At 55.6% G+C, this 69,521-nt stretch overlaps 1 protein-coding gene across 1 annotated transcript; it reads left to right on the forward strand.

Annotated features, from left to right (window-relative positions):
* The first annotated feature begins 406 nt into the window (after window positions 1-406).
* FGD2 (FYVE, RhoGEF and PH domain containing 2) lies at window positions 407-26,296 on the forward strand. Its single transcript, XM_074977277.1, has 16 exons — window positions 407-521; window positions 5,964-6,336; window positions 8,273-8,353; window positions 9,834-9,982; window positions 11,109-11,265; window positions 11,460-11,598; window positions 14,444-14,502; window positions 15,248-15,394; window positions 16,174-16,266; window positions 17,338-17,417; window positions 17,503-17,533; window positions 19,128-19,220; window positions 19,667-19,798; window positions 20,125-20,271; window positions 23,814-23,957; window positions 24,131-26,296. The coding sequence occupies exons 1-16, from the start codon at window positions 442-444 to the stop codon at window positions 24,371-24,373; spliced, it is 2,148 nt and encodes a 715-aa protein (XP_074833378.1). The 5' UTR covers window positions 407-441; the 3' UTR covers window positions 24,374-26,296.
* The last annotated feature ends 43,225 nt before the right edge of the window (window positions 26,297-69,521 follow it).

Raw genomic sequence — 69,521 nt, forward strand, 5'->3', positions numbered from 1 at the left:
AACACATGCTGCCAGCTGTGGGCACTCTGCTGCTCAGCTGGGTGGCATCTGAATCTCTCCTGAGTGATGGCCCCAGCACAGAGCTTACAGGGAACACTGCGTTCTGCTGGTTCTCGATATAACTGAACCCAGGCCTTAGCTGAACCTGTTCCAGTACGCAGTATGTTCTGAGTTTCTCTGTGCTGCAGCCTGCAACACTTCCTCTTCGCTTTTCCTTTTGAGACCAAACCAGATACTATTTGATCTCACTGCCCAGGCAACAAGAACTACAGATTAGCTCCCCAGCTCACAGATCTCCGCACCCAAGCAAATTTGCATTTTCCAGACACCTCTCACGACAGAACGAGAAAGGAGCTCCGACGACATAGTCAGGGGCTGTCTGGTACTTCCTGGTCTCTCTGTGGCTCTTTCTTACCGGGTCATTGGGACCAGTTCTGATTCATGAGAGCCAGCACGATGGCGGGGGAGCCAGGCAGTCGAATGACCGTGTTTAATCTCGTGGCTGTGTTTGAGGATCACAGGTAAGGAGAATGTTCCTGACTGCTAAGTGCAAATGAAGTCTCAGCAAATAGGAGGTGGATGGGTCAAGGGGAACAGAGGCTGACATGAAGTCTGGGAATTAGCTGATCATTAAATGCAATTCAGTCCTCGTTTGCCTCTACTGTACTCCGGAGGGACCAAGCCAGTGGCTTCAGCCTCTGTAACCGTCAATCTGCAGCCTCTCTGCAGACTAATAGTCATTCGATGTGGACATTTGGCCACTAGTAACTTTACCAAGGCCACAGTCCACTGTGAGTTTCAGTGATCCAATACCCAGTTATAGCGGCATATGTGCCAAGGAAAACTGCCCCAAGGAAAGCAACAGAACGTACCCAGTCAGAGGAGAGGGAATGTTCATTTTCTGATAGCCTGCGGCATTGTCCAGTAAAAGGCTGATGGTCAGGATATTTGGTAGTCGGAAAGGTAGGTGGTCCAATGGCTAATGTTCTGAATGAGAAGTCAGGAAAACTCTTGCTTTGCCCTCAATTCATTCTATAGCTTTGGGCAAGTTCTCTCTCCCCTGGTGCCTCTGTTTTGCCATCTTTGAAATGGAGTCAATGATACTTGCCCTTTCCTGTAAAATGCCTTGAGGTCTATGGATGAAAAAGTCTCTATAAGAGCAAAAGATAATGATGATGGTGATTAATATGTATTACTGTAAAGCATAGGAGCCCCAGCAAGCCACTCTGTTAAGTCCTGTGTGTACTCTGAACAGCAAGGTTTTGCAGCCTGTTCAGATTTCACAGATCAGGGTTCTTGAACTTTGTTGTGCAACAGCTCCATGGGAATATGATGGCAGAGGAGATTCTTTTGCCTAGGGACATTGGTTGAAGGATTTCCACGTGCCCTTGTAGCCAAGAAGGCTAATGGCATATTGGGGTGCATTAGGAGGAGCATGTGCAGCAGATATAGAGAAGTTAATATTCCCTCTATTCAGCACTAGTGAGTGTATCTGGAGTATTGTGTCCAGTTCTGCCCTCTCCCCGCAGTATAGAAAGGATGTAGTAGATGCATTGGAGCGGGTCCAGCGGAGGGCAACAAAAATGATTTGGGGGATGGAGCACATGAGGAGGGACTGAGGGATTTGGGCTTGTTTAGTTTGGAGAAGGGAAGAGTGAGGGGCAATTTGATAGCAGCCTTCAACTTCCTGAAGCGGGGTTCTAAAGAGGATAGAGAGAGGCTGTTCTCAGTAGTGAAAGATGGCAGAACAAGGAGCAATGGTCTAAAGTTACAGCAGGGGAGGTGTAGGATGGATATTAGGAAAAGCTATGTCACCAGGAGGGTGGTGAAGCACGGGAATGTGTTACTTAGAAAGGTGGTGGAATCTGCATCCCTAGAGGTTTTTAAATCCCAGCTTGACAAAGTCCTGACTGGAATGATTTAGTTGGGGTTGATCCTGCTTTAGGCAAGAGGCTGCACTTGATGACCTCCTGAGGTGTCTTCAAGCCTTAGGAGTCTAGGATTCTCTTTTTGAGATAGGTTTGCAGGTTTATGCCTTTTCCAAACTGGTTCATTTCCCTGTGTTGACTTACTCTGATCTCTGTGGCTTTATGCCAGCCATGACATAAGTTGGTGTAGAGGAAAGTTTGGTACTTAGCATGGCTCATGCCTGGCTTTGTATTTTTCTATTTATTTTAGCATTTCCTCTGGCTGCCCATCACCATACTATCTGGGCTCTTTCCATGTAAATCAGCAACAACAGCCAAGTACCTAATGGATTTCATGGAGACTTTCATGGCAAAGTTCCCATTTTAAGGTGTTTTAGATTAAATTTCTCTCTTGGTTTGCTGCATAGGAATGTAGAAGCAGAAGGCAGCATCAGGCCTGGGAGCTAGAAGCAGAAGGGGTTGTTAGAGTTACACTTATGGTGGAAAAAGCAGTCAAGTAGCACTTTAAAGACTAGCAAAATAGTTTATTAGGTGAGCTTTCATGGGACAGACTGAAGAAGTGGGTCTGTCCCACGAAAACTCACCTAATAAACTATTTTGCTAGTCTTCAAAGTGCTACTTGACTGCTTTTTGTTTTGATAGTGTATAGACTAGCACGGCTTACTCTCTGTTACTTATGGTGGAAAAACTCTTTCAAAGAGGAAAGCTGCTGCTTCCTAGAGAAAATCAGACTCCAGAGTAGTGTTCCCTCTATTTTCTTCCTTTCATGTGCAGAATAAATTTGTTATGTGCACCAAGGCATGTGCTGATGGGCACCATCAGTACAAACACATGCTACCAGCTGTGGGCACTCTGCTAGTGAACTGGGTGGCACTTGAATCTTTCCTGGGGGGCTGCCCTGGTGGTCAGTTTACAGGGAACATTGCTCCAGATTCACCCAATGTGCAAAGGAAGTTTGTTCTGCGGAAAGATGCCCTCAAATGAAAGTGCTTTGTTTCCAGCTCTGCCATGCTTTATGATCTGCAGCTGTTCCAAGGTCCATGTTTGACCTTTGATAAAGCTGCAGCTTAATCCCTTTCATCGCTCAAGCGTTTCATCTTGTTTGCCGCTGTGGCAAATCTTTGTTTATCTCCAGCTATGCTTTGTATGAGGAAACAAAAGTGAGGCTTGTGTTTTGTTTGGGGGATAGGGAAGCTGGAAATGAAACATAAAAGCCACTTGTGGAACAGAAAAAGAGCCCTTAGCCAGGATCAGTACAATTCAGAGTGCATACAGAAGTGCAGAAGTCCCTCGCCTGAGCTCAGTATCAGGTGTATGCAGGTTCTCTAGGGTAAAGATCTGAAAGAAGGACCTGCAGGAGACCCAGCAGGTTTAGAGAGAAAGACAGGCGTGTTTCTACTGTCCCCATATGAAGGCATTGCATATGGGTGTGAGACGGGGTTTGCGTAAGGGATTTCCATCCAAGTGTGTTTATGTATGGGGTTCATAGAATCCTAGAGCTGGAAGGGACCTCAGGAGGTCATTGAATCCAGTCCCCTGCTCAAAGCAGGACCAACCCCAACTAAATCATCCCAGTCAGGACTTTGTTGAGCTGTGTCTTAAAAACCTCTAAGGATGGAGATTCCACCACCTCTCTAAGTAACGCATTCCAGTGCTTCACCACTCTTCTAGGGAAATAGCTTTTCCTAATATCCAACCTACACCTCCCCCTCTGTGACATCAGACCATTGCTCCTTGTTCTGCCATCTGCCACCACCGAGAACAGTCTCTCTCCAACCTCTTTAGAGCCCCCTTTTCAGGAAGTTGAAGGCTGCTGTCAACTCGCCCCCTGTTCTTCACGTCTGCCAAATAAATAAGCCCAAATCCCTCAGCCTTTCCTCCTAAGTCATGCATATCCCTGTTGTGTATGTGCACGATTGTTTGCTCATGGAAAAGTGTGCATGAGGCTGTGTGTAGAAGGAAGTGCATGCACAAGAGTGTCCACGGCTGCTATGTGCCCACACACATTTGAGCTGTGTGCATGGGAGAGAGGGAGCGTGTGCACGCTTGCCTGCATGCCTAGAAGGACATGTGCGTGCCACGCTGGCATATGGAGAGTGTGTGGATGGCAGTGTGTGCTGAGAGGTGTGCATGTGTAACCTACACACCTCGGGGTGTGGGTCACTGTCCCAGGGAGTGGCACCTAGACCACTTAGAACAAGTCTCCTCTACAGCCTTAGCTGAGAGGCCCCACTCTACGCTCCAGATGGTCCCCAGTTCCATTCCGTCTATGGGCAGTTGCAGGCACAAGCAGGCTGGTGCAGTGGCAATGGTCAAATTAAAAGAGCCCATATGCCTGGGAGGAGGGAGGATGGCCTGCACAGAGAGGGTGGTGAGTGGGTCCTTGCCGGATGAAGGGCGTATCTGGGCACAGAATCGTAGGACTGGGAGGCACCTTGAGAGGTCGTCTCGTTCCAAGCTACTGGGCCCCTTTCAGGTGCTGGTTTGTCTTGTGTGCCCCCAAGTTTTCCCTCACTTAAAAACTACTTACTGACTAAATCAGACATAAAAATACAACACCCTGGGGACAGAAAAACTGCTTATGTCAATGGGAATGATGGGGGGCAGTGCCAGCACACAGGAGCCCTCCACCGCGCCAGGCAGAGCCCAGCCTGTGGCTGGTGTTAGTGCTGGCCCTCCAGCCCCATGTGGTTGGAGCACCAGCACTGGCTCATGCCGCTGTGGATGGGGATGGGGAGAGACCCAGGCAAACTGTAGGTTCCCCATCCCTGAACGATACCATCCCTGACAGGTGTTTGTCTAACCTACTTAAAATCTCCAGCAATGGAGATTCCACAACCTCCCTCGGCAATTTATTTCCGGGCTTACCCACCCTGGCAATTAGGAGGTTTTCCTGATGTCCAATCTAAACCTTCCTTGCTGCAGTTTAAGTTCATTGCTCCTCGTCCCAGCATCGGAGGTTAAGGGAAATAGTTTTTCTCCGTCCTCTTCATAAAAAATCTTTTAGATGTACTTGAAAAAACAGCAAGAAGTCCTATGGCGCCTTTATAGACTAACAGATATTTTGGAGCGTAAGCTTTCGTGGGCAAAGACCTGCTTCATCAGATACTTGAAAGCTGTTATCATAGAACACTTGAACTGGAAGGGACCTAGGGAGGTCATCGAGTCCAGTTCTCAGCCCTCTCAGCAGGACTAAGCACCATCTAGACCATCCCTGACAGATGTCTGTCTAACTCGCTCATAAATAGCTCCAGTGATGGAGATTCCACAACTTCCCCTCTCAGTCTCCTCTTTCCCACACTAAACAAACCCAATTTTTGCAATCTTCCCTCACAGGCCATGTTTCCTAGACCTTAGAGCATGTTTGTGGCTCTCTTCTGCAGGGTCCAAGCATAATTTTTTTCAGGCTCAGTACGAACATAATATGGGTTCTCTCGCTCTCTGTCTCTCACACACACACGTGTGCACACACACAGAGCAAAAGTTGCAACCTGGTCCTGGTCCTGGTGAATTGTACCCTTCCTCCTTCCCTCCCCCCAAAGTCAGGGCTATGCCCCTTTGCACTTTCTCCACAGTTTGTCCACATCTTTCCTGAAACATGGCAACCAGACCTGGACACAATACCCCAGTTGTGGGCTAGTCAGTGCAGAGTAGAGCAGGAAAATGACTTCTCGTGACCAACAGGCAACACTCCTGCTGCTGCATCCAAGAATGATGCTTGCTTTTTTTGCAGACTTCTGGCTTATATAACATTTAGCTTGTGGTCCATTATGACCCCCAGATCTCTTTCTACAGTGCTTCTGAAGCATTCATGTCTCAGTTTGTACATGCGCAACTGATTGTTCCTTTCTGTTTGTGTTTGTCTTTATTAAATTTCATACTGGATTCTCCAGGTCGTTCGGGTGACAGGTCGTTTGGGTCACAAAAGGCCTAGGTAGGCATGGGGGAGTGGGACGGAGCCTGGCCTGGCACAGAGATAGGTACTGGGAGAATGAGCAGAGAACTAACAATGCTGTGCTGGTTCTATGATCCTAGGGCAGAAAAACCTGGCAGGAGTCCCAGACAGGAACTGAGCCATCCTCGGACAAAGTCCAAGCCAGCAGCACCAAATGCCAGTGGACCCACGTTGCTGCCAACCACAGAAGGCAAGGAAGGTCTGGGCAAGACCAGAGAGCATAGAGTGGAGCCAGAGAACCAACATGAGGGCTACCAGCCTTCTCTGAAGTCCATCCAGCCAGCGCTCCAGCATCAGGAGCTGGAGGAGAACCAGCCGCCGGGTCGAAGAGGGCTCACCGTCAAGTGTCTCAGCTCTTTCAAGAGCAAAATCACCGACGATGGCTGGCGGACTCAGCCGCGAGGGGATTCTCAGCCAGGCAGCGAGTTAAGCCCTGGAGGAAGCAAGAGCCAGGTAATTCAGTGCCTCTTTCCTGGAGAGTGACTAAGCGGGAATCAGTGATAGCTTCCGCTATGGATGGTTGTTGTTCATTGGGCATGTGGCCATGATCCCAGAGAGAACAGCACTGAAGCGATTGCTTACAGCTCAGCAGCAAGGGACGGAGGCCAGGGTGTGTGGTTGTCTGGTTAGATCAGAGACCTTGGAGAGGCAAAAGGCCAGGTTTTGAATTCCAGCTCTGCCACCGACTGTCTGTATAACTTTGGGCAAATCACTTTATTCCTCTATGTGCCAGTTTTGCTCATCTGGAAAGCAGAGGTGTGGGGTTTTTTTTTTTTCCCAAAAATCCAGAGAGAGGCTTCCCCAAGAAGTGGCCAAACGTGAAATGATTGTGGGCTCCCTCAGAGCTTTGCGGCAGCTTCTGGCCAGAGACAGGGAGAATACTCCCCCTCTGCACTGAAGGCAGCTGTGAGTCTTAAGTTTTGGGGAGGGCTGGTAAAGTGCAGGAGGTTCTTGGATAACTGGTGCTGCAAACGAGCGAAGTCTCAGTCATCCTAAGTGCAGTAGCGTTCAGTGGGTCCGATGTCAGTCAAACTAGTTCATTTGACTTCTGTGAGTGTGACGGTCTGCCTCCGCGCCTCTGTAGTTTTTCAGGATATTTCAAGACACGTTACAGACCGCACTCAGTTAACCCTTACAGCGCCCTCCTCTCAACTTGGTATCATTAGCCCTGTTTTACCGAAGGGGAAACTGAGGCACAAACTCCAAATTCCCACCCCAAGCTTGTTTTCTCCGTCTACCCCAGAGCAGCAGCTGTGTCACTGGTATAACAGAAAGACAAACACGCGTGCCTGGATCTCGTCTAAGTGGAGGCAGCTTTGCTTCAGAAGTTTGTGAAGATTTCTCCACATTCTGCTCAGCTGGTTATAGTCCGGTCTGTCTACTTCCTGGAGGAATGGCGTGGTAATGGCAGTGGTAAAACATCTGGCCCCGGGAAGGAGCGGAATCGGAATGGAGTGGTCCCAAGCGTGGTAGGATGGGGAGAGATTGTCAGATGTCTCAGTATCTGTCCTGCAGGTCCGGGAGGCAACCAGCCCAAGTACCAGCCAGGCTCTTAGGGAGCCAAGCTGGGACTCCTCCCCATTTCATTTTAATGGGGAGGGGGAAGGTCTTTTGGCTGTAACTTTAAGAAGCAACATCCAGCTGGTTCGCCGTGGATATTAAAGAGTCCAGTCTTTTTCATAAGTGCAGCCGGCTGTGGTCACGTGTCTCCTGCTGTACACCAGAGGTGGCTGCATTCATAAAGCTTTGAAAACCGAGGGGCAAGGGAGACCTATTCCATTTGTTAAAACAGGTACAAACTAGCGGTTTCTCCATCAGCAGCTCTGCCTGTTGACTATATGGTCCAAAACTTCCAAGGTGTTTAGGCACCTAATGCCTATTGATGTCAATGGGAATTAGACACCTAAGTAGCTCCCTAGTTCAGAGGCCAGGTCTCTCCCCACCCTGCCATGCTGGCTAGCTTCCATTTACATAGCTGACCCTCTCAGGGCCAGCTGCTTTACACAGCGATTTTCATGCCATCACTCCATTATCCAGGCTGTCCCCATTATTCTCAGTGGAGTGGAACGTGGAGGGATCGTCACAAATACGTGAAGCAAAAACTGTCCGGACTGTTACAAGGATCTCTTAGCCACACTGTCCCCATCCCTCTTCTCTGTCACTTGCTGATGTGTTAATGAATACTAGCACTGCCTTGGTTTTACCCACGCACATGACCAATGGAAGGCCAATGGGAATTGCCTTAGTAGATCCATTGGGACAAAATCATCCCTAAGTTAAGCTGGAAAACTCCACAGACTTGCACCCAGGCTGGATGTGGCCCCCAATGGCTCGTGCATTGTTCCTACCTGCATGACCAAACCCATTTTAACCTCTGCTGTACCTGTAGGACCCTGAAGAAAAGAAAATTGCCTTGGAGCTGCTGGAAACCGAGCAAGCCTACGTCAATCGACTTCACCTTCTGGACCAGGTCAGGAAGTCGACAGAGCCACTTGCTTCAGGCAGAGAGATGTGATGGGGCTGTCGGTGATGCTCAGGTTATTGGCCTAAGGCCTGAGACACTCTTCCTTGAGGCTGCCTCTTCATCTCAGCCCATTGCGCTCGGGAAAGATCTTTATACCCCTATCTCCTAGGCCTGGGTGACTGATCGATTTGTGTCTGCACCCCAGGCTGGGCAACCCAACGGCATCGCCCACACGCTAGGCCCCGAGCAGTAACTCTCTGGCTGCGTGGGCGTACACAGGATAGGAGCTCAGAAATGCAGGGCTGGAGGGGACACTAAGAGGCCATCTAGCTCTATTTGCTTCGCTGAGGCACAGCCAAGTGCACCTAGACCAGGGATTCGCAACAGCATGACCCAGGAGAACGAAGCCTGCACCTGCCTAAGCCCTGCCACTCTGGGTTGGGGGCCTGGTTGTGCCCCCCAAGGCTTCAGCCTGTGTGGGGCGCCTGTAACCTGAGCCCTGCTACCAGCACTGAAGCTTTAGCCTCAGCAAGTCTAATGCCAGCCGGGGTGACCCCCTTAAAACAGAGTCACGAGCCACTTTGCGGTTCTGAGCTGCAGTTTGAGAACCGCTGACCTGGAGCATCCCTGGCAGGTGTTTGTCTAACCTACTCTTAACCTCCCAGGGACGGGGACTCCGCCCCTTCCCTCTGTGCTCCGTTCCAGAGCTTACCTGCCCTCTTTTGAGGCCGATCAGCTATCGTCCTCCTGTCAGTGCACCCGGAGAACGACTGATCCCCGTCCTCTGTCTTACAGCCCTTCACAGGCCCCGCACCTGCTTTCTTTTCTCAAAACTAAACATAGCCCCTGCACGCCAAACGATTCATTGCGGTCACCCGGGGAACACACTAACTTGCGCCGAGGACCTCTCTGCGTGCGGGCCAGCTCACGGTGTTACCGCCTGAGCAGGGTTCCCTCCAAGCTTTAAGACCCATGGGCGGAATCATATTTGTTATGTGCAGCACCGGAAGAAACACACACTGCTGGCTGCGGGTGCTCTGTAGTGAGCTGAGTGGCACCTGAATGATTCCTGGGTGGCTGTTCAAATGCTCAGCGTACAGGGAACCCTGCTCTTAAGGGAGCCCAGCTCCACTGACCTATATTCTTCTCTGCAGTGTATTCATCCCATGCCCCTACAGTAGCGTTACCTTCCAGGAAGCACCTTTTGTCCTCAGCAGTCCCTGTATTGTCCCTGCATTTCATCCTGGATGCCCCATGATCTCTGAGGCTGTTCGTCCCTTCCCAGCCCATACGCATCTAGCACCAGCTGTGAGTCTCCTTCCACCCGAGATGCTGTTCCTCCAGGAGTCACACAGTCCCCGTGCTTATCTCTAAAGGAGCCTCCGGCCTCCCCTCCTCTGTGGCACAAGCCTTCCCAAGCAGAATGTGGAGGAGGAGCAAGTTGGTTCCTTCTGTTCCTGTACCAACTGGGCCTGGGTCTTGCCAGGTGTTCTTTGCAGAGCTGATGCAGGAAGCCAGGAGTGGAAAGGCGATCCCAGAGGATGTGGTGAAAATGATCTTCTCCAACATCTCCTCCATTTACCAGTTCCACACCCTGTTTTTCCTGCCGGAGCTGCAGAAACGCATGGAGGACTGGTGAGTGCGGGGGAGTCGGGGCCTGGGGTGTCTTCCTGGAATAAAGGGGTGGGGGAGCGCTTGGGAGCTGGGGCTTATGCCCCAACCTGAGTGCCCAGGCTGTTTTTGCTCTGCACACCAGCATGCTGGAAAGTGCCTTTACAGGGCACTCTGAGCCAGATGCTGATCCTCTTCTCCTGCTGAACGTGGCTTTGTTTCACTGACGTCCTAGGTGTACCCCTGAAGTGCTGCTCAGGGTGAGGAAGGGAACTGGATTCCTGTCCACTTATAATTTCATTTGCAGGCGCTTGGAGCCTGGTTGACATTTTGCCAGTAGGCCTGAGAGCCACCGCACGCCCCGGGGCAAGGTGGGGGGACCCAGCCCCATGGTCCTGAAAGGGGCCTGGCCTTAGGCAGAAGGGCGTGACTGGGGGTGCTGCCCTCCCCCTGCCCCCGCAACCCTCAGAACCACGGGGGTCCAGAGCTCGGGCTGCTGCTGCTGCAGTAACTCCAAGCCCCTTTGAATCTCCAGGCCTGGTGCAGTGGTCCCCCTTGCCCTCACCGTCAGCGGGCTTGCACGTTGGGCTCCACACACCATTAGTTAGCCAGCCTCTCGTGGGTTAATTTTTTTGCAATGCTGCAGAAAGGGTCAGGCTCTTCCCGCTGAGCTGCCGAAACCTGACAGGATATGGACAGTCGCAGTGTCAGCTTCAGGTGCAACTTCCCAGGGACCCCCATGTTCTCTCGCTCTCTCTCTCAGCTGTGCGTTGTACTCACCGCTTCTGGTTCTAGTGGTCTGTGATGCTAGGACATGGCTTACCCAGCGTCGCCCAGCAGGCCAGTGGCTGAGTCTGTGATGGATCTTGGTCTCCTGCGTACCAGGCCCGTGCTCTACCCACTAGGCAACATTAGCTCGGTCTTGGGTTGGGGCTGAAACCTGCAGGGTGCTGCGGGAGGCCTGCTGGGTCTGACAAATCAGGACAGGAGCTGAAGAGCCATGGAAACCCTGACTGAAATTTCGCAATGACTCTTAACGCAGCCCTTCCCCTAAACCGTTCACCCCCACTGCTCCCCTGGCTTCTTGCTGAGTCAGTGGCTCGCTCCACTGACCAGGCAGCCGTGTTGATCTCCTGGGTTCTGCTGGCAGGAGCTCCAACCCCAGGATCGGGGATGTCATCCAGAAGTTAGCCCCATTCCTCAAGATGTACGGCGAGTACGTGAAGAACTTCGACAAGGCGGTGGAGCTGATCACCACCTGGGGGGAGAAGTGCCCCCCATTCCAGGAGCTCATTGTGGACATTCAGGTGATATGCTGGTCAGGGCATGTTAGCTGCTCAGACCCATCCAGCCTCCTTGGCTTTGTTGCTCTGCATGTTCCATGGGGCAGCCCCTTCTCTGGCTCCTCCGAGGTGGGTGGAGGTGGGTGTGGGAAGCTGCACTTCCCTGGTGGGTGAGCCTCGCTCTCTGTGTAATTTCGGTTCCTTGCTGTCCCTTCCAGAAAAGGGAAGTCTCAGCTAACCTCACCTTGCAGCACCATATGCTGGAGCCAGTGCAAAGGATCCCACGCTATGAGCTCCTGCTGAAGGATTATGTCCGGAAGTTACCTCCAGACTCGCCGGACAGGAATGATGCTGAGAGTAAGAGCTCATCCCGGGGGCGTGGGCCAATCGTGGGCTGGGAGACGTGCGCTCTAGCCCCAGCTCAGCACATGCCCCTGGGCTCCATGGGGGAAGTGATAACAAGGCAGTGGGAGATTCTCGTATAAGGAGCAGGGCCACTGCAGTCCCTCCGGCTGATGTCTCTGGAAGGCACGATTCACGTCTCAGGATGAAAGTTATGAGTTTGTTGTTTTCGTATAAAGTCAGGAACTGGTCACAAGGTACTAAACAAAAATTCACCCAAGCCCGTGACCTGCCCCTGACAAAACAGGGTCCAGTTCCCTGGCTGCATGCGGTGCCTGGGAGCTACACCCCCACCCCCACCCCCACCTCGCCCCGTGGTTGGAAGTGCCCACCGGTGGGGGAGTGGAGACTCCCACTCAGCGTGCTGGGATGATCCCCACAGTGACTGGGAGCTGCAGGGTCCCCCACAGGGGGCTGGGAGCTTCGAGGTCCCCCTGCCACCTGCTGCAACGAAGGAGCTCTGGGGTCTCATCCCTCACCATCCTGTGGGGTTAGGACCTGGGGCTGGGGGCCCACTGCCACCTGCAGCTGAACATCGGCTGGAGTCCCTTCACTGCCACCAGTGGCCGGGCTGCTGTGGGAGCGTCCAGTGCTGTTGGGGGAGGCTGGGCTGCTGCAGGGCCCGAATGTCACAGTCACAAATTTCATGACTTCCGTGCACTGGAACTGCAGCTCCTGAAGGCTTGCCACGTTTTCCTTGGCTGGCTCTGTAGCAAAAGCAAGGCCAGTCCGAAGACAGGTGTCAGATCACCTGCAAGGTGGCTGAGAGAAAGAAGGTAGCTGTGATCTGGTGCCAGGGACTTACAGTTAGCGCCTCAAAGTCTGATCCCCCACGTTATCGATGTTGCCTTTGGTAGCGTCACTGGGGCATGCTGACTGCAGCCCGTCTTCTGCAGGCTGTGTTGTTAGAGGGCTGAAGCCTGCAAGCGCAAGAGTGGCCTGTGGTTTCTGGAGCTTGATTTGAGACACTTTGCACCTGATTGTCAGGTTGTTCTGAGCCTCTGCCATTTAATTGGAGCAGAGGGTGGTCAGCCCAGGAGAAGAAAAGCTGTGTTCTCCTTAGCAATCCCCTGGAAAAACTATTCCTATTGTCAGTCTGTGGCCTTCCAGGACTTTGCTGACCTGCCCAGCAAGAGCAGGTGTCGTGCTGAGCTCACCCTGCCGCAGAAGGACAAGCCTTTTCCACTTGAGCTAAAGTGGAGTCCTCAAAGACCCAGCCCTTGGGCCATTAACAGTCAGAGCCCTTCCTCAATGCAGCCCACAAAATGTTTTGAAAAGCCCGCATGGATACTGGCTGAGGGGGTGCGGCAGCACATGGGGCCTCATCCAGGCACGTGTTTCCCAGCAGCACCTGGGGCCACGGCGCTGATACAGTCCTGGCAGCAGAGGGCACCCCTCAGTCCAAGAAGCTGTGTTGGCTGCCTCTGCTGCAATGTGAACCGTGCTGGCCTGGGAGCAGGGCCGGTGGGTTTCACTTTCAGTTGCCTCAAGCAGGGGCAGGGGATCCCAGTGTGAGTGCGCAGATGTTAGTGAGGGTGTCATGGTGAGGACTTTTATCAGAAAGGGAGCCGAGTTAGTCTGTATCTTCAAAAACAGCAAGAAGTCCTGTGGCACCTTTTAAACTAACCAATATTTTGGAGCATAAGCTTCCATGGGCAAAGACCCGCTTCGTCCAGCAAAGGGGGTCTTTGCCCACGAAAGCTTATGCTCCAAAATATCAGTTAGTCTATTAGGTACCACAGGACTTCTTGCTGTTTATGGTGAGGACTTAGCTTCATTTTTTTCGTAGGATCCTGGTCTCTGCCTGGGCTCCTGCACACAGGGGAAGAGACACTATCAACTTGCATGTACTGCATTGCCAACCCCAAGCTTTCAAACTCTGTGTATCAGCCACTCACCCCCATCCCCCCACCCAAAGAGACTGACTTCTTGAAATCACAGATAAAAATACATTTGGGGATCTTTTTATTTGGCATCTGATGTTTGAGGTCTTTGGCTGAACTTGGGGCAGATTTTCCCTGCAAACCATGAGACCTGAAGTCTTCTTCATAAGGAAAAGAAAACAAAAAAGAAGGCCGGGATTCTTTTCTAATACCAGACACCTACAAACAAGTCTAATCTACTAAATCCAACTGATCACAGCTGTTAGTGGTGCAGGAGGCGTCAGGTAGCGATGTTCTCAGATCTGGCTTAATTTGAGTAACGTAGCCGAACCTTTTCAGGGAAGGAAAAGAAAGCCACGGTTGTCAGGAAGCTTGTGATCAAACCGAGAGAGCTGGCCTCGCTGGTGTCTAGTCAGTTTCACAAAATGAGTTTGTGGTTTCACAGGTTACACCTAAGGATGGGATGAGGCTGCACGCACCTCCCCTAGGCCACAGGGACGTGTCAGCAGTGGCATGGAGCTAGCAGCCAGAAGTCGCTCTAGCCCTGCTGGTACGCTGCCTGTGATGGTGGCAGCGTTTTAAATCACCCAGGGACAGCAAGCAGGGCTGGGGGACACGTGGGGTGGCAGTGTGAGCATGCGGACCAGCAGGCAGATGTCGGGGGAAAATGCACAGAGAACCCCACCACCTCTGGAGCCTGGCCAAGGTGGGGTGCCCACTGGCCTGCTGGGAGGATTTGAGGATTGGCACTGGTAAACTGAGTTGGTGACCCCTGAGCTAAAAAGAGGGTCTCAGAATGCAGCTGAGCAGTTCTGGTTCCATCCAGTAGAGGGCAGTGGTGACACACATGCTGCTGTGCCCTGTACCTCATCGCCTGGGGGTGCTTAGCTCTTGTTCCCCTTCTCGTCTCATTGCAGAAGCCCTGGAAATGATTTTCTCGGCAGCCAAACACTCGAACGCAGCCATTGCAGAGATGGTGAGTACCAGCCCCGGGCTGTTATTTATGATTTGTACCTGGGTCCCGCCAGCCAGAGACCAGTGCCTCAGGAGTGTCTGTGTAACAGAGAGCACCCCGACCCTATGCCACTCTTAGGGAGTCGTGCTGGAATAGGAAGGGTTTTACTCATCTAGAGCTAGCCAAACCCTACCTGTCGTAAGTTTTGAAAATGCCCCCATCCCTGCGGTGACTGAACAGCTCATTAACTCATTCTCACAATCCTGTATGTGGCAGGGCTGTCATCCCCTCCTACAGATGAGGAACCACGCTGTTGAGAGACTAAGTGACTTGTCCAAGGTTGCAGATGGAGTCTGTGGCAGAGCAAGGCATTGTACTGGTACTCTGTGTTCCAAGCTAGGGTCCTAACTGCTGGACTCCCAAGAAGGCAGCTGGGGAATATATGGTGCAGTGATCAAAAGAGAAGTGGGGTCAGGAGAACTAGATATTTGGGACTTACTATGTGACCTTGTTTAAATAGCTCCCCCTCTGTGTGACATGGCCCTGCCTGGGATGATTTAGTCGGGGTTGGTCCCGCGCTAAGCAGGGGGCTGGACTTGATGCCCTTCTGAGGTCCCTTCCAGCCCTAGGATTCTATGATTCCCAGTTGTGGCACTCAGCCCCTCGTAGGACCGAGCCCAGTGGCAGAGCTGAGGGGTCTCAGCACCTGACTGCATCAGTCCACCAGGGTTTTTGCCCCTCATATGGCTGTTTCCTTGGGTCCCAGGAGCGGCTGCAGAACCTCTGGGAGGTGTACCAAAGGCTGGGGCTGGAAGACGATATCGTCGACCCTTCCAACGAGCTCATTAAAGAGGGGCCCATTCAGAAAATCTCCCTCCGCAACAACACCACCTCGGAGAAGTATCTCTTCCTGGTAGGAGGGCAGCAGGGCTGGGTGTGGGAGGGCAGGGAAGGAGAGAGTGGGGGAGGTCCCCAGAGTCTGTGAGCCTGAGGTCCCTGCTGCTTCGGCCCCTGTTTTCCACCCTGCTCGGGTACCTGGACTCTACCGATCTGAGAGTGCTGGATGCCAGGGTTCCCTGTAAGCTGAGTGTTTGGGCAGCTGCCAAGGAGACATTCAGGTGCCGCCCTGCTGATTAGCAGAGCGCCCCCAGCTGCCCACAGCCGGCAGCCTGCATTTCTGTTGGTGGTGCGCAGCCGCACAGGGCTTAGCGTGTATAATAAAATGTATCCCGCCGGCAATAGGAAAAATTAGAGGGATCCCTGCAGGACACCCACCACATCCAGGTGTAAATAGCACCAAAAGGGGCAAGGCAGGGAGCATCGGGCCCTTTGCTTCCAAAGCCTCTGCTCCCCCAGGCAAGCGAACCCTCTGGTGGCTGTTGCTGCCACGTCTACAGATGAGTCTCAGGGAATCCCTTGTCTTGGGGAAAGCCGGGGTGGGTGTGCTGGGGGGGAAGGGCAGAGGAGCCATTTGGGCTCATGATTTCCCAAGGAAGTTGAAAACTCGGCTTCCCTTCAGTTCCATTGGGATTTCCACCCAAGCACCTTTGAAAAGTCCCCCCGCATTGGTACCTATTGATTCAGAGGTACTGCTCGGTGCTGTCTGGCTGGCCAGGGGATGCCCCCCCTCATGCTCAGTGTACCTCTGCTGCGTGATGCCCTTCTACTGCTCACGTCTGCTTCCTCTCTCAGTTCAACAACATGCTGCTGTACTGCGTGCCGAAGGTCATCCAGGTGGGGGCAGAGTTCCAGGTGCGGCAGCGGATCGACGTGGAGGGCATGAAGGTCAAACAACCCTTCGCCATTATTATTGCTTACATTTATACAGGGAGAACAGCAAAAGGTCTTGTGGCACCTTATAGACTAACAGATATTTTGGAGCATAAGCTTCCGTGGGCAAAGACCCGCTTCATCAGATGCATCTTGTTCTCGAAGCTACAGACTAACACGGCTACCTCTGATATTTATACAGGGAGCAGCTTCCCCCCCGCAACCACAGAGCACCCCTGAAATGCAGCCACCTCTGGGGTGGAGCATGGCTGCTGTTCAACTGGGTAGAGGAACACTGCCTGAGAGGAAGCAGAGAACAGCTCTGTGTCCAGTGAAAACTATAAGAGGGGTTTTAGGGAGGCGGAATGTGATTTGGCCAGGGCAGCTGGTCCAGTTCTTGTAAAAACGCGTCCAGGCAGCCAGAGCCTTGAGTTTCCACCTCACCCGAAGAGCCCCTCTCCAGCTGCACACCGCACAGCTGAAACAGGGAAGTGCACCCCCTACTGCCGTGCCTGCTTGACTGTCTGGAGTACTCAGTGTTTTCCCTTCCTTTCACCCTCGTGCAAATACTGCCAGGTGTAACAGTGTTCCCTGTAAGCTGAGCGCTTGGGTGGCTGCCCAGGAGAGATTCAGGTGTTGCCCAGCTGATTGGCCGGTTGTGTTTCTATAGTGGTACACATCTGCACAGGCCTCGGGACCCATAACAAAATTTATTCTGCACACGAATGGAAAAAATAGTGGAAACATTGGGTGCGACTCTGCTTAGCTCAGGTTATCAAAGATCAAAGCCTCGTGGCTATGGCAAACAGCAGCTGCCTGCAGGCTCAGAGCAGGCCTCCATAGAGCAAGCAAAGAGAGGCACTGAAGTTCTTTGGAGCCAGTGGTTTCCATAGGGGCATGTTGAATCTGTGTTTGTGTGCTGGATCCATGACATCGTCCATGCAGGCTTAAAACCCTCACAGCCAGGGGGCATCTTTACAGTGGGGGCCCAGGCTGGTCCTTCCCTGGGGACTGTGTGGGGTGTAGGCTTTGATCCACTTCTGCCTCTTGCTCTAATGTTCCCCCTCCACCACCCCGGCATTCCAGGTGCGGGTCCTGAAGGATGTGGAATTTCCTGACTCCTTCCTGGTCTCGGGGAAGCAGGTGACGCTGGAACTGCAAGCCAGGTAAGGGAGCAAGGGGCCCGCCCCGTCCGGCTGCAGCCGAGGAGCCGAGGGTTGCGCTCTAATCTCTGTCTCCCCTTCCACACAGGTCGCAGGAGGAAATGAATGCCTGGCTAGAGGTACGACAGCTGCCACGGCCCCTGCTTGGTGGGGTGGGGGGCAGCCACGTGGTTTGAAATATGGAGATACAGACTTACCTCCTGTGGGTCGCAGGTGAACCCAATCCCCACTCCGCCTCTGCAGGTGGGACAGGTTCCTGGTGTGCAGTGGGCAGGACAGGTGATGGAGGGGCTCTGCTGGGGACTGCATCTATGGGGGGTGTGTGTGTGTGTGTTGCTCTCTGAGGTAGGAGTTCACCCTCCACAACCCTGCCTAGGACCCCACTTAACCAGGTGTACTGCAGAGGCCCAGAAGTCAAGTGCCAGGGGCCCCTACAATCCGGAGCATGTGCAGCAGCAGCTTCCAGAGCATGCCAGCTGGGGCCAAAAATGCAGGCAGTATTTGCACTCCCACTGGGAACTGGACTGAGAGCAGCTACTGGAGGCCTGGGGCTGCCATTGGCACAGGCTGTGACCAGGACTGTCCCTAGGCAGATGCAGAATACACAGCTGCATAGGGCACCACTAAATCATAGACTCCTAGGGCTGGAAGGGACCTTAGGAGGTCATCAAGTCCACACCCCTGCCCAAAGCCAGACCAAGCCCAACTAAATCATCCAGCCAGGACTTAAGAACCCCGAGGGATGGAGATTCCACCATCTCTCCAGGTAACGCATTGCAGTGCTGTGAAACATGTGTATATATATATATACACACACCATAGAATAGAGCCCAGCCCCCTGCCCTCACAGCAGGATCTATAACCATCCCTGACATTTTTTTTCTAAATCTAAACTGCCCCAGATCCTTGAAAGGCCCCCGCAAGAACTGAGCTCACATCCCTGCGATTACCAGGCCAATGCGCTGACCACTGAGAATAGTTTTACCTGATACCCAGCTTAGACCTCCCCCACTGTACCTTAAGATTTGAGCTTGGTGGGAGCAGGGGGCAGTCACGTGATTTGAAATAGGGAGGTGCAGACACACATCATTTCTGCTCCGCTTCTGCAGGTGGGACAGGTTCCCGTTGGGCAGTCCTTGTTCTGCCATCTGTCACCATTGAGAACAGCCTCTCTCAATCCTGTTCAGAGCCCCCTTCAGGAAGTTGATGCCTGCTGTCAAATTGCCCCTCACTCTTCTCATCTGCAAACTAAACTCCAAATCCCTCAGCCTCTTCTTGTAGGTCATGTGCTCCAGCCCCCTAGTCATTTTGGTTGCCTTCTGCCGGACCTGCTCCAGTGCATCCACATCCTTTCTGTACTGGGGGCCCCAGAACTGGATGCAGTACTCCTGATGTGGCCTCACCAGTGCCGAATAGAGGGGAATAATCACTTTGCCCCAGATGAAGCAGTGCCCTATTTTTCGTGCTTGTGTGTGCCCAGTGCAGCTGCATGGCAGTGCTGCCTCAAGCAGCCCCTATCCCATCCTCTGCTGCAATTCCTGGCAGCTGAATCCCCCACCCTGCTCCTGCCCCTGCAGCCCTGAGCACAGCCCCTCACCCTGCAGAGTTGCTCCCAGCAGGGGAGGCGGATGCAGGAGCTCTGGCTGTGTGGGGCACCCGAGTTCATAAGGGCGGCTTTGGCTCTGACAGCCCTTCCCCATCCTCCTTTCACAGGCCTTCCAGGATGCCATTGCCAAGAAGGAGAAGCGGAGTGAAAGCTTCAAGACGGCAGTTCACGGGCCTGACGGGGAGGCCCAGGAATTCACTGTAAGCTGCCCTCTTCCCTGTCCTGTGGTTACTTTCAGCTGCTTCAGGCTGAGGCTCTTGGGACATCCTTTTCCCCCTCACGAAGGCAGTCCTGAAGAGCTGTGGAGGATCCTGTGAAGGCAGACAAGCTTTCCCTTTCCCCCAGCAGCTGAGAAGCCCAGACAGGCTAAGTCTGGGGAGTGGGGAGAAAGGTTACATTATAGTCAGCAGGTTCCTTTCATGACAGCTGAATCAGGGCCAGGATGCAGGAGACCCCATGTGGCGACACTAGGCAGCCCAAGCTGGAGAACAAGAGAGAGACCCACAGGGCCTGCTGGTGTCCAAGTGTCTTAGGAGAGAGTGTTTCTGGTACCCCTGCAGCGAGTCCTGGCTCTGCTCTGCTCTGCTCTGCTCTGCTCTGCCAGGCTGAGGTGACTGATCCATGTTCTCCCCTTTCCCCTGCACAGGTCAAATCGGAGGAGCTGGGCCTACGGGCCCCACTGTGGGTGCGGGACAAGCTGGTGACCATGTGCATGCGCTGCAAGGAGCCGTTCAACGCCATCACACGCAGGAGGCACCACTGCCGGGCCTGCGGCTACGTGAGTGACCACGCTGTCTCCTTGTAGGCTCAGCCCTTTGGAGAGACTAGCCAGTGGGCTGCGTCCCCACCTGCTGCAGAGGCAGGGGGTCACGCACTGCCCTTTGGAGGGGCCTAAGAGGGGGAATCAAACCCTGGTGTGAGGTACAGGGGAAGTTAAGGGTCACCAAGAAAAGGAACATCCCCTTCCCCCTCTTCCCTGGGGCTTCCCTGCCCCTGGCTTGTTCATGGGTGGTGTGGGGAGGGAGTGGAGGCTGTCCCCCACAGCCTCACACTGCCTGGCTCAGCCCCTTCCCCACCCCTGACCAGGGTCTGTCTCGGGTGCAGGTGGTGTGTGCCCGGTGCTCAGATTACAGAGCCCCGCTGCAGTACGACAACAACCGGCCCAACCGCGTCTGCCTGGAGTGCTACGTCTTCCTGACGGGGCACCTGCTGCCCGAGGAGCGCGAGGGGAAGCACAAAGGGATCCTGGAGGTGAGTCTGCGGCTCGGGCTGCCTCCTGCTCTTCAGTCTGTCTCCGGTGGCCTCCGTTGCTGCCCCTTTCCATCTCCCCCAGGGCTCCGGCCTGCTCCCTCCCTCCTGCAGGGGAGTCTGCGGCTGCTTCAGCCCCGCTGGGCTCACCTGACGCACAGGGCTCCCACCCTGCGGCCGGGATGACACGGGATGCTTTGGCGAGCTTCCCATTGTCTCTGGGAAGCCTTGAGCGGGGGATTTCCTTGGTGCGTCGGCCCACAAATCTGCCTGGGGCAGGCGTTTTGCCTTGGTGCTCCCCGCATTATAAACAGGGGCAGGGCTCTCCTGACTCTGCCACAGGCCTGGGGCGAGTCACGTGTGAGCTGCCGGTGCTTATCACTAGCCATGTGCAAGTCAGCGGGAGTCTGGAGTGCTCAGTACCTGGGTTCTCTGTCAGCTGAGCACCTGGGCAGCCGCCCAGGGGAGATTCAGGTGTTGCCCAGCTGATGAGCAGAGCGCCCACAGCCAGCAGCATGTTTCTATTCGTGGTGCACGTCTGCATGCACCTCAGTGCACATAACAACATTTATTCTGCCCATAGGGGGAACATTGTTTAATACCACCAGAGATCAGGCCAAACACCTCACTATGCCTCAGTTTCCCCACCCAGACGTCAAGCTGTTCAATATGGGTGCCCCAGATTCCCTGGTTACAAGTGGGGGGTGATATCGGCCTAACGCACATCAGGGTTTGTGAGACTAAGCCCCTGCAGGTCTGCAAAGGGCTTTGAAGGCCTCAGACTCACTGTGTTGCGGGACAGCCTATGGAGCCTGGAAACAAACTGCACTGACGCGGCTCCATTTCCTCGAGAATCGAGGGTGACACACAGCTGCAGTGACTAGAATGGGGTTGGGAAAGCCCAGGCTTGCATGTGCCCCCGATGGGGAGAAGGGATGGTTGGCAGCATTCTCTCCCGTTCGTTGGGTCTGGCTGCGGAATTGTCTTTGTTAGGTGATGCATAGCCTCTGTATTGGTGCTTACCACGAAAGTCATGGTGCACATGGATGGTGTGTGGCCAAAAGGTTGGGTGGCAGGAGGGGGCTCAGGGACCAGGGAGCAGCCACGGCCTGTGGTTAGAGATGCCTCTGTAACCACCCCCAGGTGGAATCAAACCTGGGACCTCAGGGTATGAGCCTCTGCAGTTTGAGCTAGAAGCCAGCTGGCCCTCCATGAAAGTGTAGAGGAGACTCGTTCTTCCTCTGTGTAAGTGATCTAGGTACCACTACCTGGGAGAGTGAACCAGAGCCAGTAGGTGTGTGGGTTCCCCCTCCTCCTCGAGTCCTAGGAGGGACCTGCCGCAGCTGGGGGACAATCAGTGCTCTGTGGAGCTGCCCGAGGCCCTGTGTGGGGCTTGTTAAGCAGCTCAGAGGGAGCTTAGATGCTTGGTTCTCTCCCTCCTGGCTCCCCAGATTTTGCTTGCCCGGGGCCTTGCACGCTTCCTCCTGCTGGGCTGAAATTAAGGATGTGGGTCGTGGCGTGACTCAGGCTGTCACATTTTGGAGCTCTCAAAGGCCTTGCGTGCATGTCCACTTTACTGTGCTGCAGGTCTCTGGCTCTGGGGTGTGAAAAAACACACCCCACCCTCGAGGGCTGCAAGGTAGAGTGCTGTAAAGGGACCATGTCAACAGGCTCCCGGCAGCGGGAGCCAAGCCCCAGCTCTCGGCGTACACAGGGGATGGTGCTGTGACCGTACTGCCACTTTGCAGCATTTGAATGTTTTGAATGTAGACCCAGCCATAGCCCTGGATGTTCAAGGCTTCCACTCCTGGGGTCTTTCAGACCCCTCCGCCTTGGCAAGGACTTCCCAGGAGCAAGGAGGGTGCTCTGTCCGTGGTCCTGAACTGGGGCCGGAACAGAAAAATCCATCTCTATCCCTTTCCTCCTCAATGTACAGACCCACACAGAGATGCAGCTGTTCACACAAACCTCACCTACTCGTGCCCCCGCACAGAAATGGCCACACACAGCTGTTCACACTCCTTGGTGAATACACATGTGCGCAAAGACCAGGTGGGGAGGAAGCCTCTGCTTATTGGGCTAGCTTCTGTGGAGGAGAGACACGCTTTTGAGCCACACACACAGCTCCTCTGGGCTGCCCAGGAAGCTGACTCTGAGTGTCGCAGCTAACGGTGAGGCTGAACTGACTGTTTTGCCGAAATAGTGAACACTGGTATCAGGGTTTGTTCCCGCAGACATGTGTAGGCCAGTGTGCATTTAAGCATGGAAATATACTCACGTGCACTGCAGATGCACGACTGCTCCCCGCAGTGGAGAGCCATGTGTAGGCAAACACAGATCCACAGTTGTGCACGCCCCCGTGAGCACACAAACGTGGATGCCGCTGTGGAATCCCAGTGCTAGCGATGGCTCCTTGCAGCAGCAGCATACATATAGACTGCGGACTGGCCCTCACTGCCAGCTCAGAGCTCTGTTGGAAGGAAGCAGGGCACGCTGCCCTACTGCTCAGTGCTGGATGCAACGCACCAGTGTGGTGCTAGGGGGCACTGAGGTGTCCAGATTCCAGGATTTGGAAGAAAAATGTCAGTCCAAGGTGCTGATCAGTCCTGGGCATTAAAAATCTCCGGTGGTGTTTAACTGGTGGGATTTTAGCCCTAGCGTCCCGCACAGACTGCTACATTCCACCAGTGTTCAGTTCCCCTCCCAGTTCCCACTGCCAGGTGGGTGTTAAACAGCTGCTGCTGTCCCTGCCAGAGGTGGGCACATTTTGGCCAGGGGTGAAATAATCGTCCTGGATGCTGTACTTCAGTTTGCTGCTTGGTTTGCTTTCGGACCCGAGAGAATAAAAGGAGCTTTGTGAAGACACAGTGGGAGGAAATAGGAAGTGCCAGACCTTAGGGCTAGACAGCTTCTGCCTCCTCTCTGGCAATGGCTGGAACCAGATGTTTCGGAGAAAGGCGCAAGAAACTTTCCTGTGGACAATTTGGGTTGTGCACTGAAGTGCCCATAAGGGATGTCTCTCCCTGCCCTGAGGCAATGGCAGTGTGGGCTGACGGAAGAGGATTTATACTCCCCCCAACCATTATCCTTTGTACTGTACAGGAGGGCCAATGGCCTTGCCAGGCCCCTGAACAGGGGGTGGGGGGCCTGCTCCATGCCTGGAAGAGGCGGGACCTCAGGCAGAAGGGGTGAGGGCCTTCAATGCTGCCTGGGGCTTCAGCCACTGCTGTTGCCACAGTAGCAGCAATGGCAGCCAGGAGCTCCAGGCCCTTTTGTATTGCCACCCTGTAACAATCCTCCCCCCAGTTCCACCCCCGCATCCGTGAGCCTGGGACTGTGGGCAGACACAAATGCCTTCCCCCTTTAGAAACCTATTAAGCTCTTTGCCTCTGTGCTATCCTGCAGCAGTGAGTTCCACAGGTCAAACCTTCTCTCTGCCTTTGCTCACTAGGAAGCCTTGGCAGGGTGTGGGTTCCCTGGAGGCCAAACTGCGTGAGCCTGTGGAAGGGTTACAAAGAGGGGCTCGTTTGTTGGTTTCTTGGCAGAAAGAAGCAGCTGAAATCTCGGGGCAGAGCCTGCTGTGCAGTTTCCTGCAGCTGCTGGATAAGAATGGGAAAGGGGGGACGCGGGGCTGGTTCGTGATCCCACGGGACGACCCCCTGGTGCTGTACGTGTATGCTGCACCCCAGGTAGGAGAGAGCTTGGGTCTCCTATTGACTCTGCAGGAGCCATAGCAGCCTGGCAATTTGGCTGCATCACACAGCGTATGGCTGTTGGCTCCTGAGGCACTGGCTGTCTTCACTAGTGGAAAACACCAGTGATAACAAGCCTGGCCCCTGTCTGTCTTCCCCCATCCCTCCAGGACGTCAAGGCTCACACCTCCATCCCCCTGCTGGGCTACCAGGTGAGGGAGCCGCCCCAGAGCGACCCCCGTCACCTCTTCCAGCTGGTCCAGTCCAAGCAGGTGTACACACTTGTGGCGGAGACGGAGGAGCTGAAGCAGCGCTGGATGAAGACCATGGCGCAGGCTGCCAGTGGCAACGCTCCTTATCCCGGAGAGGAAGAGGAGGAGGAAGACGACGACTCATTTGACGAAGTGGCATGAGCAGGGCTCTTGTTTGCCGCTTCCTGACTGTCTCCGAATGGCTCCAGCCCCTCGTGCTGGCGAGTTCGTGCAGCGTCATCTAGTGGTCACAGCCCGGTGACGAGGACTCAGGAGATCTGGCCTCCCAGCCCCACTCACTTCCTGTCAACGTGGATGAGTCACTTGGCTTTTTGGGCCTCAGTTTCCCCATCTGCGCAGTGCAGGGGAGGGTACTTACTGGCCTTGTAAATCGCTTTGAGCTTGGTGGAGGCAGGGCCGCACCGCTGTCACTCTTCCCCTGGCCGGGGCAGGGTACATCCCCGCTGCAGAGCCAGGCCTGAGCACAGCAGAGGAGAGCAGCCGTGGGCGAGTAGGAAAAAGTGATGCAGTCGAGCCCTCGCGTAGGCAACCCAAGCACACGCCCAGGCTCCCTGGCAGGCTGCGGTGCAGCTTGCTAACCTGTGCCACTGCGCATGGGGCGCGTATAACAGACAAGGGGAGGTGTTGCCTTCCCTGGGTCTTAGCCCTCAGCCTCTCCTCTCATTCCATCCCTATTCTGACTGGCTGCAGGCTGGCAGGGGGCAGAAGCAAGTTGGGGGCTTCCCCTACAGCACCGCCCCCCCGCACAGGCTGCAGGCTAGGAAGGCCAAGTGTATAGTACTATATTCCCCTCCCCCTGCCAGGAGCACTGCCCCAGCCTCTTGGGAGGAGCTGCCACCAAAGCAGCCCGTACTCGCCTGCCACAGGTGGCCCCATAACACCCCCGTCTTTAACCCCTGCTGTGAGTCCTACACCTCTCACCTGCCTTGAGCCCCCACCTCACACCCCTCTCTCCGAAGCCCCCGCCCCTCCTCAGCTCTGAAACCTTGCGCCAGCCTTCGTTTTCCTTTGGTGTTGACAAACCCAACCATTGCTACAAAGCGTGTACATTTTGCATTTATTGTCTAAAAATCAATCAACTCCTTTGCTCCAGTTAAAGACCCAAGCTAGGCCGGGTGCCTCCGCTCGTTTAACATGCAAAATGGGCTCAGAAATACCGATGACAAATGTAACCGAGAGAAGAGCTGCCCCCGGTATGCCATTATATTGAATGCTGTGTTCTGCAGAACAGCTGACCGCCCCTTACTACAATATTTTTGCGACTAAAACTCTGACAAACTTTAGGGTGTGTCAAAAAAACAGTGAGTGACACTTGATATTCCCAGATTTAGTGCTTTTAACTAGGCGCCTTCTGCATGTGTAGTCTGTGCCATCTGGTAGGCAGTGGAAAACGTGCTCTGATCTCTTTAGAAAGCAATTGTGGAAGAGTTTTCTTTTTCGAAATATCATTTGCTGCATTTTGGGTTCAAATTACTGGCTGGAAGGGGTGATCAGGGAGGGGAGAGACTGGAAGGAGGAGACAGTGGGGGGAAGGGGCAGGGCCAGAGTGGAGTAAGGGCAGGCCAGCCAAGCTAGGGAGCTGTTAGTCTATAAGGTGCCAGAGGACTTCTTGTTGTTTTTGAAGGTACAGACTAACTCGGCTCCCTCTGATGCTAGGGAGCTTGTGTCTCCAAGCAGCAGCACCTTCACCCACTATCCACGCCACCATGTCAACACTGCTACTGTTGGCCATGTGAGTTAGAGGGGCAGGTTAGTTAGGCCAGAGAAGCGTCTGACGTAGGCACAGATGGGCTCATGCTGCAGAGTTTGCATCTGGAGGGGAGCTGACTGTGCAGAGGAGGCGTATTGGCAGAAGTCAGGTGTGACAGGAGGGTGGGATTTGGATTCACAGAGGGGAGCCTTTGAATATCCCAGGACCAGGGGGCAGTCGTCTTGGCTGATTAGCCATCCATTTCTTCATGGGAGGAAGCTGGGGAAACAGATGAGGATGGAGGCTGAGTTGAGGGAGGTGCTACTGGAGTCATGTGGAGGAGTGGTTTGGGGGGTTGGAATTGGAGGCCCAAATGGAAGTGGGGAGAGATAGGAAGGAGGGTGATGGAGGAGATTCTGCTCATGATTGGCTTAACCCAGCCTGTCCAGCTGGGGGCGTGAGTGGGAAAGACAGATTTCCCATCCTGCAGAACTTTTTGAGAGATTAAAATATTTTCCTGCCCTGAACTGAGGAGAAAAGTTGAAATCTTGAAAAAGTTTGTAAACCAAAAATGTGGAGGGAAAAAAGATACCCAGCAGCTCCCCCCGCCCTCCAGGAGTCGGTTCAGAACAATCAGGGTTTGTTCTCCTTTGGGCCATCGTTCAGTTTTTTATGTGTATTTTGCTTTTGTGTGCCTACCTGTCAGCCAAAGAGCTGCTTCAGACCCATCCGTTTTGTCCTGAAAAGGTCCAAATGCCATGCAGCACCAGCTTTCAAACTGGTTTCTGTTTTCCTTTTGCAGGGCAAAAGTCGTGGAAACTGGGAAAAGTTTTGATTTTCGACAAACTGGTGTTTTCCAGTGAAAAACTTTTCACTGGAAAATCCCCAGCCAGTTCTTCCAGTGGCAGAGGTGCAGTTCGAGTGTCATTATGCCTTTTGTCACTAGAGAGCAGTAAAACCTAACGGTTCTGCTACCCTGCCTGGGCTGGGAGATGTGACTTCACTTTGCTTTGGAGGGGAGAGGAAAATTCTAAACTTTTCTAGCACAGCTGCTGTTGGAAATGGGGTGGCAGTGGTGGCAAAAGGGGTGAGTCAAGCTGTTACTTATTAGCTGAGTTTCCGGGGCGGTACACAGCCTGGGGGAAGGGGCTGGGTATGTACCAATGTAGGCTCTGTCAGTGCATGTCAACACAACCCACAACAGTCCCTGGCTTGAGACCCCACCTCCCAGCCAGCCACGCATAGCTCCTGAGCCCGAGGGGCAGGTTAGGTCTTTCTCCTCTGCTGAGGTTTCACAATGGCAGTGATGGCCACTGGGGGCCCAGGCCATCTGCCCCCACCACCCCACACATCTGTGCTGCAACTTCTGTTCTGGTCCCCTTCTGCATACACCCTCCAGTCCTCCTCCTGCATCTCTGCGTCCTCCCCCCACCAGCTGCAGCCCACACCCTCCTGCCACAGGTCCTATGCCCTGCCCCCCTATTTGTCCCCCCAGGCGTCTGAGCCCCGGCCACCCTTGGAGAAGCCCCCATGGCTGGGGAGATGGGGCTTGGGCAAGCCGGCAGGAGTGGAGGATCTCCCCCAGCATGCTGCCTCTTTAACATTCCTCTGTGTGAGAGAGAGAAACCAAACAAGCTCCCGTGACCGGGCTGTCATGACTTCCTGTTGACCCAGGGCCCGTAAACCCGAGAAATAGGGTCTAGAGCAAAGGTCATCCTGCTTCTATTTTTACCGCCATCCGTCCTTCTCCATGTACTTTATAGTCAGAGCTCAGCCTGCCCTTGCCTGGGGCCCAGAGCTTCCACAACCAGACCTGGGCCCTGCGTCTGCCCCAGGGGTGGACAAGGAGGAGGGGTGAATTGGCCATCGATTGCTACAGGGGCTGGGCTCCAAGCCCGCCCTGGGACAGAACCTGAGTGCAGAGAAGCCAGGAGCCGAACGGCCCTGGGCTCTGGGGAGGTTCGGATTGGGAAGGACTCATGCCGTAGTGCCCACTACGCACCTGGAGCTGTATAGTCCTGGTGGGAGGCACCGTTCCTGGAGCTCACCACTTGGAAGGCCCATAGCACTGCCCCCCCCGCCCCACCCCCATCCCTCGTGGGGCAGTCAGCCCCATCGCCCCTCACTTTAGAGACAGGTGTGGACATCCCCCAGCCACAGTGGTGGGGCTGCCCGAGGGGTTGGAGTTAGTCAGGGAGGAACGGATGCAGAAACGGGGGCGGGGGGCCCAGGGAAGGGAAGCAGGAGGCAGCAAGCAGAGAATTGCACTGGTGAGGGGAGTGCGCCAGTGTGCCAGCACCTTGCAACAGCAGTCGGGAGCCAGGGGTTACTGCAGCCTTCCTGTGGGTTGGCCGCCTCCGGGTGTTGAAATCCTCTCGGAGTCTTGCCCCGTGTTCTCCCCACTGCCACCCGTCTCCCCCTCCCAGCTCTGCCTGCTGCTAGCCCCCTCTCTGCCTGCCTGGGTGTCCGGCTGTTCCTGGAGCATTGCACAGCCTCTTCCAAGCTACAGATGTGCACCGCTTCCTGGAAGCCACAGCTCCACCATGTCTGCCCCCTGCGCGGTGTCCATAGGCCAGGCCGGGTTAGCTAACCTCTGGCAATGCCTCTGTCCCAGGAAAGGCAGCGAGCCTCTGGCCCTTCCTGTTACTGGGAGACACCTCCAGAAGCAGAGGGACCCCTGCCCCATTTAGGCCCTTGGGGTGTAAACAGAGAATTCAGCAGAGTCCATCCCAGTTCTTGGCCACCCAGCCCAGAAGGGACCAAGTCACATGCTAAGGAACCACAGGCTGGACAAACAGGGGAGGGTGAAGGGAGCAACTGACCCAGGGCCTACCCAGGGCCTGTGGCTCCTGGCCGACACGGCCACAGCACCCGGAGCCCTGGGCACTTTAAATCAGTACTGGAGCAACTTACAGCACACAACAGACAGCACTGTGGGGCAGTGGGGAAGGGGGAGTGCCAGGCAGGGCTCTCCTGAGGCCTCATGGGGCACTAGGCAGTGCTGTTAAATGAACCCCTCTGCCCGATGGCAGCTGGCAGGGGCCCCCTCTTTTTAGAGAGATGGTTTTATAAACTCCAGCAACACGCTAACCATGTATTTTTAAAGCAAATTTTAAACTACGTTCCTGCAGACTAATGCAGTACATTATACTGTACCTGGGGCTGGCACATGCCTGTCAAACGGCTTCATTACCACCGCGGTGGCCCTGTCACAGGTTCACTGTCTGCTCGTAGCTCTGGCCAGCTTCTTCACCGTAACCTTAGCTAGGTCCTCTCCAGAGGAAGCGGAGTCACAGAACAGGGACAGGAAGAGGTGGATGGGTGGACATGAAGACCAGAATTCCCTCTAACTGTTTCCGTCCATGGGCGGAATAACTTTTGTTATGTGTGCCGAGGTGTGTGCGGATGAGCACCATGGATAGACACACTCGTTGCCAGCTGTGAGCACTCTACTCGTCAGCCGGGCGGCACCCGCCTCACTCCTGGGCAGCTGCCCAAGCGCTCAGCTTACAGGGAACACCGTTTAAGACTCAGTGGTGCCCCAGTTTTCACTGGCACCCTACACAGCTGCATATTCTGCATCTGGGCAAGGATGGCTCTGGTGCTGTGGCCCAGGCAATGGTGAGGGCTGGATGTCCCTGGCCCCACCCCTTCCAGATGCCCATAGCTAGTCCCCTAGCCCCTCAACCTTGCCCAGGGGGCCAGCAAGGCTGTCAGCTCCCCAGAGAAGCCCCCACCAGGACGAGCTGCCAAGGTGGGGTTTTGCTAATGTAGACCTGAACTCGGTCCCCGGCCCTCCATGGATTGGAAGTGGCAAGCCAGCTGGGTGAAGAAAAGATCCTTGATGACTCACTTGTTCTTCCTGCTACATGGTCTGCACCTGAAGAGGTGACGGTCACCTGTAATTAGCTGCCACGGAGACGGTGCTGATGATACGTGGCTGATGAAGACTGGAGGTGGAGAACAGGCAGCTGGAGCAGACGAACGGCATACCTGAGTCGCCCGGCCCCTGTCGTCATACAAACAAACATCCCACATCAGAAAAGAGGCTGGTTGGTGGTTACCCTTCGCTATTGCTGATTTTCTCCACTGCACCTGCTTGGAGGCTCAAGAGCTTGGCCCATCACTGGGAGCTCAGTTGATCCTCTCTGCTCTGCATGGGCATCTGGGCTAAAATCCCCATGACCGGTCCCAGCATGCACTGGGCTGTGCCACAACTAGGTTTCCTCTGGGAACCAACAGTCGCTCCAAAGTCGTGGGCTGAGACATGCCAGGGATGCTCCAGGGTCCTTGCACCAGTATCCAAGCTGGGGAAGTGCCAGAAACCCAGGCCTCATCCTGCAGTGGGCTGTGCTCTAACGGAGCGTTGTGCCGAGGTGGCGTCCCAGTACTGCCACGCTGGGTGGAAGATGCCCTCGGAGGAGGGATCTCTGGGCAGGAGGCCAGGGTGAAGGACTTTGCTGAGGCATGTGGGGTCTGTGTTCTCCACACACAGGCACGAGGGGATCTGACAGCAGGATCAGGGACTGAAGAGTTGTGGGGCTGTGGGCAGGCCCCCCAACATGGGGCCAAAGTGGGCAGTTCCCCCCAGGCTCAGCATTTCAAAGGTGACCAGACCTCCAGCCACCGCCACTGCTGGAGGCTTGGTCACCTTTGACATGCTGTGGCAGCGCCGCCCCAGCTGCATGCAGCTGCGAGTAAGTGGGGAGGGCCTAGTGACTGGTCCGGGAAGCGCTGAGGTCTGAATATCCTTGGCTCCACCCCTTCTGCCATTGGCCCCGCCCCTTCCCAGGCATGAATACCCTTGGCCCCACCCCTCCCACCTTGCCCCAGGGCCTGCAGTGGCTCTCATCCCGCTGGCCGTGGGACTGTGCTAAGCGTTGGTTCCATCGCTCCTTTTCACATGGGGATCACTGGTGTTTTGTCCCTGGCGCTTCCATGGGAGGAACAGCCGTTTTCCACCCTAAAGGTCTGGTGTTCTCAAGGCCACTCTCCCTCCAATTCACTCTCCCCTCAAGGTCTGGCTTGAAGGTCTGGCCGGCAAGTCCCTTTGGCCTTTGTTGGCTGGGAGAAAGAGGTGGAAGGCTCCCTTCAGCCTCCCTGTTTCTAGGGGCTGGGCACCGTCTGGCCTTACATACTTGCTGTGTGTGCCACCTTTCCCCTGCATGGGGCTGCAAGGCCTGAGCCATCCGGAGGAGGGAAGGGCATGTAGCCAGGAGTGCCCTGCTAAACCAGCCGAGGGGCTGCTGGATTAGAACGTCTGTGCAAGGACTGTTATGTTCTGGGGAGGCTACGTAAGGGGAGGAGAGAGGGGTATGGGATGTGGCCACCACAAGACACAAGGGCGAGGTCTGGATTCCCACGGTGGCTCAGGTCAGGAGCAGGGTTCCCGCTAATTATTTCTGCTTGTGGGTGGAATAATTTTGTTGTGTGCACAGAGGCATGTGCAGATGGGCACCACCATAGAACCACCAGTGCCCATCTGTGCATAGTCTGCCAATCGGCTAGCATGGTGCCAGCACTGCCCCCAGCCCTCAGCGAGGGACAGTGCTGCAAGCTGCGGCTGCTGACTGGGCTGAGGGGCCCAAGCTGGCCTCCTACAAAAATCTGGATGCGTGAGCCAGGGGCCTGCGTTCACTGTGCTTCAGGGAACTGGGGAAAACAGGCTCCTCCCTGGAGCAGCTGCTGGCCGCCTGGCTGTTTGTGTACACGCCAGGGACGCTTGATGTTTGAACAGGGTCAAGGCCGGCCACCTTGGGTGAACTCTCATCACTAGAGTGGCTGGGAAACCATCCTGCGGTAGTGGCACCCCATGGGCTCGCTCGTGTTCCCACTGGGAAAAACCCCAGCAGGGATCAGAGGAGGCTGCTTCCAGTGCAGGCCTGGCTCGGGCCCTACAGGGGAGAGGTAAGCGGGACTGGTGGGGGTCCGAGCAGTTTGTTCTCTTTCCTCAGTGAGCAGAAACTGAAAACCCCAGGGAGAAGTCGAACAACTTCCTATTCTCGAGAATGAGGAAGGGCGCGAGGCCACTTACTGGAATTCCCCCGGCTGCCCCCCCAAGGCTTTTTCTTGTAAACCTTGACCAAAACAGATTGCGAAACCTGCGGGCCAGGCGAGTCACTCTGGGGAAGTGGGAGCCGCCTGCCCATTGATAAAACAGGCGCGAGGGCGGGGAATTGGAGGCTTGTTGAGTGACAGGTTCTTCTGCAAATGCTCCTCTTCGGCTCCCTTCTGTTCCTCTGGCCAGCCCCCCATGAGGTGCTTGGCCCCGTTAGGGTGCTGCCCTGCCTCGGCCTGACCCTAGGGCAGGGAGTGGGCAGGGGAGGAGGATGCTTTCTGGGCCCCAGAGAAAGCAGAAGGGATGAGACACGGGGCTAAAAAGCTCACGAGCCAAATTCCAGGCGTAATGTAAGCTGCAGCACAGGAGTTGTGCCTGTTTACACCAGCAGCCTGCAGTGCTGGGATTCAGGGGTGTCTGAGAACCCAAGAGGAGCTGAGATAAGCCCTGCCTCAGTTTCCCAAGTCAATGACGTTGCCTTTGCATGTGTGTGGGCCTGTGTGTGATCGTGTAGCAATGCACACGGGTGCGCATGAGTGGTTGTATGTGGGCATTTGTGAGTGTCCCTGGCTACGTCTACACGTGAAGCCAACATCGAAATAGCTTATTTCGATGTAGCAACATCAAAATAGGCTATTTCGATGAATAACGTCTACACGTCCTCCAGGGCTGGCAACGTCGATGTTCAACTTCGACGTTGCGCGGCACCACATCGAAATAGGCGCTGCGAGGGTATGTCTACACGCCAAAGTAGCACACATCGAAATAAGGGTGCCAGAAACAGCTGCAGACAGGGTCACAGGGCAGACTCAACAGCAAGCCGCTCCCTTAAAGGGCCCCTCCCAGACACAGTTGCACTAAACAACACAAGATACACAGAGCCTACAACTGGTTGCAGACCCTGTGCATGCAGCATGGATCCCCAGCTGCCGCAGCAGCAGCCAGAAGCCCTGGGCTAAGGGCTGCTGCCCACGGTGACCATAGAGCCCCACAGGGGCTGGAGAGAGAGTGTCTCTCAACCCCTCAGCTGATGGCCGCCATGGAGGACCCCGCAATTTCGACGTTGCAGGACGCGGATCGTCTACACGGTCCCTACTTCGACGTTGAACGTCGAAGTAGGGCGCTATTCCGATCCCCTCATGAGGTTAGCGACTTCGACGTCTCGCCGCCTAACATCGAAGTTAACTTCGAAATAGCGCCCAACGCGTGTAGCCGCGACGGGCGCTATTTCGAAGTTAGTGCCGCTACTTCGAAGTAGCGTGCACGTGTAGACACAGCTCCTATGTGCATCTCTTAGCTCGGGGTGATGTGTGTCTGTGCAGTTGTGTGTGTTTGGGCATGGCCGGGGCTTACAGCTGCAAGCTGTGGGCCTGTGTGCGGCCGTGTGCGTTTGTGTGTAGCCAGGCTTAAAGCTGTGTGCTTTGTGTCTATGTGCGGCTGTGTGCATTTGTGTGGCCAGGCTTATAACGACATGCTGTGGGTCTGTGTGTAGCCCTGTGCGTTTGTGTGTGGCCAGCATTTACAGCTGAGTGCTGTGGGTCTGTGCACGACCGGGTGTGTTTGCTTTGGCATCCCTGGACACGTGTGTGTGTGTGTGTGTGAGAGAGAGAGAGAGAGAGAGAGAGGGAGAGAGAGAGAACAGGGTGCTTTTGGGTTCCACCTCTGCTCCTTGCTGCTCAGGCCAGGAGGTGGCGCTGTTCCATCTCCTGCAGCAGCAGAGGGATTTGGGGCAGGGGCTTGGCCCAGCCAAAGATTTAGCGCTGGGGCCGCAGCCTGCCACAGCACTGAGGTGCAAACACTCACACTCACCGTGCCCATTGCTCACTGCCCCACGCTGCTGCCCCCAGGCAGAGCCAGCCGAGCTCCACCCTGCTGGGCACAGCCCGAGTGCAGAGTTGGACGGGGCAGTGAAGATGGATGTGACTGGTGCATGCAGAAGGTGCATCCGGGTGTGGCCTGTACAGATCATGCCCAACCGCATGAGGCAAGCAAGCCCGCTCTCCCGGGCATGGGACGCTTACCAAGCACAGGGAGCATGAGCTGCGCATCCCTGGGCTCAGCCTCTGGCTATGGGGGATGGAGCAGCTGGCTGGAATCCAGAGCCCCGAGCCTGGAGGGCCCACCTCGCCCTCCTTCCCTTGTCCCTGCCCTGCGGAGCTAATCAGTGCCATAGCTCGGCTGGAGAGCCCACTCCCCCCAGGGAAGAGATTCCCCCTGGGCCCTGGCACACCCTGGCCTCCAGCAGAGAGCCACCGCTCTCCACGCAGCCTGCTCTGAAAGCCCGGGTGGTTCTTGAGACGCTCCCTCGCCCCCATCCCCTTCACTTGCTGGTGCTGCGGTGGACAGCCAGGCTTTCTCAGGCTCCATGGGCAGCTCCATGCCTCCCCCAGGCTGCAGGAGTGGATCTCTGCTCACAGCCCTGCGGGGGCAGTGCTGTCTCTCACCAGTGGGGGGGGTCTAGGAGCACGCTGCCCAGGGTGGTGAGCTGGTATCCACAGGTTGGAACAGCCCTGGGTAGTGCCCAGTGTTTCCTGTCAGCTGTGCGCTGGGGCGACTGCTCGGGAGAGATTCCAGTGCTGCCCAGCCGAGAGCCGAGAGCCCCAGCTGGGTTTTGTTTCTATTGGTGGTGCACATCCACCCATGCATTGGTGCACATAGAAATATTTATTCCGCACATGGATGGAAAAGATTAGAGGGAACATTGGGTGTGGCTGGGATACCCCACAGGGTCCTGCATGTATATGTACGCATGTATGTATGCGCCTGTCTATCCCCATATGCCACGTCTATCTAGCTATCCCTTTATACCCTATGCATGTATGTGTGTATATGTCTGTCTGTCTGTCTCTCAGACAGGTACTCCGTCCCTGGCCATTGGGAACCCAGGCGTGGCTGTTCGGGTGGAAGCTCAGCCTTAGGAACTGCTGGGCGAGGGATTCGGGGGGCATGTTATGCTGGAGGTCAGGCACAATGGTGCTTTCCGGTCTTGGAATCCCTCTGAGCATCCATCCATCCCTCCCTCCCCAGCCACACCCGTCCACCCAGCTAGCCCCCGGCACAGGGCCCAGGCCACTTGGGGTGATGTTATAGGCTTAGCAAGAGGTTGTGTGGGCTGCAATTCCCACTCCCCTTCCTGGGGTGGGCGGCGGGAGATTTCCCGGGTGCTGCGCGTCGGAGGAGTCGTGGCGGGTCCCCCGCTGGAGGAGACTGGCTGAAGTGCAGCTGGTTGCCTTGGCAGCTCCTTTGGCAGCCGGCTGCACGCCGAGAAAGTAGCGCAGAACCTGCTCTGGGTATAAAGTAGAGACTAAAAATATCCCTGTGTGCAAGAAGCCTCCAAAGGAGGCGGCGGCAGCGGCATCTCTAATGAGCGAGCGAGGAGTTCATCCAAGGACAGGAGAAGGCTCCCTGCCTCTGCGCCTTCCCCCGCCCCTGCGCTGCTGCATTAGCAGGTGCTGCCGGCTGCCGCAGGGGCCCACCCGTGGCCTGAAAGGGAGACGAGCCAGTGTTAAAGGGGCCTGGGGCCTGGGGGAGGCAGTGGGCAGGGGCCCAAAGGGCACTGGACTGGTCCTGTCCTCTTGCAGGCCAAGCCCAGGGGTTGCATCAGGAAAGGGACCTGGGGGCCCTAGGAACTGTGCATGGGGAGGTCAGCACGCTGGAGTAGCAGGGCTCTGTAGGGGCCTGTCCTCTGGGTGGGGTGTGTGTGTGCTGCATAGGCGCTTTGCTCTATAGGGGCTGTACTGTACAGGCGCTTAACTCTATAGGGGCTGTGCTGCATAGGCGCTTTGCTCTATAGGGGCTGTGATGTACAGGCGCTTTGCTCTATAGGGGCTGTGCTGTATGGGCACTTTGCTCTATAGTTGCTGTACTCCCCCTGGGGCTGTGCTGTGTAGGGATTTGTTTTACTGGGCCCTGCTCTCCAGAGCGGTTTGCTCCATGGGGCACCGCACTGCACTGGTGCTTTGCTCTGTAAGGGCTCTGTTGCATAGGTGTTTGCTCTATAGGGGCCTGTGCATCCCTGGGGCTGTGCTCTGTAGGGACCTACCCTCTGCAGGGGTGTGTGCTCTGTAGGGACAGTGCTCCACAGGGCCCTGTATTGCACAGGGGTTGTCTTCAGCTGGTCGCTGCTCGGGGGGGCACCACAGGGGCCGGCTCTTGGCTGGGGTTGCGTACTATAGGGGGCTCTGAGCTCTTACTGGTATAATTAAAGACCAAATGGAATCAGCCCCCTTGCAGCTCCCCAATCAGGCGGCGCAAACACTCACGCTGCAGGAGGATGGGAACCAGTCCGCAGCCAACCCAGCCAGTCCTGGCTCCCGTCTCCAACGGCAACTGACGTGGGATGCTTCAGTCCCCCGGCACCTTGGTGTAATGCCCCCCTCTGTCGTGCTGGCTCTCGCCCCCCTTGTAATTCAGCCAGGGGGGTGGAATTCCAGCCCCCCCCCAGCCCCAGTGTGTCTCCCTCTGCCCTCCTGCCTTGCTGTGAATGTCACTCCCAGCCTCACCTCCCTGGGCCAAACCCGTTGCCACAGCCATGTTCCCTGGGGAAGCTCCCACCCGCCCCCAGGGGCAGCTTCCTTATTTCTCCTGCAAATGTCTGTATCCTCCCCCACATGTCTCTCGGCCAGTGCCCACCCAGCCTGCTGGACGGGGGGCCAGCAAGCCACCCCGGGGCTACCAGGTCCCCTCCCGCACTGCCTGGGGCCAGCGGGCATGGTGGGGGCATGGGGATGGAAGGGACAGGCCATCCAGTGCCAGGACGAGGGGCGAATCCGTGCTGTGCCATGAGTCACAGAGCAGCAGGGAGATGCCAGGTGGTGGGTGTTGATTTCCTGCATTGGCAGGAACATGCCAAGGGAAAGGCGGGGTTGGGTTTAGCACCCCCTGGATTACCCACCACGGGAGGGGAGTGTCGAGAGTCGGCTGCAGTGGAGGTAAAGGGAATTCTTTACAGCAGCTGGAGGCCCTGGCGGGGCTCTCTGGCTCTCTGACTTCGGGGCTCCCTGTGTCCCTGTCTGGCCTCTGCAGCCACGAATTGTAACGCAGCCTCTCCCCGCACCATCCAACCCCCTCTGCCTCCATCCCCTTTCCACTCCTCGGTGCCCATCCTGCCCTGCTCGCCCTGACTCACAGGCTCTCCCTGAGTCTAACCAGGGTCAGCAGCTTCCCCGAGAGCCTGAACAGGAAGCAGGTGAAAGCCACACCAGGAGGGGGCCGGTCATGCTGAACTCTGGGGCTACAAAGGGGATCCTTTCCTGAGATGACTGGGTACAGCCACGTCTCTGGGTCTCTCTGGCCCCCTAAGCGGTGCTGCCTGTGTGTGGGTCCACATGCCCTCATCACTGCCCTGCAGCCCTAAAGCTAGTGCTGACCACAGGCCTGCAGGGCAGGACAAGGGTCTCTGGGGGCTGCCCCACACCTGCCTGCACAGCAGGGAGCTGGTGCTGCCTCCTTCCTGGTGCCTATGTCCCACCTGGCAGGCCTGGCTGCAGCCAGGCCCTGCAGCATCCAGCATCCAGCGCTCTCTGCCTCGCGGCGTCGGAGCAAGTAGGGCCCGGTGAGATGGGCTTCATAAATTCTCCTCTGTGAACGCCCCACTCCAAGCATCTTTGACACGGAACTCAGGGGCATTTCAGCCCACGGGCATCTGAATGGCAAGCAGAGCCTGTGCTCGGCACCTGCATGTGGACGGGGTGTGTGCGTGCGTGTGCAATGCGTGCTCAGTGGTTACGTGTCCGTGTCAGGTGCGCGTGCGTGTGCAATGCATGCTGAGTGGTTACGTGTGCAACGTGTGTGTGCCAGGCGTGCGTGTGCAATGCATTCTGCATGGTTACATGTCTGGGCCAGGCATGCATGCGTGTGCAATGTGTGCTCAGTGGTTACGTGTGCACCATGTGTGTCTGTGCCAGGCGTGTGCTTGGTGTAATGGTGCAATGCATGTCCAGGTGTGTCTGTGTGCCAGGTGTGAGCAGGGGCTCAGTGTGGGCATGCGTTCAGGGTGTGCACAGGCCTCCGAGCTCAGTGTGCGTGCACACATCTGCTGTGCGTGCACACTCTCTGGGTGCGTGCCCAAGTTGGGGGGCCTAGGATGGAGCCCGTTTCCCTGGCAGCCGGGCTCATGACTTATTCTGGCAGGGTCCTGGGAGCGGGTGGTGGTTGACACTCACTTGGGATCAGATCATTCCTGACAGAAACAGCCACTGGGCCCCCAGCCCTGCTGGAGACTCAGGAATTCCTTCCCCTCCGCCGGCTCCGCAGCCGCCTTTGTCTCCATCAATGGAGGCTCCCGAGGCAGTGCCGGGGGGAGGAGCCATGGAACCCCCAGGGGAGCCCAGCATTGTGCCCCTGCCCTCACCCAGCCGCCCGGAGGCAGAGACACCCACCCAGCCTCTCTCTCTGCTGTGGCCCTCGTGGTGGGGCAGCTGGGGTGGAGGGCCGGGGCAGGGAGGGGGGAATGGCCAGGCTCCCTTAAGAGAGCAGCACAGGTTTAAACAGCAAAGGCAGCAGAATCCTCTCCTGGCTTCACAGTCACGTGCGGCTCACAGGGGTGGCCATTCACCGTCTGAGTGCTTGGAGTAATAGATCACCCAGGCCAAATGCCCTTGGGCTGCCTCTGCCTGGGGTCATTCTCCTTCACACCCTCCAGCTGGCCAAAGATCTCAAAATGCCTCGTGAAACACTAGCCCCGGGCTAGCCTCCCTGAGAGTACCAGAAGGGAAACTGAGGCACCGAGCAACAAAGTGACTTGCCTGAGAATCCCGAGGCAGGGCATGCCAGGGTCATCATGGAGTGCTGGGGGGCTCCGGAGGGGCTCTCCTGTGCTGCAGGGGAGGTGCTAAAGCTGGAAAAAGGGAGGCAGGAGTCCACGGGTGAGTGGAATGGAGGAAGGTGCTGGAAAAAAACCCCTCAGTAGTCACTGCTGCCGTGCAAAGATGCACTCCTGGATCCAGATGGTCCAGGAAAAGCCTCAATCTGAGTGTGTGGCACTGAGCAGCCAGGGAAAGCCAGAGGGCTAGGACTTCATCTCCAGCCATAGCCCTGCTGGCCTGCCCCCGGGCTGGGAGCCCCCCTGCACAGGAGAGAACTCCAGGGGGCTGTTCCCACCCTGAAGGACCCTTTGCTCTGCCTGTTCAATATGAAGGCAGCCAAGGCCTGCCTCGTCCAGCAAGCAGGGAGATGCCCACCGGAAGAGATGCCGGCCTGGGAGGCTGCAAAGCAACCAGCCAGCAAGCGTGGAGCTGGTTCCCCTAGCGACGGCGCTGTACATCGGTGAGCGTTTCATCCATGAGTCTCTGCCACGCACCTGCTGCTTGCTGGGAGGCTGGGGCGGGGGGTCTCCTCCTGCCAGCGGTGGGGAGAAATCCCGGCCATGCTGCCTTGGCACTTCGTGAGGGGAGGAGATGGGGTGGGCGGAAGCAGCTGACAGGAAAGGCTTGAGTCAGACGACTGAGCCAGCTGAGCTGGGCCAAGCTGGACCAGGTTCAGCAGAGAGCAGAGGCTCCCAGCAGAACACTCAGCGCCAGAGCTCAGAGGTGTCTGGATTCAAGAGGCTGGTTCTGCCCGCCCCAGGGCTCAGTAAACGCCATTGTCTGTTAGGGCCTGATCCTCAGGGAGGGTCCCCCTGCACCTGGAGGTGGCAGACGCTGGGGAGGCGGAAGTGAAGAGACAGGAAAGGCAGCTTTGAGCATGCATACACTGCTCCAGGGCTCCTTAACACCCTGGGGAGCCAGCAGTGCGTTCTGGCCCCGTCGCCTCCCTCCCCCCCAACATGCTCCCAATGCACCGGGAGCAGAGCCCGTTGCCCAGGTTCACGCCGGCTGGCAGCTCCCCTCCCAGCACCCCATGCGGAGGAGGCACTAGAGGGTCGTTCCCACCTGCTGTAAGGCTCTGCTGGAGCAGCCTATACAGGCCTGGGTGTGTGACTGAGATGTGGGCCCTCCCAGGGTGGCTCCTGCAGAAGCAAGTAGCAAAGCAAGTGGAGAGCCATTTGGGGAATGCCCAGGCACTGTACTCAGCACTGTGCCCCTGGCCTCCTAGTGCAGTGCCTCAGTTTCCCCTTGTAGGGAAAATGAGGCATCCCTGCCCCGCTCCAAAGGCTAATTGGCGTTGTGCTTTCAGAGCCATGGCCGGACTGGGAAATTGTTAGTTACTGGAATGAGGAGGTGCAGCAGGGCTTCGCGATGGTCTCTCCTGTCTTCCGCCTGGATAAAACACCCCTGAATGGGCAGCGTATAGTTCCTCCAGTGTTTGTCCTACAGCCTGGTGAGATGGGCTGCCGGGCCGATTCCACCAGCTGATTCCCAACTAGCAGGTGGCTACTGGAGCAGGGAGAGCCCAGGAGAGGAGGAAAGCGTCTGACCCACAGAGCAGGTGAGCCACCAGCAGAGTGCCTGGGGGCGTCTCTCTGACGAAGCAGGTCTGTGCCCACCAAAGCTTATGCTCCAAAATATCGGTTAGTCTATAAGGTGCCACAGGACTTCTTGTTGTTTTTGAAGATACAGACTAACTCGGCTCCCTCTCTGATACTCTCCACAGCCTGTCCCTTCAGCGGCAGCCAGCAAGGGATGAGGTGGGGCCAGCCCTGGTCGGCTTGTCGTGGATTGAGACCCAGCAAACTCGCTTCACATCGGTCGCCAAGGAGCCCCCCCGGCTGGGGCTCTGCTGCCTAGCTAGGCTCAGCCCTCTGGACAAGGCCCACAGCCCTTCTGACTGTCTCTCTCAGCCTTGGCGCCCCTAGGAGCTCCGTCCTTTCCTCCCCAGACCCACGGCTGCCGAGGATGATCCCAGCTGCCTCTGGCGGTGGCAGACCCTGGCAGGCTGCCCCTCTTGAGGGCGAGCGGTGAGTCTGTGTCGTGCTGGCGAGACGGGGGGAGCGGTTTCTGCAGCGTGTCCTGGCATGGCTGGCGCTGGGTGACTGGAATGCTGATGAGTAGGGAGGAGGAGGGGACTGAGGGCAGAGCTGCGGTGGGCTTCGCCGCCGGAGCCAGTCCAAGGAGAGGCGGTTCCCAGCAGGCGAGCCTGGCTCATCCCACTCTGCGGCACACCAGCCTCCCCGGGAAGCACAGAAGGGCTGCCTGCACTCTGGCTCCAGAAATGGCTCATCCGCCCTGTGCCACCCTGCACCCCCAGCACCTGGGGGTGGGGTTATTCAGCCCCCACAGGCGTCCCAGCTGGCGGGAGCAGGCTCGAATGTTAACAGCTGTTCCTGGCGGGTACTGTGGTATTTCCAGCTACTCCCTTTGCAGAGGGGTAAATAGCCTCTGTCCGCTTGCCTCCCCTCCATGCCCTGTGGCTTGTGACGGTTGCAGGGTCAGATCCCCCAGCCTCAGTCCAGCTCCATGTGCCATCCCAGGCCTGGCCCCAGCCACAGAGGTCAGTGGAACACTCACCAGCCACACATGGATCTCCCTCCCCTCTCCTGATTTCAATTCACTGCTGCTTCCTGGCCATGCGCTAGGCCGGGGGAGAACCACACTGCCCCACCAGTGTTCCCTGCAAGCTGAGCGCTCGGGCGGCCGCCCAGGAGAGATTCAGGTGCCGCCCAGCTGATTAGCCGAGCGCCCACAGCCGGCAGCCTGTGTTTCTATGGGTGGTGCACCTCCGTGCATGTTTTGGCGCACATAACAAAATTTATTCTGCTCACAGGTGGAAGGAAATTAGGCAGAACCCTGTGCCCCACAATCCATTTTCCCAGCCCTTGACTCCCTCGGGGACTTTGAAGCCAGAGTGCAGTGGATGATGGATCCACAAATCTCGAGTCACGCATAAACTGGGGGACCTCGGGTAAGAGTCAAGAGGTTATTTTACCTCTGTGTCTGGCCCTGTTGTAACCAGTGTTCCCTGTAAGCTGGGCCCTTGGGTGGCCATCCAGGAGAGATTCAGGGGACGCCCAGCTGATTAGCAGAGCACCTGCAGCACTCACAGCCGGCAGCTGGTGGTGCACCTCCGCACACGCCTCAGTGCACATAAAATTTATTCTGCCCGGGATGGAAAAAAATGAGCAGGAACACTGGCTGCACCCGTGGGGGTGCTCACAATGCCAGGAGCATGTTGGTAAGTCAGAGAGGGGCAGAGAAGAGCTACACGCACAAGTAAAGGAGGAGAAAACATGTCTCACAGAGCGTGGTCTGTTTAGCATAACAAGGTGACTTGGCTGCAGTCTGTGAGGACCGAATATTTGATAATGGGCACATCCAGGCCCACGGGTAGGGGGTGCATAGGGGACAGTTTCCCCTGGGCCAGACATTTCAAAGGGGCCCAGAGCTCCAGTCACTGCCACTGTTAAAGTAACAGCAGAGGTGTCCTGAGCTCCAGATCCCTTTGAAATGCCAGGAAGCACTGGGCTGCTCTGAGGGTGCGTTGGGGGTGGGGCTGACTGCCTTAAGCCCCACCCCTTCTTCCCTTGACCCCACCCTTTGAGGCTGGGCTCCCCTCCCACCATGCCCCCAGTCCCGCGGCAGCTGTCGACGCTGCTGGGCATGTCAGTCTAGCCGAGAAAGGTCTGACATGAGCCAAGGGCTGGACGTCCAAGTCAGACAAATTCAGACGGGAGAAAAGATGGACGTTTTTGACGGGAAGGTTAATTAACCATTGGAACAACGTACCAAGCCAGGGTCATGGCAGAGCCTCCGTTTTTAAATCCAGATGGGACGCTTTGCTAAAAGCGCCACTCCAGGACTTTGTTTGGGGAAGTGCCATGGCTTGCCTCATATGGGAGGGCCAACAAGGTGGTCACGATGGTTTCTGCTGGCCATGGAAGCTGAGAGCCGTTGTCAGTACTTTGCAAAATGAGAGCTGGGAGCACAGCCTGTTCAGAGCTGCCTACACCGGGGCAGGGGTAGGAGGCGGGAAGGTGGGCAGCTGCCCCAGGGGCAGGGTTCTCTGTAAGCTGAGCACTTGGCCGGCCACCCAGGAGAGATTCAAATGCTACCCGTCTGATTGGCAGAGCACCCACAGCCGACAGCCTGTGCTTTTACTGGGCGTGCACAGCTGCACATAACAAAATTTATTCAATCCATACCCACAGGCAGGCTTGAACCTGGGACCTGTGGAGCTTTGTGCAGGCGCCTCTACACTACGGTTTGAGCTAAAAGCCTCCTGCTGAGGCTGTAGAGGAGACCACTAGGAGGTCTAGGTACCACTCCCTGGGACAGTGACCTGCACCTCAGTGGGCGGATTAAGTGGATGGAAAAAAACCAGAGGGAACACTGCCCAGGGCCCAGCGCCAGGCCCTTTAAATTGCTGGCAGAGCTCAGCAGTGTTGTGGGCTCACTTGGGGGGCATGCTGAGATCTGGGCAGCACTGAGGACTGGCTGCTTCTAGCTCCGCCCTTTCTGCCCAAGGCCCCACCCCTTCTGGATCCAAGCCCCGCCCCATTGCCCAGGCGTGGCGAAGTTTTGAGAGTTGGGTGTAGGGTTTGGGCATGTTTAGATGCAGGCTTGGGGGGTCTGGGCAGCATTTGGGAGGTCTCTGGTGTGAAAGTTTTGCTTCTGTGGGTCAGTGTTTTGGGAGTCTCTAGGAGAAGGCTTGGGAGTAGCTGGGTGCAGGGTTTGGCCTCCAAGCCCATTTTTGGCTCCAAGAGGCCAGCAGGTGCTTTGGGCAGAGCTGCAGCCATCACAGTGAGATAGTAACCAGGCAGGCGGCAGGGCAAGCCGGTCGGGATTTTTTTTCATCCCTGGGCAGAATAAATTTTATGAGCACTGAGGCGTGTGTGGTTCTGCACCACCAGCTGGTGGCTGTGAGTGCTGCAGGCACTCTGCTAATCAGCTGGGCGTCCCCTGCCTCTCTCCTGGATGCACGCTCCTGCCTCCCTGGCCCGGGATGCATGCTCCATAAACTCATCTGCACTTGGCTCTCACCCTTGCCAGGCTGGCGCTGCCCCTCCAACAGAAGTCACTCCCTGTCTGCCAGCAGCCGTCTTTGTCAACAGTGATTGAAAGCCAGTCCCGGCTGGCGTGCCTTCTCTGTGATCTTGTTAATTAAGAAATACATTTAATTAGCAGCACCCCAGCTGTGACTCAGCTAATAGTCATGAGATAAACATGAGAAGGACTCAGACCTATCTATCAGGGCACATTAATATCAAACCTGGCAGAACGTAGGCCAGACACGCCCAGCTGCAGGGCTGGGTGGAGCACAAAACCTTCCCAGTGGCTGAAGAAGGAAGCCAGGACTTAGCCCAGCTGACCTCATGGCCTGCCGAGGCAGGGGCTCTGGCTGTTCAGGGCTCAGAGATCTGGATCTTGGCTATTGGAGAGAGGGGCCAGCTCAAATCCAGGCCCAGAGGATGAGGGTGTGTGGATGGACCCTTGAGAAACAGTTTGGGTGAGGGTTGGAGGTGGATGAGAGGAATGCAACAGGAATCAGCGAAGAATTTTTTTCCCGTGAAACCCTTCAGAGCCCCAACTGTTAAGATATTTGAAGTTGGATCTCCCAGGTCCCTGACTGGTCCCAAACGAGGGAGTTTGTTGTATCAGGGGAAGTCAGTTTTGGCTGCTGCTGGCCTTCAGGTTCTCCCATGGGGCCACCAGGCTCCCAGCCACTGGGCCCTACGCCCAGCTGTGCTCCCAGCCTCCGCTGCTGGCCATTCTGCTGCTGGGCTTCCAGCCAGGCCCCATTCCCAGTCACCATGGTCTGAGCAGAGCATCCTGGACCAGAGAGATCTGACCTGTATGTCTATTAGGGGTCTGCCAGTGCCACCTACTGCCCCTGACGGAGAGCAGGCCCAGTGTGCGGGGACACACCAAGAGACAGTCCTTGCTCGGAGGCGTTCACAAGCTGGATAGAGAAGACAGCCAGAGACTGAGACAAAGTCTCATCCTATTCTGACCTGGGCAAATGGAGGGCCAGATTTTCATTCAGCAGCCAGCTGCTCTCCCGATGGGCACTTAAATAAGCATCTTGCTCAAGGTCACCCAGAGCATCTGTGGCACAGAGTCTCCCGAGCGCTGGGCCACCACCTTGACTACAAGTCTATCATCCCACAGCCAGGCCTTGCTGGCTGAACAACAGGCATTCTTCAAGCCTCACAACCCACCCTTACCCGCAAGGTAGGGAGATAGCCATATTTCCAGGGCACAGAGAAGGAAACTGGGGCACAGGGGAGTCTGATCCTCATAGGGCTGCAGAAGTCGAACAAAGGTATGCAAGCAGTGGGAGTTAGGGAGTGAGGATCTGGGTCCAAGGTCACCCAGCAGCAGCAGCAAGAACAGAACCCAGGAGTCCTGGGTTTGCTGCACTAATCTCTAGACCATGTTGCCTCATGTTCTCCTTTCTCAAAGATGCAGCTAAGAGAAAAGAAACAGATCCATGGAGCAGGGGTTGTCTTGCAGCGCCCTTAGCACAGTAGCTAGCCCCATGGGGTTCTGATCCATGGCAGGGCCTCCTCGGCTCTACACGTGGCAAATAATGCTGCAAATAACATCCAAATGCTTAGCACTTCTCTTTGTAGCTCTCCATGTGCTCCCCGTCTTATAAGATGGGAAACTGAGTCACAGAGCAGAGAAACGGACTCACTCAAGCTCAGGGCCCAAGGGATAGAACCCAGGAGTCCTGAGGCCCAGTCCTGCTCCAAGGCACATCCGGGTGCCTCCTCTGAATTTAGCAAGGGAATTTTTTTGCCCCCTTCTGCAAACTGCAGCAGGATTCAGCTCAGGATCGAACAGTGTCTGGGGAGGGGGATCCGTTTCTAACGTCTGCAGTGGATTTTCTAACTCCTTGCGGCATTTCCCTTGCCCTCCCCCGCCGCACACATGCTGATGTGCAGAAACCTCACTCACCACACACGAGCGGGCGGCCAGGCAGCTGTGGAATTCGCTTCCAAATAAAACCCGTCATGTAAATGAGCCCTTATGTATATTTATAGGGCGCACTCCTGCCAGCTGGAGGCTAATAGGGTGTAAAACAAACTGTGAAACTCCCTGGAACAGGCGAACTGAACTTCACACCTCTGCATTCCAATCAGGTGCCCTCCGCAGAAGGGGATGAGCCAGGCAGCTGCCTCGCCAACAGGGGCAGTACAGGGAGGGTTGGGGATGACGAAGATCTGTTGGGTCAAGCTGGTTTGGGGTATAGCTGCTCCAGCCCCCAGCCTGGGAAATAGGTGTCACGCATCTGGGATGTTGCAGGCTCACCCTGTGAGCAGTTTTCCCTGGAAGCTGAGCGCTTGAGCTGCCACGCAGGAGAGATTCAGGGGCCGCCAAGCAGTTTAGCAGGGCACCCACAGCTGGCAGCCTGGGTTTATACTGGTGGTGCACAGAACACAATTTATTCTGCACATGGACAGAAAAAATTAGAGGGAACGTTGAGTGCGAGGTGCTGTTTGTTTGACAGAAGGGTTCCGGAGCATGCAGGGTATAGTTTGCCTGCACAAAGGTCCCTGAGGGGGTCAGTGTCCTGTGTTGAGGCCCCTTGGCTCTGGGGTGTGATAGGCCTGGGTCTGGTGTACAGTTGCCAAGATGTCTGGTCCATTTAACTGGGAGAGTTGGCAGCTCTCATCTGGCTGCTAGATCGTCCCCTTACAGCAGAGGGAGCTCACTAGGCAGTTCCCTCTCATTTTTTCCTATCCATTGGCAGAATAAATTTTATTATTGCGCCAAGGTCTGTGCAGATGCGCACCACTAATAAAAACCCAGCTGCGGGTGCTCTGCTAATCAACTGGGCAGCACCTGAATATCCCCTGGGTGGCCGCCTGAGTGCTCATGTACAGGGAATACAGGCAGGGGTGTGATACTGTGGGATTCTGGTGGGAGTTTTGCTGCCAGGGAGTGAGGAGGAGAGGGCGGCAGTGCAGGGCAGTGGGATCCCCCAGCTCAGAGGCAGGGAACTCAGCTTCAGTCGTCCCCAGCGTTGCGCAGGTGGACAGGGTTCTGGGCTGGAAATATCCCTTCTGGAGATGCTTTTTGCAAACAGCAGGGATGGCTCCAGAGCAGTGTTTCCCACATGGTGTTCTGCGGAAGCCCGGGGTTCTGCAAAGTGAAAATAAGGGTTCCATGAGAAAATTCCATGGCAACATCTGACTCCTCTGCAGCTCCCTGCTGCTGCGGGAACCGTAGACGTAAATTTAATTGGTTTAATGGCCGGCAGGGTGGCAGGAGGGTTCCAGCTGTTTTACCAACTGAACTTAGTTCCATTATTTCAGAAGCAGCAGGTCAGGGAGGTGCAGAGAGCCCCTCGCTTGCCCTGCTACCTGAGTGGCCACACCCCTCTGATGGGCGAGGCTCGGATCACCCCCACTAGCGGACACCTCCCTGCCACCCTTCCTTCCACTGGGTGCACGTGGCTGCCCAACATAGGCTCCCCAGCCAGTGCCCTGGATGGGTTACCCCAGGGGCCGGTTTGGGGCTGAGGTGAGTTAATTCTGGGGATGTTGGGCCGGGTCTGGGGTTGAGAGGTGTTAAGTCTGGGGATGACGGGGAGGATTTGCCCAATGGGTTGTAAAGCTTGGGGAGACAGGGGAGGATTTGGGGGCTGAGGAGGGTAAAGCCTGGAGATGGGGGTTGGGTTTGGCGACCAAGGGGTGTAGAGCCTGGGAATGGGGTTCTGCAAAATTCTTTGGCATTTAAAAGGGTTCTGGGGCCCAATAAAATGGAGAAACTCGGCACTAAGAGAAAGCACAGCTCCCTGGGAGGAAATGGAGGCACCTCGCCCATCTGGTCAGTGCATCTGCCACACCATCCCCAATCACCCCCACCCCCCGGGGCTAATTAATCCACAGCCCAGACCTGGCCGGCGTGCCACAGCCGGGAGCTGCTCAGAGGCAGCTGGGGGCAGGGAAGCACCCAGAGGGAGACTGAAAGCATTGAGCGGCTGGAGGTGAGGGACTTGTGAATACAGCGACAGGCAGAGCTGGAGGTGGAGTGGGAAGAGGTGGGTGTGTACATGGGAAGAGTGGCGTTCAGTGGTGAATCACCCCCCTCACTGCTAAAAATGGGCAGCCTCGTAGGAATTTGTCTGGCTTTCTTGCCTAGCCCTTAGATCTCATTCTGCTGTTTCCAGATAGAGCAAAGTGCCGTCTCCTGGCACACATCACGAAGCCCTGCAACCGCTTGCGAAGGGCGATCCTCACCCTTGGACCTTGCAAGCCTGCACTAGAAGGTTTCCCAGATCTCAGAGCATCCTGGGAGCTCAGTTCGGAGCTGTCTCCAATCCGTCAGCATCTTTTGTGCAATGTTGACCCCAGTGTTGCACAGGGGACCCTGGAATGGCCTCACTAATGCCACACACAGAGGTAACAACACGAAATCCTGTGGTACCTTATAGACTAACAGAACCCATGAAAGCTTATGCTCCAAATATCAGTTAGTCTATGAAGTGCTACAGGACTTCTTCTTGTTCTCGAAGATACAGACTAACACAGCTACCTCTCTGATACTTGACCCGGAGGTAGGACCATCACCCTACTCCTGCCTGAGTGAGCACTGCAGAGCTCAGGTTCCCTTGGTTATCTTCCAGGACCTCAACATCCTTCCCAGGATCATGGCATTCCAGGATACAGTCTGCTGTCTGGTCAGCTGAACCAAAGTTCTTCGTTGCTTACCTTGGTTATAATCCACCTGACTTCACAATCCAGGTTGGGCCTCTGTCCCCCATCGGTACTGATCATTCTACCCATTTTTACGCCCTTTGCAAATGTTCCCAGCAGCGTTTTTGTGTTTTCTTCTAAATCGTCGATTAAAGAAAGTGAACAGCCTTAGTCCAAGGAAAACTCCCTCTGCGAACTCACTAGAGATGCTCTCCTTGGAGATTTGGTCCCATTTTGAGGTCTATCAGTAAGCTAGTTTTTTATCCATTGCCCGTAGGCTACCTTAGATACACATAGTGCTGGCATCTGAATCAAAATGCTACGGGTCATTATCAGGGTTCCCTCTATTTTTTTCCATGTGTGTACGGAATAAATGTTGTTATGTGCACTGAGGCATGTGCAGAGATGCACCATCAGTAGAAAGACATGCTGCCAGCTGTGGGCGCTCTGCTAATGAGCTGGACAGTACCTGAATGTGTCTGGGTGGTCGCGCTAATGCTCAGTTTCCAGGGAACACGGGTTATTGTGTTCTAAGGATATTACATCACCACAGCTACCCTCATCAACCAAATTTGGAATCGCAAAAACACCCCAAATCACATATTTGTTTGATGAGACCTATTTGCCGTAGAACCGGGCTGCTTGGCACTGACTACGCTGCTGTTCTTTAATCCTCTACTGACCACATTCCACATCAGCCTTTCCAAGCTTCTGCCTGGGCCTGGCAGGTTAACGGATCTGTAGGTGCCTGTGTTTCACAATTACCCTTCTGGAAATTGCGTGCACACATGCATACATCTCCCAGTCTGAAGAAGTGGGTCTGCCCCGCAAAAGCTCCCCCCAATACATTTTTTTGTTTGTCTTCAAAATGCTACAGGACCGCTGGTTTGTTTTGTGAGGATACAGACTAAGCCAGCAACCCCTCTGTTATCATGTGTGCGAGAGAGAGAGAAAGAGAAGGGAAGTTTAGTGAGGAGAGCTGGAAATGTCTGTATATTTATGTGTGAATGGGCAGAGTATGTAGGGTCCCCATCTGTCCCGTTTTTCCCAGGAGAGTCCCTTATTTAAGTTGTCCCACAGGCAGCTTTTTTAAAAAAGTAGGTGAATTGTCCCATATTTTGCAGGGTTCCTGTTCCCTGGCACCTGGTGGTTTTGAGTTGGCAGCCTCTCCTGCCAGGGAGCTCCTCCACTGGGTGGCTGCCCTGTTCCCTGGAGCTCTGCAGCTTGTGGCAGCCTCTCCTGCCAGGGAGCTCCTCCGTTGGGCGGCTGCTCCGTTCCCTGGCACCCCATGGCGACAGCCCCTCCTGCCAGCGATCTCCACAATGGAGCGGTTGCCTCATTCCCTGGTGCCCTACCCAGGGGAGGCAGCTCTTGCTGTCAGAGAGCCTGGCCTCCCATGCCTCAGGGATGCAGCTCCTGCTTCATTTCCTGACCTCCCCTGATGGGAGGCTTTGGAACACGTCCCCCAGCAGTGGGGTTCTGGATCCACATCCTCCACTCCCCCCACTGGAGGCTGCAGAGGCCCCCTTCCCTGGTGCCTCACCCTGGAGCAGCAGCCCCCATCGCTAAGGAGCCCTAATATGAGACAGCAGCCCTGCCCCCATCCCCGGAGACCGGTGCCCCGTACTTGCCATAGGGCAACGTGGTCGGCCTAAGAGTATGATACTGCAACGAGGAAGGGAGGGTCGCATGGAGGGAGTGTGTATGTGTGTGTCCAGGGGGTGCTTATTAGAAGCCCAAACACCCAGCTGCATACATGTGCTCAGGAAGAGGTACATGCTGGCCATCTAGGATAATGGCATGTGGCTCCCCCACCTGCGTGTGCATTGTGGGGTAACAGCCCCAGCCGGACACAGGCCCTGCATCCTGCAAAGGTCGGGCTGATGCAGCTGTTTCTTTCCCCATCCCAGAGGAGGCTGCAGAGCGAAGCTCCTGGAAGTCTCCTCCGCACGGTATTTCCCTGCTGCACAGGGAGGCACTGGGAAGGGAGAGGGACCTATTAGAAATGCAGACAGCGCAGCTCAGCTAATGTCTTCCTGTCTGGAGAGAGACAGCAGCCAGAGCGCGTTCCCCCTCGGCTGTAAATCCTCATCTTCTGGCTCAGCGGGTCAGGAAGAGTTTATTACTCGACGCCTCCCGCTTGCTGGTGCCACATATGGCGGTGGGCACAGAGGGGTCCTGGGGCTGGGAAGGCGTCACACACTGATGTGGGGGGCACACGGGGGCACGGTTACATACACACAGCATATAGAGAGTGCAGGCGCATGGGGGAAGGTATGTGGGGAATACGGGCAGGCAGGGTTCTTGGGGCTAGGGGTGCACAGCCATATGGGAACACAGGCTTACCGGAGACAGTGACATGTGGAAATAGGAGGCACACAGGGGCCCTCAGACCTGGGCACCAAGGCAGGAGGGATACGGCCGTAGAAGGATGTTGATGGTTAGGGTTGCTGTGATGGGTTGGCTGCCCTGCACTGGTAGCGAAGGGGTTAACTGGGCTAATTAACCCACCTGGTGGTCTCTGGAGCAGGCCCGGCCTGATTAAAGATGAAATCCAGCTGGGGAGGAGTCTAACAGGAGGCAGTCGGGGCAGGTGAGGGCTTCAGGCAGAGGAGGGAACAGGAAGGCCCCTGCAGGGGGAATGGGAAGCCATTTGGAAGCCACTGGAGTGGAGCGAGCTCCCTGGCTGACCCTGATGCAAGGGCAGGAACTGGACTTCTGGGGGAGAAACCTTGTTACAAAGAGCCCGAGAAGGGGCAGGGAACAGACCTGAAGAGAGGCGCGCAGCTGGACGGAGCACAGGGAGACAGCCGGTCTCCGATGGAGCAGAGTTTGGCTACCTGTCCTAGGCGCCTGCAACAAGTGCGCCTGGGCTCCGTGACCAGCCCCCAGGAAGGAGACGTGAAGCCCACAGCTGCAAAGGGAGCAGGAGTGTCTGAAGGCCTGAAAGACAGGCTGAGGACCAGCCGTACGGACGCAGGATGTCTGCGGGACTTCCAGTGAGCCCCGACGGTGCAGAACCAGCCTGGGTGGGACCTTGCCGGAGAGCTGCCTTCCAAGGGACGTGTGGCGGTGGGTCCTGCTGAGGAGGAAAGAGCTGCTGTGCCGCGCCCTGCCATGAGGGGGCGTGCCTGAGGTGAGTCCGCTCCCTCGTATGCACTGCGGGACACGGGGGATACAGCCCTGCTGAGGTCGGCAGCCTGCCCTACATTGCAACGCAGTAGTCCCATGCCAGGCGAGGGAGCCACTCTGTTGCAGTGATGCTGGCGTGGGACTCGCAGAAGGGTGGGAAGGGACCTCAGGAGACCGTCTAGGACAGCTCCCTGCTCCAAGCAGGACCCATCCCCACTCAGTCAGAGGGCCAAGCCCGTGGGGCTAGGGGTGCCCTGTCAGACGTGGTGGGAGACGGGGTCCTCTCCTGGCTGTCCTTCCAGGGTGGAACTGGGGACGGCACTGCCTGCAGGGAAGCTCTCCCAAGTGGAGAGCTCAGCCTGGCAAATGCGGCTCAAAGGCCTGGCATATTGGGCCGCTCCACTCCCAGTCCCCCTGTGCAAACAGCTCTGAGGTTCCCCTGCAGCCTGCTAAAAATAACTTGGGCTGCCGCCTCCGCAGCGGGAGCCATCCACAGCCCCGGTTATAAATAGCCCACCGAGGTGCTGCTGTCCTTGCTGTGCTGCAGATCCCGGCACACGCCGGGCTGGGAACGCTCAGAGCTGCCCTGGGGTTTGGCTGCCTGACCTGTCGCAAGGCTCCAGCCGGAAATGTGGCCTGAAATAATTGGGTGGAGCTGTTCAGTGCCGTCCTCTTGCTCAGGTTGAGCTGCTTGGGAGGAGGGAGAAGGCAGGGAATGTCCAGTACCCTCCACCAAGATCCCCAACTTCCTCCTTTGCTGCTCATGGCCAGTAGCTCAGTGGGTAGAGCCTGAACTCTTAACTTCAGGGTCATGGGTTCCAGCCCTATGCTGGGTGGTTTCCTCCTTGTGCTGAAATGTGAATTCTCCTGTCCTCTCTGGCTCTGATGTAGTTCGCAGGATTTCCTCACCCCGCAGGCCAGCTCTGAGACAGGGGCTGCCTGTGAGCCATGGTGAATGGTTGTAACTGAGTGTGACCTGCAGTGTGGCTTGTGACTCCAAAGCCAGTATGCAAGTCACTTGTCTAGGTGACCTGTGGGATATGGGGGCTACAGACCTGCCTTGGGGACATCCCACCCCACCTTCCTCTTGACTGAGTCGACTGGAAACTGCTTTGGGCAGGTCCTAGGACAAGGGGCCATGATCTCAGGTGGGCCTCTCTGTGCTGCTGTAATAGGAATAGTCCTTGTGTGTTAATACTCAGCATCAACTACGGGTGACATAGGGCTTTACACAGGCAGTCGGTATTATGTGCATGTGTGAAATGGGGAAGCTACGGCACACACCCCCGTGGTCACCCAGAAATCTTGTGGCTGAATCCAGGTCCAGTGATCTAACCACTGAATGTGGCTGGTTTAGCTGAGTGGTGCCTAACAGAGATGATCTGAGAGCTGCATCCAGGTGGCTGGGTTAGAACAGCAGCTAGGGAAGGAATTGGATCACTTTGAGAGAGAGCTAACCTGCTTGGATCTGGAGGTGGTCGGCTGGGATGAGTGGGGCAAGCTCTGCGGAGCCCCATGGAGCTATGCTGTTGTGCAGCCGCTGAGGATCTGACCTGGGATCGGAAAAAGATTCCTGACGCAGAACTCTGGAGCCAGCCCATCCCAGCTGGATGGGACAGAGCACCAGGTGAGAGCAGGAAAGGGCCTGCCTCAGCTGAAATAGGGACCATTCATCCTCCCAGGGCTTCACCTTGTCTAGGCAGACCACACCTGTTCCCTGGGGCTACGGCGTAGCTTTGCATGTCCTTGCGCCTGCCTGGGGCAGATGGGGAAATGCCAAGGGCTGCCCATGCCCTTTAATTTGGTATAGGGAGGCATTTCCTGCAGCTGTCTGGACTTTGAAACCCCTGGGTGCAAAGAGGGAGCAGAATCAGGGGGTGTCTTAACTGTAGCACAGCTGGGCCCAGCCCACCATTGGCCTGTGTCTCGTGCAGTCTCTTCCGCTGGTGCAAAATCCTACCGCTCCCAGGCCCTGATCCCATTCGTCCTGCAACAGGTGCTTAATTTTAACTCCGTGAGCACCGCAGTGGTGTAAGTGACACACTGCTGGGCCAGGATTACCTGGATTCAGTGCAGGGAAGCTCTGCAGGGGATTATCCACATGTGCCTCTGACCCATCAGGCAATGGTCTGATCTGGACTTCACTGGTTCATCTGGACTTGAATTCATGACCCTCTTGAAGGCATTGTAAGCAGCTGGTGCAACCAATACTTGCAAAGCTCCTGGGATGAGCACTGGGCCTGAATGCAGCATTGCACAGACATTGCAGGCCCCCAGACCCAGGGCTGCTCTAAATTGTGTGCAGTTGCCGACAGTCCTAAGGCACAGGTCCAGCTGCTGGGAGTGGTGAAAGTATTGGTCACAGAGCCCTTCTCTGCTACGTCCTCTGCAGTGGGGGTATTGTGGGATCAAAGTAAGGAGTGGCCCTGCAGAGGCAGGAAGCATTCCCCGTGTAACTGGTTACACCTCTTTGTGCCCACGGAGCGTGGAAAAGGGCTGCACTTCAGCTGAGAATCAGGCCTGTGGGGAAGGACTTGTATGCAATTGCCCATCTGTCCCCCTGTGTCTCTTTGCTCATTAGCTCTCTGTGCCTCCATCTGTCTCTCTGCCCCACCCCAAAAGAGCCCTGCCTGCCAACGTTTCAGGGCAAACAGGGACGCTGGCGTGGGGGAGGACAGAGCAGAGACAGTGATTTCTCACTCAGGCAAAATCCCTGGGAACAGGAGGGGATATTTTGGAGGGAACATGCGGAAAAACCGGCAGCTCCTCTGCTGTGAAGCAGGGACTGTTCCTGCTCAACGGGACAGCTGGCCGGGGACACCTTGGCATTTCCTCCCAGCCAGATAACAACCCCGGCTAATAAATATTAGCATTCTGGTAAGGGATGAATCACACACACACAGGGTCTGAACACAATGTTTCTTTCCAGAGTCCTGGCCTGCGTTCAAGCTGTCCGGGCTCTCTGGCCAGTAAACACAGTGCAGCCCCTGCTCTCAGCAGTCCCTTTCACTCTCTGCACCAACGTTTGGCCCCGTTTCCCTGGCTCCCGCCCTGGCCGGGTGACGGGAATTTGCTCAAAAACATGTTTTGTGGGAAAGGGACCACAAGGTAATAACATTCCACAAACCTGCACGAGGCCGAGTTGTAGATTCCCCAGGGAATGGCTCTGCCAGTTGCCAAAGCTGCTGCTGCCTTCTCCTGCGGGCGAGAGGGCTGGGAGGGGAGAGAGATGGCCAGCCACAGCACTGTGCCTGGGGATTCTTGGCTGGATCTGCTGCAGCTGGCCTGGGGTGATCTGCTGCCAGGGCAAGTCGGAGGCGTAAGGGCCCCGCCCCATTTGCACACCCCTACTCTAGTCTACGGCAGGTTTTCTGGGATGGGAAAACTCCCTTTCCCCGTGTATTCCCTGCCGCTCTGCAGGCTGGGCTCCGTTAGAGGAGAGGGGATGGGCAGAACGCCTCCTAGGCGTTGGAGCTGGAGGAACCCGGCTCTGACGTACCTTCGGCCTGACCTTAGCGTGGGGGCACACGCTCACGGCTCCCATCGACTCCAGCTGGAGCTGCAGCCACCCTGCCCTCTGAAAACCAGGCTCTTGCGTGTGTGGGGTACAAGCTGAGAGCAGGGAGAGTGGTCTGAAAAGGTGCAGTTCAGGGGCAGCAAAGAATCGCAAAAGAAGCTGCAACTGGATGACCAATATCAGAGGAGCAGCTGAGTTAGTCTGTAGCTTCAAAAACAACGAGAAGTCCTGTGGCACATTACAGGCTGCCAGATTTTTTGGAGCATAAACTTTCGTGGGCAAAGACCAGCGGGTCTTCGCTCACGCAAGCTCGTGCTCCAAAGTATCTGGTAGCTTGTAAGGTGCCACAGGACTTCTAGTTGTTTTTGCAACTGGATGAATGTTTTGAGGGGTAAATTCTGGCAGAAGATGCTTTGTGCAGCCGATACGCCAAAGGCCCGGGAGTGGCGAGGTCGGAATTCTGTTCCAAGCTCTGCCACTAACTCACCAGATGAGTCACGTCACCCCTTTGTGCCTCAGTTTCCCCCTAAGCGAAATGGCGCGGTCTCTGTCAGAGCTGTGTTCATTCACAGGTCAGGGAACACCAGTTAGTATCCTGGAGCTAGAAGTTCCCAGATACCCGCCCAAGGTGGGAAAATATGAGGACCGGCGTTCCGACTGGATTGGAGCAGATCTGGGACGGGGAAGTCGGCTAAGAACAACTTGCTGACAGTTTGGGGTGTAAAGGAGCAGTGGAGATGTAGACAGCACCCAAAGCGTGTGAGGTGCTTTCTGTGTGTCTGTCAAGCAGAGTCCCCGCACCAAGGAGCTTAGTAGCTCAGTAGGAGCCTGGTATGACAGGGGGTGGGGGAGAGCTTGTCTGCCCTAGTGCTGAAACTAGTGGAACAATGTGCCAGCTCCAAGCACTCTCGTGCGCTAAAACCAGAGTCAGTGTAGTGAGGGACGGGGCTCTCAGTCTGGAGCACACCTGGGGCAACAAGCCCAGCCCGCTGCTCATGTCGCTGAGGTTATGCTTCTATTTCTCGCCTGCTAGCCCTGTCCGAGCTGGCACGGGTATGTCTGCCGGTGTGAGCTTCCACCTCCGGCTCCAGCATAGACATCCCAGCAGGACACGGGGACCAGAGGACGGCGGTAACAGGGACCAGCTGCTGGCTCTGTGTACGCTGGAGGGGGCGGGGTTGTTAGAAAAGGTTTAACGTAAAGTTTGGGGTGTTTGCAACTCTAAAGAAAAATCTTTGGGTGGAGCAGAAACAGAGGAGGGGTTGGTGTGACTGTGTGTGTGCCGCAGGGTGTGCTTTGGAGGCCTAGTTGTGTAAGCAGCATGTGTCTGTAGTGCCATGTGGGGGGTCTCGTGCTGCATGGCTATGTAAGTGCTAAGTTCGTGCGTACGTGTGAGCACGATGCATGTGTGGGAGGCCGGTAGGTACGGGCATCTGCGTGTGTACGGCGTGTGTGGTACATGTATGTATAGGCATGTGTGTGAGGAAGGGCTGTACGAGAGTGTGCATGGAGGGGTTGTGTGCAGTGCAGGTGTATGTGTGTATGAAGTGTGGTACACATATGTATAGGCAGGTGTGTGCATGGAGGGGCTGTGTGTGTGGTACAGGTGTGCATAGGTTTGGAGGGAGCGTGTGGGGCAGGAGCGCACAGGTGTGTGTGCACAGAGGGGCTGGGTGTGCAGTGCAGGTGTGTGTGTGTGTGCGTGTGTGTAGGTTTGGAGGGAGCATGTGGGGCAGGAGTGCAGAGGTGCGTGTGCACAGAGGGGCTGGGGGTGCGGTGCAGGAGTGTGCACGTGTGGGTTTGGAGGGAGCGTGTGGGGCAGGAGTGCAGAGGTGCGTGTGCACAGAGGGGCTGGTGTGCGGTGCAGGAGTGTGTAGGTTTGGAGGGAGCGTGTGGGGCAGGAGTGCAGAGGTGCGTGTGCACAGAGGGGCTGGGTGTGCGGTGCAGGTGTGTGTAGGTTTGGAGGGAGCGTGTGGGGCAGGAGTGCAGAGGTGCGTGTGCACAGAGGGGCTGGGTGTGCGGTGCAGGTGTGTGTAGGTTTGGAGGGAGCGTGTGGGGCAGGAGTGCAGAGGTGCGTGTGCACAGAGGGGCTGGGTGTGCGGTGCAGGTGTGTGTAGGTTTGGAGGGAGCGTGTGGGGCAGGAGTGCAGAGGTGCGTGTGCACAGAGGGGCTGGGTGTGCGGTGCAGGTGTGTGTAGGTTTGGAGGGAGCGTGTGGGGCAGGAGTGCAGAGGTGCGTGTGCACAGAGGGGCTGGGTGTGCGGTGCAGGCTTGTCTGGGTGCGTGCAGAGGGTGTGTTTCTGGGTGTGCTGAGAGTGAAGGAGGCGGTGAGGCACAGCTGGGTGTGGTGCTACTGCCACACGCCCCCACCCGAGCTCTGCAAGGTGCTGACAGGGGCAGCCTGGCCAGCTGCCTTCCTGCCCTAGGTGCAGTGAAACCAGATGACCTCATCACCACACCCCGCAGCGTCTGCTTGCACAAGACCCAGGCGTCGGGGTGCTGCAGGTGAGGCCGAAGCTACACTCGCACAGTGGCTGCCCTAGCAGCAAGGACCTGCCTGCAGTCGCTCTCTAGCACGGCCCTAGCCCATGACCCTCCTCCAGCCCTGTACCAGGGCAGAGTGAAACCCCCACACCAAAGCTGCTGCAACCCCAAACACCGGGCTCCCTCCACCCAGCCATCATGTGCCAGGCCCTGGTCCAGAGACCCCAGCAGCCCTCTGAGTGAGAGCTGTGCTCCACAGGTCCCATGCAGTGGCGGAAGGCCCTGGGCTGGATTCTCGGTGCTGGGCTGGAGTGTTCATGGGGCAGGACCCTGGAACACCTGCCAGGGCAGACCCACCTCCTGGGTGTGGTCCCCACGACCTGTGGAGCACACCTTGCTGGCAACAGCACCAGGCACTGACCTGTGGCCCCTGAGGAGCAGTGAGAAACAGAGCTGAATGTATTAGGAGCTCAGCTCTGCAGGCGGGGGGTGTGTGTGTTTTCGACTTAAACAATTTTTTGTCGGTGTATCTGAAGCCTCCCGAAGCTGATGAATCCACTCTGCACCTTCAAGCTGCACAGACAGCTGCGGGGTTCTGGGGGCACTTGCAGTCTGTATCAAGGGGAGAGGGGCCAGCTGATGAGGAAGGATGACCTAGTGATTAGGGCAGTAGCCTAGGACTTAGGGGACCTGCTCTGGAGTCATTCAGCATCCATTCCCCATCTGTACTCAACTCTGCCTTGGCCACAGACCTCCGGCTGGCCAGCTGGACTCCTCTCCTCTAAGCAGGGCCAGCCTGTTCTGGATTTGGCTCATCCCGTCCCTTTCCTCTTCGCCCGTCTCCAGCAGACGGTGCTTGCCTTGGCTGAGCACAGCTAGGGTCACGTCTCCTGAAACTCCTGGAAAGGTTTTTGCGTCTGGGAGCAGAAATTGCTGCTACTGCATATCACATGCCAAGAGCTCCTTGACTTCCCGTCGGGGACTAAATCTAGGCCTGTGTGGACAGCAGGCACGCCCAGATGGTCGCCTTCCCAGGTTGAACCTGCCCTGGCTGCAGCCGTTCAGTCCCATCATTGCAGCTGCTGGGGTATGACAACCCACGTGCGTGCCAGTTGCAGCTTCCAGGTGGACACAGGATTAGCAGCTGCTCCCAGCATGGCAGAGAACGATGGAGCTGAGATGCCAGGCCTCAGCATGCGACGCCATGCCATGCCAGAGGTCCCAGCGCTGGGGTAACAGAATCAACCACCAATGAGCTGGTGGGGCCAAGGTTTTACCCTCTGTGTGCCACAGGTAGATGGAAACTTCCAATCGAAGCTCTCACGACAAAGACAGACCTCTAGCTTCCCAGCATGCCGATCTCCAAACTTTGGACCACAGGCCACCAGCACTGAGGGCCCTCTGTGAGCCCAGTGAAGTCCAAGGAGCTGCGCTGAGGCCCTGTGCGCTTAGCACCTGGCTCTTGGGTGCCCCACAGGTGAAAGGAGGGAAGCAGTGTTCTCCACGTCTCCAGCTGCTCCCCTGTGTTGGCTGCGGCTCGGACCAGGCGAGCGAAGACAGAGTTAAAAAGTACCACCCTCCCCCGTGCTGTGCTCTGCTCTTCTCCAGGAGTTACAGAAGGTCCTTGGACCTCAGGAGCAGCTGGTGTGAAGCTGTAATTACCTTAATTAGCTCTGGGACTCTCTACCATCCCAGCGCTCGTTTGGTTTCTACAGTAACCAGGCTGAGAGGTGTGTGTCCCCCAGCAGGAGAAGGCTATTGCTCCTGCTTGTAAGAAAGGAGAGCTAAGACTATGTAGGCGCTGGCCCAGTGATCCAACCCCGTCATTCTGTTATCTGTTAGCAGTGCTGTGGGCAGGGGAGGTGAAACTCCCAGCTGGTCCCACAAGCCTGAGGTCTAGTAGCCAGCCCTTCTGGAGTTCAGAGCTCCGCCACTGACTCACTCCACGGCCTTAGGCAAGTTACGTGTCGCTTCACCTCTCTCCCAGTTTCCTCATCAGTTTTAAAGCAACCAGGCTAACCATCCCACCCTGGCTCCTAGCGCTGTGGGACAGGGAGGGCTGGGGAATTAATTAATGTTTGCACCATACTTTGGAAATGCAAGGATGCAGGTTGACTGAGCCCTATATATACAGATGGCTCCTGGGTGACACACTCCATCTGAAGTATGACTCAGTTTGCGGGATCATCTGTGGACTCAGCCTTGCTTTCCAAAAGGTGCTGGCGCTGGTGGGGTTTGGCCTGATCAATAAGAGAAGCTCAGGCCCTAACTTGCACTGCCTAGTGCCTGACCTGCTCATCACAGGAACTGCTCACACCCAGCAAGAGGCTGCTCTGAGCCAAGGCAGCCCCTTTCTGAAACCACTTGGCTATAGGCAGAGGGTGTCACAAGAGCTTGTAGGAGCACCTCCTGTCGCCAGCTCTAGCCTGAGCGTCTGCCTGGGTCCCAGAAGTCTGCTGCAGAGTGCGTGCCCTGCTGCAGAGATTAGCTGCCCTGATTTAAAGGTCACCTGTGGGAGTGATGGAAGAGACCAGGATGTCATGGTAACCACCTCACACAAGCAGTAAGCCTGTGCTGTGGGCCTAGGGCCTTCCTCATCACACCACCTCCGAGGCAGGCGGTCTGGTGTGATCTAGGGGACAGAGTGACAAGCTAAACCACGAGTCAACAGTGTGACATTATTGCAAAAAAAGTAAACATGACTCTGGGAGGCATTAACAGGAGTGTTGTGAGCAAGACACGGGGGGTAATTCGTTTGCTCTACTCTGCGCTCGTTAGGCCTCAGCTGAAGTGTTGTGTCCAGTTCTGGGCACCGCAGTTCAAGGAAAATGTGGAGAAATTGGAGAAGGTCCACAGAAGAGCAACAAGAATGATGAAAGGTCTAGAGAACGTGAGGTCTGAGGGAAGAAGGAAAGAACTGGGCTTGTTTAGTTTAGAGAAGAGAAGACCGTGAGGGGACATGATAGCGGTTTACAAATACCTGAATGAGGGTTACAAGGAGGAGGGAGAAAAATTATTCTCCTTGGCCTCTGAAGGCAGGACAAGGAGCAGTGGGCTTCAACTGCAGCAAGGGAGGGTTAGGTTGGACATTAGGAAACACTAACTGTCAGGGTGGTTAAACACTGGAATAAAATGTGGAGTCTCCATAACTGGAGATATTTAAGAGCGGGTTAGACAGACACCTATCAGGGATGGTCTAGATGATACCTGGTCCTGGGACTAGATGACCTCTCAAGGTCCCTTCCAGTTCTAGTGTTCTATGATAGTGGATACCAAAAACCTGCTATCACCTTGATCAGTGACCTTTGCTACCCAGCTCCTGCCCTGTGCATCCTGCATCTGACCCCTGCACAGGCCTTTGTGCACCAGACTGTGAATAGGGCACGTAGTTAACAGCCAGGGTACTCAGCAAGTGGGATACTGCACAAGGCTCACATGGTGGCTTCTCCATCACAGGCCCTTTTCAGATCAAGGCCGGGGGAGGTGGGATTTTTTTGGAAAAGATCCGCTCACATTCAACGGGGAATTAGCTCAGGCCAGTTCTATGGCCTGTGTGATCTAGGAAGCCAGACTGACTGATCCCTTCTGTTCTTATCGGAGGGGCAATTCCTGGAACTTCACTGGGAATGCTCACAGAATGGAAGGGTGGCCAGTTGTTAGAAGAGGAGATGGTGAGTCTGGACTCCTGGCATCAGGTGTGAGTGTGGGGAAATCCCCTCCCTACTCTGTGCCTCAGTTTCCCCCCTCAGTGAATTGGAAGGCTCCAGAGAAGCACAACACACTTGGGACAACCCCTGTGACAGCTGCAGGAAGCACCATGGAAACCTGCCTCTGTTGCTAAGGGAGAGACGTGTTTTAAGAAGTAATCCAGGAGTCCGGTTCTCTAGCTCCCATTGGGATACAGCCTCAGCCAGCAGCCTGAGGGAAGCACACGGTCAGGGCCAGGCCTGTCTCAGAGCCAGGTGCCTGCATGCACAGTTAATTCACGGAGGAGGCAGGTGTGTGTGAATAAAACAGGAGAGGCAGATGTCAGGGCTGGCCCTAGCCCAAAGGAGCCACACGTGTGAGAAGCTGCATCTGTCACACTCCCCCTCCCCACGGTGGCTTGAGGTGGATGGAGGGGCATAGGCCGCTACATCTGGCAGAGCAGGGGAGGCATTCCTGGTTGGGAAGAGGAGCGAGGATCACAGACGCAGCTCTGGTCTTTGGCTAGCTTTGACCTACATTCCCCGCACCAAGTTCCATGTGTTAAGCTCAGCACCAGCTTTCCCCTCCACTTTAACCAACCCTAGGGATTTGAGCGGTCGTGCTCTCCTGTCTGTGCCAACACGTGCTTTTCGCAGGGTGTGGGATGCAAGTTAGATCTCTGCCTAGAACTTTGACCTTAAAAATAGGGTGTGGGTTAGGTACCATGGCCCAGCATGGAGGACTGGACTAGATGACCTCCTGAGGTCTCCTGTGGCCTTACGCATCCATGGTTCTGTGAGTGATCCTATATTGGAAGCGTGTCAGACCTGGTTCGTTTCTCCTTCCGTTGCCTTTCATGTCCACATCCTGATTCCTGTCCAGGACCAGAGGAGCCAAAATTGGGTGCTGACACCCCACCATGAGGGAAACAGGAAATGCTGGCTGTTGAGTAATTTCCAGAGAAGGTTGCTAATCCAGACAAGTCTTGGGAAAGCCACTGCTTATCAAAACTTGGCCTCCAAAGCTTCAAGGAGTTCCTCAGTGCTGGGTCACAGCCAGAGTGCCGGATTTCCCTCTCACTAACTCCAGTTTGAATTCATTGACTTCAGTGGGGTTGCTCTTGACACACCAGGAGAATCAGGTCCCAGATGACTCTCTGGAGGGGAGGCAGAACGGAAGAGCCAAGACCCAGATCCTCAAAGGTTCCTGATTTTCATTCCTAAATCCCGTTGAAGATCTGGCCCTAGAGGCCCTCTACCTTCCCCCACGATAGTTACCTCAGTGGTTAGAACCAATCTCAGCTACCCAGACATGGTCCCGAGCTGCAAAATTCACATCTGGCTCCAGCTGTGCACTGTGGCACTGTTGGGATCCTTGGTGCAAGTATTCCAGACCAGCCGACATTGCCTCTCCAAGGTGCCCAGTCATCTTTCCTAGGTCCATCTCCCAGCAGCCTGGAGCAGCATCATCAAACCAAGCCCTGGCCTCGGTCTGGTCTGGCAGCTAATGGGGACACTGGCTGGAACCAGCCCCTGCTGGCCCCCTTTATCAGCTGCCTTCCCAGCTCCTCCTTTCCCTGGCTCAGTGAGTCGAGAGCATCCAGGCACCCAGGGAGTCCTGAGGGCTTCTTACGTCTGCTTAGGCTGGGGGGAGTGTTTAGTCTGGATCTCTCAGAAAGAGCAGAACTGTGCGCCAGGCAGGGGGCTGCATGGCACAGGGCCCTGAATTGCACAGCAAGGCTGGGTCTGTTCTCGGCCTTGTCTCCCTCCCTCCACTCCGTCCGCTCTGTGTTAGCCTCTGTACGCAGCCGGCTGGCTGATGGCATCCGCGGGAGGGTTAACCTTATGCCTGTAGCTAAATAAATATCTCATGCGGAGCTGCAGAGGGGGCTTGGAGAGAGGACAGGACTGGGGAGAAGCTCTGTCCATTAACTCTGTGCTGAGAAATTCTGAGACTGGTTTTTCACCTTCTTAAAGTCAAGCTGTTGGAGAGATGGGGAGTCATGTTGTCTGGCCGCTGCTCTGCGATAGGCGCTCGGGGACTTGCCCATACGTCCGTCTTTGCCTCCGGGGTTGTGCAAAGAAATACATTCGTGTGGGAAGTGCTCTGATAGGGGGCTTGGAAGGGAAAAGAGGCACATAGGTAAGTTTCACATATACAAAAGGGGAAGTGACTGTCTAGGAAGGAGCACTGCAGAAAGGGATTGAGGGCTCATAGTGGACCACAAGCTAAATATGAGTCGACCGTGTGACAGTGTTGCAAAAAAAAAGGAAATATTTGTGGATGTGTTACCAGGAGTGTTGTGAGACGCCCTTCTTCTGCTCTGCTCTGCTCTGCACTCATTAGGCCTCAGCTGGAGTATTGTGTCTAGTTCTGGGCGCCACATTTCAGAAATTGAGGAGAGTCCAAGAAACGAGCAAGAAAAATGACTAGAGGTCTAGAGAACATGAGCTGGGAGAGAAGACTGAAAGAACTGGGCTTGTTTAGTTTGGAAAAGAGAAAACTGAGAGGGGCCATGGCAGCCATTTTCAAGTCCCTGAAAAGATGTTACAAAAAGGAGGAGAGAGGAAAATTATTTTCGCTGACCTCTGAGGACGGGACAAGAAGCAATGGGCTTAAATTGCAGTGAGGGCGGTTTAGGTTGGACATTAGGGAAAACTTCTTTGTCAGGGTAGTCAAACACTGGAATAAAGTGCCCGGGGAAGCTGTGGAATCTCCATTACTAGAGATTTTTAAGAGCAGATAAGCTAAACATCCATCCAGAATGATCTAGATGGTGCGTGGTCCTGCCATAAGGGCGGGGGATTGGACTTGATGACCTCTTGAGGTCCCTTCCAGTTCTAGTGTTCTGTGAGTCTATGACTGGATTGAATTTGGACTCTTTTTTGCCTCTTTTTGATATCTACAGACGCCTTGGAAGTTTTGGCTCTTTCTTGGCAGCAGCAAATCTTCTTCAGGTTTGTTGGAAGTCTCCTAGGAGAACTAGAGACCTAGACGGGGAGTTTTCCTTGGTCCTTAACCGAACCATCAGGGGTGTGGAATCTTTAGCAAAGGGCGTTTTCCTCCCAGCTGCCTCTGCTTTCTTTAAAGAGCATGAGCAAAGCCTCCAGACTGTCTGAAGGAAAATCTATTCTTTCCTCAACCAATCAGGTGTCCCTCGTATGACACCAGAAGTACACAAAATCTCCCCAAGAAAACAAGGCCTGGCAAGAACTGAATTTGAAACGTTACAAGCACAGTACGTGTGCCGGAAAACATGGGAGTTCTTTCGATCTTCTGGATCCACAGAAAATGGAGCGCGAGAATATCCAGTTAGAAGGATTTAATGAACAGACATTTGGACGGGTCACCACCTCTCTTGCTTCCTGACCTGAGGCAGTTTGAGGGTCAGGAGGAATCATTCCTTCGGGGCAGGCTCAAGCTGCCTTCTGAAGGGGTTCTTGCACCTTCTCTCCAAAGCAGCTGTGCTGACCAGCGTGTGGAGACGGGGGTTGGGTCTCATGTTGAGTCCAGTCTGGTAATATGGGTATTCCTATGCAAAGGGGAATCGTTAAATCGTCACCTAGCTTAATCTCCTGTGCCCCTCGCATGCCTTGCTGCACTGGGCACTGAGCTACACAGTTTCAGAGGGTTAGCTGTGTTGATCTGCTTCAGCAAAACAATGAGGAGTCCTGTGGCACCTTAATTACTAACAAATGCATTCAAAGCTTGTGCCTGAATAAATCTGTAAGTCATTAAGGTGCCCCAGGACTTGTTTTTTCCAACATACGCAGCACACCAGACAGGAAGCCAGATGCCCAGGTAAAGCCACTCCAAGGGCTGGGAAGTCTGCATTATCATAGGTGTGCTCAAGTGAGGAAACCCCTAAGCAAGAATTTTCTCCTGGGGGCGGTCTGCCGACAGCTATTGGAGAGCTGGGTCACACAGCACCTGCTTGTGGGAGGGGAGGGCCACAGTGTCGGACAGAAAGTCTGTCTTGAATATTGGAAACAAACTTTTCCTCGCTCTGCCTCGTCCCCAGGCGGGTGGTGACGGTCAGCTGGGTGCATGACCAGATGCCTCCCTTTAAGCAGGTGCTGGAGACTCCTGTGGCTCTGCTCGGAGTTAAGCAAGTGCTTCAGTGCCTGGTTGAAGTGGGGCATTTCTACATGCTAGGGGGGTTCATTCTCATGCCTCCTGCCTGGAAGCTGCCTCCCGGTTCTGCAGTCAGCATGGCATGAATGTCAGCCATGGGAGCAGGCCAGCTGGCCAGAGTTGGAGCTGCATCTTGGCTCCTGCTGGGGCTGAAACCCCGGACAGAGATCTACAGGCTAGCCAGCCAGAAGTGGTTTGCTTGACTTGGTCGGAGGCTGAGAGCGCATCGTGTCTGTCCCTTCTCAGGCCCCGGTGCAGGACTTCCATGATGCATTGGGAAACAATGCACCATAAGGCAAACCTTAGTGCCGCCCTAAGGACCACAGGCTACACCCCTAGCAGGCTGCATGGCTCCGGTGGTGACCCTGTCCCAGGTCACAATTTCCTCTCAGACCCCTTACTCTGGCCTCCCTCCTTCCCCCAGGTTAGAATCCTCTCCTGCACCCCATACCCCCTCCCAGAGCCTGCACTCAGTCCCTCCCCAAACTCCCACTCAGAGCCCACACCCTCTCCTGCAGCCAGCAGGGCTGACAGCTGCTGTGGGCAAAGCATGGGGAGAACCTGCTCCAAGGGCAGAGCCTTGGGTGGAAGAGGCGGGACCAAGAGCCCTTAGCGCTGCCGGGAGCAGGAACCTGAATCCTTCCCCCACCAGCCCTCGGACCCATGCAGTGCAGTGTTTCTACCATGTTCCAAATGAGCCCAGGGCTCTGGCCCTCACCGCTGCTGCAGTAGCCATGGCAACAGCCAGAAGCTCTGGACCCCTTTGAAACACCAGGTCCTGGTGCAACTGCCCCCCTTGCTCCCTCCTGCCGGCGGGGCTGTCTGCACCCCAGTGTCCTGCACCCTGCATGCCAGACCGCTCGCCCCTCCACAGCCAAATGCAGCCCTTTGACTGCTTACCAGAATCTGGGAGTGGCCCCCTCAAGAATTTTTCTCCAGCCCTGAGCTAGGGGAACACATAGTAAAGGGCAAAAGGCTCGCAGTCTAAACAGACAGAACGGATAAGGGAGTGGAGTTACCTGTGTTACAACCCAAGAGCTGAAAGATTTAGGCTGGGATTTAGCGTTCAAGCCCATTGACTACCAGAGGCTCCCTTCCAAATCCCAGCCTCTTGAAATACTCAGGAATAAAGCAGGGAAAAACTGGGAACCAAACGCAACATTTCTATGTAAACCACTGCCTTCATCCCAAGTCTTTTGAAAAGACTCTCTGTTGATCTGAGTGGCCCAGTGTGCAGTTTCGGGTACGAGCTAAGTATGTATTGCTCTGGGGATGTGGGTGGTCCCTTTGGGGTGAGAAGAAGCTGTGTGGATTTGGCACGACTGGTTTACATAACCTCTCACCTATGTAAGGAGGGATACTGGTTGTGGCACAAGGGAAGCTGGAGAGCCTGAGGGATTTGCTTGTGTGAGTTCAGGCTGGCCAAGGAGGCAGCTGAGGTGCTCTTTGTGACTCGGTTGGTTTGCCTTACGGTGGAGGAACCCCAGTCTTCGTCTGTCAGTAGCCTTATTTTTAGCAATTTGCCCGGGTTTGCATCTCTCAGCTGTGCCCAGAGAAGCCTCTGATATTACACCTCCATTGATCTGAAACCTCCTTTCTCACATTCCCCCATCCCATTTCTCTAAATCCTTGTTCGGTGTGGCTCTGAAGAGCTACAAAGAGTCACTTACCACCACAGAAATGCAGCCACCTTTGAGATGGAATCCAGCAGCTGTTTAACGTTGCCCAGATACGTGACCCTGCTGTCTGGGAGTGACTGGGGCCTCAGGAGGGGGTATTTCTCTTCCCAGCGTTGGTGCTTACCTGTCGTGTGATCTTGGGTAAATTGTTTCATCTTCCTGTGCCTGTGGTTCATCTCCCAGCTTCAATCTGTTTGGACAGTAAGCTCTTCAGGGCAAGGACTGTACCTGAGCCTGAACTGCAATGCAACTTTTGGCCTCAGCTAGGGCACTCCACAAGACCTGGAGTCTGTTCCCACTGCTGCCACCAATCTGCTAGGTGATCTGCGGCAAGTCTTTTCCTCTCCCTGTGCCTTTTCCCCATCTCTGGTCCTTTGCCTGCCATGCCAGGTAAGACCATAAAACTCTGTGGAGGAAGCCTGAAGTAGATACCTCTGTAATATAAGCTGTAATAAGAAGTGAAGGGTTGCTTACCCAGTTGAAACTGTACAAGAGATTCAGGGAGGAGGAATAAGAAGTCTGAAGGGGGATGGGACCTGGTCTTACAGCTCTCAGACAGAAGTGGAAGGCAATGCTGAGGATGCAAACTGAGACGAATGGATCCAGAGCCCGGATTTCCCCGCCCCCCCCTTGCTTCCGATCTTCATTGTAACATAATATCTCTCCTGCTGGAGAAGCCATTTGGAAGGAAATCATAAAAGCTCCAGGAAAGAGGGACTACTCGCATCTAGGCAATAAAAATCAAGCAGCTCTTGGGATCTGAGGGAGTCACAAGAGCTCTGCCTTGGACCCAGGCTTCACGGTTTAAGAGGAATCTGGACAAAGGTTATACCCGAGAGAAATCTGCGAGCTGCGCGTTTCCCGTCTTAGCCAAGCTGGTTGGGAAATGGGTTTTCTGGTCAGCGGGAAACGCCAACATTTTGGAATTCGATTGCCTTTTGAAGCAGACATTCTGAAAAGCATCGCTTCCGAAACACCAACCCGTTTTCTTTCCCTTAGGTCAAACCGTAAGGATAAAATAAGAAATGCACAGCTATAAATAGGTATGTAAATAGAACCTGTACTTGAAATGAATGGCTTAATAGGACACCAAAGGGAAAACAAAATAAAACAATAAAGCCACCAGGAAATATTGTGATGCTCTCGAAATGAATCATACGGGGTGAGAGTGAAGTGAACGGAGACAGTCACATCAAAGGGATTAGATTTTCTCCAGCTGAGAACGCTGCTGGAATTGACACACGTGTGTGGCGTGTTCTGATTTTGACAAAATTGCCGTCCTGTTCCAGCTCCTCCCAGCAGCTGAGCCTCCCCTCCATACGCCCTGAAAACTGGGGCTGGAGGAAACTGCAGCGCCCCCCTGGCCACGGGTTGACATTAGACTTCAAGTGCCTCTGGGACAGACGTCCACAGAATAAAATCCTCCGCAACTGGCACCAGTCAAGCTCCTTGCAGTTCCAGGGCTATTCCCCCACAATGAAGTTCATCTCTTTAATACAGACTCTCGAACAAGGGGGCCGGAGCGGGTGTGTTTGTGGGAAGAATGTGGGTGAAGGGAGAGGGGGCCTCAAATCCCTGCATAGTGCTGGTAATGGGCAAAGACCACGTCTGTCCCCCCAAATTCTCCTCTCCCCTCATAACGATGAGTCCCCTCAGCCGCCACTGTGCCCATGTGCTGTACCTGCTCTCAGTGTAAACCAAGGCCTCCCGTCTCCAGGGCTGTGGCACTTGGGTGCCTTTTCCCAGCCCCTGAATTGGAAGTCCACAGAGACATGCGAGGAGCGAAACTCAGCCATGTTTAGGCCTGGCCAAGCGGGTGGAGGAACAGGGGAGAACATAGCCCCAGCTGAGCCTCAGCCCACAGTTTGGAATGAAGTTGAAGCTACTCACGCTCTATGGAGGCCCTGACAAGTTTCCTCCCTAGAGAGGGAGTATGGCCTAGTGGCTAAAGAAGGGTGGGCAGGATCATGACTCCTGGGTTCTCCTATACCCAGCCCTGGGAGGGGAAGGGGAGCCCAGAACAGCTGAGCCAGGAGATATGCAGGAAGATTCTCTTCCTAGCTTTGCCACTGAGTCACGCAGCCCTTGGGCAAGTTGATGTGCCTCAGTTTCCCCCCTCTGCCAGACAAGGATGGTTATTTTACTAGGTGGGCACATTGCACAGCTGGGGAAACTGAGGCAAGGCAACTTGCCCCGGGCTGCAGTAACTCAGTGGCAGAGCCATGAACAGAACCTGGCTCTCCCCACTCATAGCCCTATAGACTACTGTCCCCTGGCCCTTTTGGGCCTACTGCCATGGGGCTGCAGCGGAGCGGATGTAATGCCCCTGCAGGGGGACTTCGGGTCCAGGTTCAGAGCCAGCTCCACCAGGTCTACGTTATCCCTGCAGGA

This window comes from Carettochelys insculpta, chromosome 26 (assembly GCF_033958435.1).
Source record: "Carettochelys insculpta isolate YL-2023 chromosome 26, ASM3395843v1, whole genome shotgun sequence".
Classification (NCBI taxonomy): domain Eukaryota; kingdom Metazoa; phylum Chordata; order Testudines; family Carettochelyidae; genus Carettochelys; species Carettochelys insculpta.

What these genes read in the sequence shown, in the direction of transcription:
- FGD2 (XM_074977277.1), top strand. Translation starts at nt 442, where the DNA reads ATGAGAGCCAGCACGATGGCGGGGGAGCCAGGCAGTCGAATGACCGTG. An exon ending in GGACAGGAATGATGCTGAGA is followed by an intron (nt 11,599 to 14,443) that starts GTAAGAGCTCAT and finishes GTCTCATTGCAG; the next exon opens with AAGCCCTGGAAATGATTTTC. An exon ending in AAATGAATGCCTGGCTAGAG is followed by an intron (nt 17,534 to 19,127) that starts GTACGACAGCTG and finishes CTCCTTTCACAG; the next exon opens with GCCTTCCAGGATGCCATTGC.